The sequence below is a fragment of the Pipistrellus hanaki genome (assembly GCF_964339955.1).
Source record: "Pipistrellus hanaki genome assembly, chromosome: 3".
NCBI classification, from domain to species: domain Eukaryota; kingdom Metazoa; phylum Chordata; class Mammalia; order Chiroptera; family Vespertilionidae; genus Pipistrellus; species Pipistrellus hanaki.
This window is the reverse complement of record NC_140505.1, coordinates 129,329,232-129,383,771: the sequence shown is the minus strand read 5'-3', so window position 1 is coordinate 129,383,771 and position 54,540 is coordinate 129,329,232. Positions and strand designations below refer to the sequence as shown.

The following is a 54,540-nucleotide window of genomic DNA, read 5'->3' as shown; positions in this document are numbered from 1 at the left end:
CAAATGTTTAACAATCACTGAATCTAGGTGGTGTGAATATAGGTATTTTCTACACTGGTGTCTGTACTATTCAAAATGCTTCATAAAAAAAACCACACACACACACACCAAAACAACAACAACACCTTTCTTTGAATATGTCTGTTCGCCTTCCACTATCAGGGACCTGGAACCTGCCCATGTGTTACACACAGCTGAGCTGTTGCTGTGATGTGGCAAGCACTGTTATTTATACATCTCTGGTTTTTCAGTGGGTTTATATTTGTCTGGACCATCTCTTCTCTCTATTGGATTGAAATCCTTCAAAAGCAGGAAGCAGTACTGTTTCTGCACACAGTAGACAGTCTCCTTCAGATCAGGTTCCCCTTTTGTCCCCAGAACTAGCAGAATTCTGCTCACAGTTGGAAGTGAATGAGTGAGTTCAAGTGGACTTTCATTGAGCTCTGTTACTTCAGGACACTACTGAACTCACACACTAGAATGGAAAGAGACACAGGCACGTAACTTGACTGGATGACCTAGAACAGCAGCTGCATAACCCAGGTGATTGATTCTGACCAGGATGGGCACACTGCGATTAAATGTCCCACATATCAGTGTCCATATTTGGGTTTAAGAGATTGCTTGCCCTGGAGGGAGTAACTCATCCTCCTCCATCATCACATCGGGCAGGATGACTGTATCAGGTTGGCTCCAAGACTGAATAAGACCAAGACAAAGGAAAAGTCTGGAAGTTCAAATAGAAGCTGGAAATACTAGCTGGGGGCAGGCTTTGGGAGGTCCTGGCCACTGAAAGGCACTGTGAAGGCACCAGGTAGAAAGCTGAGGGAAGGAGGGAGAAATACGGCAGACGATAACAGGAAGTCTGGGCAAGGCCACACATTTAGGGAGCATGGTGGGAAGACAAGCACGGGCTGGTTTACCCTGACTTACGCAACCTGATCCTCTGATCTTTGTACAAAGGCCTCCGTAGTTTACCACACAGTAAACTAGTGAAGGCCCACACCCTGCCCGAAGAAGACGCTGGTGGCACTGATGACAGCGCTGCCCGAGGGAGCCTCTCAGTGCCTGCACTCCTCCCCGTGACGGAGAGGGTGTCCCTGAGGCGCCTTGGCCCTGCCTGTGCCACCCTCGGCTGCTCAGGCTCAGACTGGGTGCTCTGGTTGTGTCTCCGCATTCCCTCTCATAGCGCCCACCTTACACTGTCCTGTCCATGTGGTGGGTAAAGCAGCTCTGTTGAGGATCAGCTAGAGGGAAATATAATTCTGCTCACATAATGTCGAACACCCCAGATACACTCTTGATCCTTCCTTCCCTTCTTTTGTTTTACTCTTCAAGTCTTGGAGAGTCAGGTCGCCTTCTCCAGGAATCTTTGCTGTGCCCCTTCCTGCTTCCCGAGGCTCCCCACAAACCATCTTTGTATTGCTACCCTTCCACTTACAAAGCTGTAGAGTGTTTTCTGATTTGTGTGTCCGGCCTACTGAGAGCAGAGGGGCCCCTCCCTTACTCACCTTCATTTCCACTGCACACTATCAGCTCAATGGAATCAAGCTGATAATTTGCTGGAGACTCCTGTTCTCTGTGTGTTACACTCTGATGCACTGATTTTCTTTTTTATGTTTGTCTTTGCTATGCTGAGTAGCTAAGCAATACTTGAAAGCATTCTTCTTATCAAAATTCAAGGAAAGCCGGGACCGGTTTGGCTCAATGGATAGAGCGTCGGCTTGGGGACTGAAGGGCCCCAGGTTCGATTCCGGTCAAGGGCATGTACCTTGGTTGTGGGCATATCCCCAGTAGGGGGTGTGCAAGAGGCAGCTGATCGATGACTCTCTCTCATTGATGTTTCTAACTCTCTATCTCTCTCCCTTCCTCTCTGTACAAAAATCAATAAAATATATTTTTTTTAAAAATTCAAGGAAAAAGCATATATAGTAAAAGAGACAAGTCTACATGTATTTAACCCCACTCACTGCCCTGGTCCCTCTCCCCTCCCCAAAGGCTGCTGCTATTATCACTTGTTGTTTGTAGTCTCTCAAAAGTTACTTACGCATTTATCAATATATCCATACATGAAGAAACATGCTGTTTTGTTTGGTGATACTGCATTTTGCTATTATCACGTATCAATGTTTTGGGCATTTCATGTCAGTGTGGATTACCTATCTAATTCTTTTTAGCTGACACAGAGCAATCCACAGAAACTGAGAGACTAGTATGGGTTTAAAGATGAAAGAAGCAGCCCTACCTGGTTGGGCTCAGTGGATAGAAGGTCGGCCTGTGGATTGAAGGGTCCTGGGTTTGATTCCAGTCAAGGGCACATGCCTGGGTTGTGGGCTTGATTCCCATTAGGGGATGTGCAGAAGGCAGCCAATCCATGATTCTCTGTCATCATTGATGTTTCTATCTTTCTCTGAAGTCAATACAAATATATTTTTAAAGATGAAAGAAACATATTAGCCAGTTCACAGAATTTGTGGGAGGGCAAGAGAGCTAAAGCCTTAAGCCACACAATGAGGAATATCCAGTCACACTCTATCAGCATGGGATTGGGAAGTTCTGTAGTGAAGACCACACTGCCACCACCTCCCAGGCTCAGTGGTGCTCAGGGCTGCACTCCCAGAGGCCTCCAATGCCACGTAGGAGGACCCAGCTAGCTCTTCCCACACTTGCTAAAAAATTACCACCCCCATTCCTGCCTTCTCCTCTGTCACCATCACAGTCCCCATTCCGTAGAGCAACCTTTAAGAGAAGATTAAATTTTTGGTTGCCAAAATGAGCCAAGCAAATGTAGTGATATAGCAATAACCAGTCAACCATTAAATAGAAGAATAGATCTCATACTCAATAGCAACAAAAATTGAAATATGAGCAACGAACCACAGGATTTAATTAGAATCCTGGCTTTCGGGACCCAAGTGTCTTATGGAGGCAGAGGGTATAGTGTCTGCAGAGTCCGTCCTTTTTGTTAATACGCCAGGAAAGGTGAAATATAATTTCTCTTCAACACTTTTTATAGGCACTAAAATTTATTGACGGAATCACAATTAAAATGACAGGTATGCTCTTGAATTAATTAAGTTCCTACTTTTATGGTAAATATACTACAACATAGAACTTATTTTACTGTCTAACTGCTCATGCTGGGTATCACTCTACTGTCCTCCACTTAAACACAGAGAAATTGAGAGAGAGAGAGAGAGAGAGAGAGAGAGAGAGAGAGAGAGAGAGAGAGAGGGAAACTGGTATATGGCTCTTCCAATATGACAACATGAATAAAAATTCAGTTGTAAGAAGCATTTATGCTGACTTCTTATTATCATACTTGCATGGGGTTGGGAAGTTCTGTAGTGAAGACCACACTGTGGCCTGCTGCATGAAATTTGTGCAATTAAAAGGGAATTAATTAGAGGAAATGTTTTAATATTGCTATGTGTCCTTTCTATATAATAGAAGTGATGAAGGAAAATTAGTAAAATGTATGTGAAAATCTCTCTCCTGTCAGAGTCTGGGGCATGCTGGGGGACCTAAAGTCAAGTCCCTGCTCACTACCCGCACGCATTTCAAAAATGCAGGAGACCCAGACCCGGTTGGGCCCACCCCCATCAAGTCCCTCTGGGCAGGGGGCACAGCTTCGGGTCCCCCAGCCTGGCGCCAGATGGGGGCACAGTTTCAGATCCCCCACCAAACCCCCCTAGGTGGAGGGTACAGCCTCAGGTCCCCCGGCCCAACACTGGGGGGGGAGGGGGGCCCCCTGAGGTTCCCCATCAAGCCCCGCTGGGTGGGGGCGTGGCCTGAGGACCCCATCAAGCCCTGCCAGGCAGGGAGCACAGCCAGAGTTCCCCCAGCCAGGCGCCATGCAGCCTCAGGTCCCTGCTGTTTGGTTGTGACATTAAGGTGTCTTGGCTAATTTGCATATTTTTCTATTATATTTGCACTAATTTATTTTTCTGAAACCTAACTCAAATGTATGGTCTGAGTAAAATATTTTGACATGTTTACTCTTTATTTCATTGATCCTCCTTTTCCATAGTCCTGAGCTCAGTAGTTTGGTCAGGATTATTTGTCTTGAGTGCATTTTGCTATCATATGCATACCTTTTTCTCAGAGCTCTTTAATCCAAGTCCACAAGCAGAAGCAAGATGGAAGAGCAGGAAAGGGGTCTGAGAAGCAGGCTGTGCTGGGCAGAGGCCAGATATTGGGATGCCCTGTGGAATAGAGACAAGAAGCTGAAGGACAGAGCACACAGACTGGTGCAGTGCCAGCCAGTAAACACTCTGCATGCACAATTGCACAGCCATCTCAGAGGCTCGGGCCCAGCAGAGCAACCCATCCATCTAGAGGTCAGAGGCCTCATTCCCTCAACTCATTAGGGACCTGTTGAAAAGTATTTTTCCTCCTCCCATTCCTACTACCTTCCCATCACCTGTCACATAGCCAGCGGGAAAACAGGTTTAAGGTGGTGGGTCAGGTCCCACATAGAAGTCTTATTTGCTCCTGCATAGTCTGCCCACAGGCCACTGATCTGCCTAATGAGGGAGATCAAGTTCCCGCATGAACAACAGAGAGCAGCAGGCTCCCCTTGCTCAACACATTCCCTACCAGGCCAATTAGAGGGAAAGGGTTCCTCTCTGGCCCAAGCTTCCCAGGTAGCTTTCTTATTAAGGTTCCACATTCAATCCAAAGATCCCACTGCAGGTATAAAAGAAGGGAATGCATATCATACACTTTGGATTGAGAAGATGACATCATTGGTATAATTTTTTTTTTTAATTAAATCTATTCCTAGAAGTGGAATCACTGGGTCAAATGGCAGTTCCATTATTAATTTTTTCAGGAAAATCCATACTGTTTTCCATAGTGAATGCACCAGTCTGCATTTCCACCAGCAGTGTAGTAGGGTTCCCTTTTTCCACATCCTCACCAGCACTTGTCATTTGTTGATTTGTTTCTAACTCTCTATCCTTCTCTCTTCCTCTCAGTAAAAAATCAATAAATATATTTAAAAAAAAAACAAAAACTAGGAAAGCAAGGAGATGGTTCATTTTTCCTTCACTACTCTTAATTTTTAACATCTCTTCTATTTTCAAAGTCTATAATTATTTTATTAAATTTTTTAGTTTGGATAATTTTTTTATTTTTCAATTACAGTTAACATACAATATTAGGTTAGTTTCAGGTGTACAACCCAGTGATTAGACATTATATAATTTAGTAAGTGATCAGCTTGATTAATCTAATACCTATTGATACCATAGATAGTTATTAGAAATTATTAACTATATTCCATATGCTGTACTTTACATCCCATGACTATTCTGTAACTACCCATTTGTACTTCTTATTCCCTTCACCCTTTTTACCTATCCTTTCACTCCCCACCCCCAATATTCCAATCATCAAAATATTCTCTGTATCTGTGAGTTTGTTTCTGATCTGTTTGTTTGTTTATTTTGTGTGTGGGGGGGGGATGTTTACATTCAATTGTTGATAGATACGTGTGTGTGTGTGTGTGTGTGTGTGTGTGTGTGTGTGTGTGTTTTTACCATTTTATTACTCATATTTTTATTTATTTCTTCTTCTTCCATTCTTCTTCTTCCCTCTTCCTCCTCTTCCTCCTCCTCCTCGTCTTCTTCCTCCTCCTCTTCCTCCTCCTTCTTTTTTTCCTCCTATTCTTATCCTTATTCTTATTCTTCTAGACTTTTTAACATTTCATGTAATACTGGTTTGGCGGTGATGAACTTTTTAGATTTTTCTTATCTGAGAAGCTCTTTACCTGTCCTTCAATTCTAAATTATGGCTTTGCTGGGTAGAGCAATTGGTAGTAGGTACTTGCTTTTCATCTCTTTGAATATTTCATGCCAATTCCTTCTGGCCTGCAAAGTTTCTGTTGAGAAATCAGCTGACAGGCTTATGGGAGCTCCCTTGTAGATGACGAACTGCTTTTCTCTTGCTGCTTTTAAGATTCTCTTTGTCTTTAACCTTCGGCATTCTAATTATGATGTGTTTTAGTGTGGGCTTCTTTTGGTTGATCTTGTTTGGGACTTTCTGTGCTTCCTAGACTTGTATATCTATTGTCTTCACTAGGTTAGAGAAGTATTCTGTCATTATTTTTTTTCACATAGGTTTTTATTTCCTTTCTCTCTTCTCCAGAGCCCCTGTGATGTGAATGTTGGTACACTTGAAGTTATCCCAGAGGCTCCTTAAATTATCCTCATTTTTTTAAAATTCTTTTTTCTTTTTGCTGTTTTGACTGAGTATTTATGCTTTCTTATCCTCTAAATCTCTGATTTGATCCTCTGCTTCATCTACTCCACTGTTGATTCCCTATAATGTATTCTTCATTGCAGTTCATGTATTCTTTATTTATGACTGGTTATATTTTATGCTTTTTAGTTTCATTTTTATGTTTTCTATTTCTTTGTTGAAGTTCTCTATTTTCCCCATAAGTTGTTTGAACAATCATACAACCAGTGTTTTGAACTCTGTATCTAGTAGATTGCTTGTATCCATTTTGTTTAGTTCTTTTTCTGGCAGGTTTTTTTTCTGTTCTTTCATTTGAGACATGTTTCTTTGTTGCTTCATGTTGGCAGCCTCCCTGTGCTTGTTTCTATGTATTACATAGAGCTGCTATGTCTTCCAGGGTTGGTAGAGCGGACTAATGTAGTAGGTGTTCTGTAGGGTCCAGTGGAAGAACCTCCCCAATCATCCAAGCTGGGCTCTCCAGGTGCACTGGCCCCCATGTGAATTGTGTACACCAAGCATGTACACTCTCCTATTATAGTTGAGCCTTGATTGATGTTGGGACATCACTGAGCAGGATTTACTCCTAGGCTGATAGGCTACAAAGACTTGTTTTGATCTCCATGGAGGATCAGCAGGGGCTCACCCCAAAGGGCAGGACTAACTTAATCAGGACTCTGGTGTCCAGTGAGTCTTCCCCTAAGTGTGTCACTTATAGCAGTGGTTGGGTGTTGCTTCTACCACTTGTGCTGGCTTTGGGGCCTCCAGGAGGTGCAAGCCAAGGTTAGCCACTGCCTGTGATCTGCTTGGGGCCAGCCTGCATGAGCTACAAAGTGATCTACTCATGGCTGCTACTTATGCTGGGTTTGGAGGTTTCTAGGTGAGGCCAAGCTAGGAACCAAAGCCAGCAGCTGCTGGTGCCAGACCTGGGGCCATTTAGTGAGAGCCATAGGGCACACTGAGGCCAGATGCTGTTTGTTTGAGAGATTTTAGGAAGTCTGAAGCATGAGTCAAAACAGGCCATTTGTATGCACAAGCCACTGGAAACAGCTTGGGTGGGCTTGAAAGTTGGGTAGTGTGGGGTCTCAGGGAATCACAAGGGCAAGGCAAAAGGAGTGAGCCAGGTTGATGGATGTTCCAATATGGTGCTGACCTATAGACTCTAGGAATGGGGGTCTCAGAAAAAGAACAATGGCCTCTGCCAGCTGTCTGGAAGAAAGCTGCTCTCCCTCCCTCTCTCCCCCAGCTCTGGCCCTGATACCAGACAATTCAGTTCCTCCTTATAAGTTCCTGGTGCCTTTCAAACTGCTGTCCCCGAGTTGGAGCTTAGAGCAAGTGAGTCCAGTAAGTTGATCCCTGCAGGAAAATTGCCTGGAACTCCAGCAGCCCTCCATCTCACTGAACCACAATTCCTGCTGGTTTCTCTTCCCAGCACTGGAACCCTGGGCTTGGCGGCCTGGTGTGGGGCTGGGATCACTGGCTCCTCAGGGTGGACCTCACAGTCCAGATATCCTTCCTAATTTTTATTTGCCAAATGTAGGTATGGGACCAACCCTTGTCCCATCTCCACCCCTCCTGCCAGTCTTGATGTGGCTTCTTTATACCTTTAGTTGTAGGACTCCTATTCAGCTAGAATTCAAGTGGTTCTGAATGATAGTTCTGTAGTTTAGTTGCAATTTTGATGTGATTGCGGGAGGAGGTGAGTACTGAGTTTACCTACACCACCCTCCTTATCTCCTTATTATTTTTCTTTTCCTACCTAAAGCTATCCCAGGCCATTTTCACATCCCACCTAGTTCAGGTGTGTTCTCAGTTGTTAACCAGAATATATGTTATTCAATTAACTTTTTGATACTCCCCCAAATCTTTTTGAGGTATGGAGTTTCTCAAGGTCTTTGGGTTCTCACTCCATATACAGCCAGGAGTCCTAATTATCTCTCCCCCTCCCTCTTTTCCCACAGTCCCACTGGCCTTCCTTCTCTGGAGTCTAAAGCCTAAGTGCAGGGGAGAAAGTTATTTAACTTTGATTTTACTACTTGTTTTGCCAGTTGAATAATCCCACGATGCTCAAACGCAGCTCTGTCCAATATTTAGAAGCCATTGCATCACTCTTCTAGGAGGAGCAATCTGAGTTAATTAGCAGCAGCTGCTGCTAAACTGAGTGTTAGTACAAACATCTCTCTGGAAAGCAGTCCAGGAGCCCTCGAGGAGAAAGGTCAGTGGGGCTGTGGGGAAGGAGTGACTGGGAGAGGAAGTCAGAATCCAGCTGTCTATGGAGTAAGGGCTTAGGGTGAGACAGCCTTAAAGCTCTGCAAGATTTCATATCTCAGGAAGGTTTACTGGAGCATTAAAAATTAAATACCTACATCCTAATTAGCTTGCCCAGGACACAGCTAGAGTAGGTGGAGTAGAGAAAAGTGGCCTGGGCAGCCCTCGGTAGGAGGAGATAAATAATAAAATGCTTGCAGATCTTGAAAGAAGAAGAGTTGTTAAAAGTTAAATAAGAACAGTAAACAAATGGCAGTTTTTCCTTTCCTAATTATAAAGTGGACAGTGATGTTAGCCAAAGTGCATGTAGCTTCCCACAGAGGTTGTTTTGTTGTTGTTGTTGTATAAAAAAGTGAATTAATGCCAAAACAGAATTTCAAAAAGTATAGTGTGTTGTATTGTTTACATTTTAAAAATGCTAACCTAAACAGGATGGCTACCTGCACAAAAGAAGATTAAAGAGGAAACAGAGTCTCACAATGCAAAACCCACAATGTCTAGAATATAATTGAAATCACTCATCATTCAATGAACCAGGAAATCTCAACTTGAATTAGAAAAGACAACAAACACCAACAAGGAGATAACACAGACTTTGGAGTTATTTGACAGGACTTTAAACAGCCATCAGAAAAATACTTTAACAAGAAATTGTTAACATACCTGAAAGAAATTTTAAAAAATAGAGAATCTTAGAATGAAATAGAACATATAAGGGAAACTAAAATGGAAACTTTAGAACTAAAAGTGTGTGTGTGTGTGTGTGTGTGTGTGTGTGTGTGTGTGTGTAAATAAACCAATATAACAAGCCTATTTTCTTTCCTGAGGACATGAATTCATGAATACACAAAATACTAAGACATAATGGGGAAGTAAGATGCATCAAGGCAATTCAAAGAGTTACAAGGGGATTGTACTAGCTTTGGCTAGTATGAAACCTAAATAAAATGGATTAGTTCCTATGAAAATACAAGTTACCAACATTTTTCTATTGAAAAGAGATGGAAACTATTGAATATATGAATAACATCAGGGAAAATTGACAATTGTTTCAGATCCAAGAAAAAAATTTTCAGATATCAATGTCAGTCTTCCCTTTAATGACCTTTTTAAAAAATCTCCTAGTATCTAGCATAGTGTTTGACATCTAATACACACACAATATCTGTTCAATTAATAAATGAATTCATAAAATGGATGAATAAAAAGAATCTTTTAAATATGAGAAAAATGTGACATTGTGGTTCTTTTCCATTTTATGACCTGGTTATGTAACATATTTGCAAGGGCTGTGATTATCTATATATTTGTTATGGGGAAAGTTTGTCAAATTGAAAAGTTAATGGGATCATAAATCCTTTCAACAAACAAGATTTTAAAAGGCTGATAAATCTGAGTCCTGTTTGGATTAATAGTAGCTTCTCAGCTATTATTTCCAAATGTGTTACTGCCACACAAGTGCATTGAGGCAAACGTCTTCATTGACCTGATTCCTATGGGAATTTCTCACAGTGGGAACAGCTTCAGATGTTCCCTATGTTATTAATGAGAAAGGTTAATGTTAGTTTTGGCAGGACTCACTCAACAAGGCTATGAGAACATTTTGGCAAACGTGTGGTTCTCTATTCTCAGTTGTTGGGAACAATATATGGTAGTTTTACAAATGACATGGGTGTTGAGTTTCAGGTCAGTGAGAAAACCAACCAATATCAAAACTGTTCTTGAATCCCTTAAGTAACCCATGATTTCAGATAAATAACTCTCTCTTTCTCTCTCTCTTTTTCTCTCTCCATATTATATATTTTATGGTGTTATTTTATGGAACAATAACATTTGTTCTCCTGACTTCAGAGCCTATTGATAGGTACAAAGTCCCTTAGATGAATATCAATCATTACCTTACTATTATGTGGGGGCCTGATGTGGCAGGGGCCAGACATGGCGGGGATCTCCCTTTTCCGAGTCCCGCATGGAAAGAGAGATGAACAAACCAGTTCTAAGTGGAGATGGCCAGGGATTGAGAAATATTAGAAATAAACAGAGAAGACACAGAGATAGATTTTAAGCTGGGAGCTGAGTGGGCCGCCATCCTGTCTGCTGGAGAAGGAGGAAGAAGACGACGACCCCTCCCAGCACATTTATTTTATACCCCAATACCAGGAAGTAACACCAACTTATTTGCATTCTTAAGTAGGCTCTAGCATGCCTGATTTACATATCTAGTCCCGCCCCTGCCGACACCTGGGCTGATATGAAGGCCAAGCTGACAACTTGTCCACCATCTTGGGGAACCATGTTCCCAAGGTTTGGCTCTGCCTACACCTTGAGTTCAGCTGACAATAATTAAGGAAAATTGCCCATGTGCCTTCCCAGGGGGTACTCTACACCAGCGTTTTTCAACTGCTGTTCCGCGGCACACTAGTGTGCCGCGAGATGTTGCCTGGTGTGCCGTAGGTGCAGACAAGACAAGAATTTTATAATTTTTCACTATTTTGTTTACTTAATATTTCATAATAAAGTAATTATAAAATACTTTCTTTGTGTTTATTTGATTCCTATTCAAGAGAATTACTTTATATATAGTCAATGTAGGCACAGAGTTAAATTTTTTAACATTTTCTAATGGTGGTGTGCCTCGTGATTTTTTTCATGAAACAAGTGTGCCTTTGCCCAAAAAAGGTTGAAAAACACTGCTCTACACTATTAAATAGATATTTAAAAACAGAGTGTGATTTCAATGAGCTTCCTAGTACATTCCCCTTAATTAGACAATGTTCACACCTAGTCACAGGCAGGAAGAGCAACTGTAGGCCTCCCCACTGGGATAAGCCTCCCTAAATACAAGGTGGAGATAATTAATGAATTAATGCCTCCCTCTTGTAGTCAAGCTGGATACAAATAAAGAGAGATGCCAGAATGTACAGAGCACGCCCAGTTCCTACAAATAAAATCTCCCAATCACATAATCTTTCTTCCTCCTAAGGGAAGAATAAGTAAGCAGTGAGAAGAGAGGCCAGAAGTATTACTCTAACTGACATTCTGAAAATTAGGCCAGGAGAGAGTTGGTTAGCCTTAATGGTATAATCCTATCTAATAAAAGAGTAATATGCAAATTAACCATTACTTTGCTGCACCCATAAGCCACACCCACCAGCTACACCCACCAGTCAATCAGAGCAAGTATGCAAATTAACCCTAACCAAGATGGCTACGGCCACAGAGCAAGCAGGAGGGAGGCTTGGGTTTCCCTGGCAATGAAGGAAGCCAAGCTTTCCACACACTCTGGTGGGCTCTGGCCTCCATTTAAGGGTACAGTTTCAATTATAGAAGATAAATAAACCCCAGATACCAAGGTCTCCACTTATGTCACCAGGGGGTGTGGCCAGCCTGAAAAACACCACAGGCCCCTTGCCCAGGCCACCCCATGCCCCAAGGGAACCCCCACCATGATCCAGGACACTCTTCTGGGCAAACCAGCCAGCCCCCACCCATGTACCAAGCCTCTATCCTATCTAATAAAAAAGTAATATGCAGATTGACCATCTCTCCAACACACAAGATGACTTCCCCCATGTGGTCAAAGATCCTGCCCCCATGTGGACACAAGATGGCCACCACAAAATGGCCAGCTGGGGAGGATAGTTGAAAAAAACCAGGCCTGCAAGGGAGGGCAGTTGGGGACAAACAAGCCTGCCGGGGAGGGCAGTTAGGGGTGACCAGGCCAGCAGAAGAGAGAAGTTGGGGATGACCGGGCCTGAAGGGAAGGGCAGTTGGGTGGGACACAGGTCTGAAGGGGAGAGCAGTTGGGGGGACCTGGCCTGCAGGGAAGGGCAGTTAGGGGGTGATCAGGCCTGTAGGAGAGGGCAGTTAGGGGCAAACAGGCTGGCAAGGGAGCAGTTAGGCATCAATCTGGCTGGCAGGGAAGTGGTTAGGGTGTGATCAGGCTGGCAGGCAGAAGCGGTTAGGGGCAGGCAGGTGAGCAGTTAGGAGCCAGCAGTCCTGGATTGTGAGAGGGACCCCAGATTGGAGCGTGTGCAGGCTGGCTGAGGGACACCTTGGCGGCCCCCCCCCCCCCCCCCGCCAGTGCACAAATTTCATGCACTGGGCCTCTAGTATATAATAATTTCCCAGGTGGATTCTTAAAAAATTAGTCAAAGCATTTGATGTTTGTACCACTTCAGAAAATTGCTTAATGTTTTAATTTGCTGATTCTACCCATTTGCAGTCATTATTGTTATTATCTGTAGTCATTATTGTTATTATCTGTAGACAACTGATTAGTCCTCCAACTTGTCCTTATGTTCCTCTTTGGTATACAATTACCGTATTTTTCGGACCATAAGATGCACCAGTTTTTAGAGAAGGGAAATGAAGAAAAAAGATTCTGAAACAAATAGTGTCCTAAAATATTTTATGTGCATTAAAACCCAACATCACAGTCATAAACACATGTAATCAACCCTGTAAAGTAAACAGCAGCATTTAGAACCATTTTAGAGCCGGGCAAGCACACAAAGACCACACAGAGCCGGGCAAGTAAAAAACTTTTTTTTTAAAGTATATGTGTAGTCTATATTTGGACCATAAGACGCAGGGACTTTTTCCCCCCACTTCTAGGGGAAAAAAAGTGCGTCTTATGGTCCGAAAAATACGGTAATACTTTAAGAATATCTTACTCAAACATAAATTATAAAAAAAAAAAAAATTTCAGGACTGAAGGAGCTCGAGTTTCCTGATTAAAAGAGCCAACTGAATGTTAGTACAAAGACTGAAAAAAGACACACAGCAACATGCATACTTATGAAGAGATACAGCGAGAAGACGTTGTAACGTTTCTGATTGAAAATGATTTCTAAGCTGGAATTCTATCCTTATAATGGTATTTTCAGACAGCAAAAATTCAGTACTTATTTTCCATGCATCATTTTTCCAAAGGCTGATCAGAGCATGAGCATGTGCTCCAACAAAAAGAGGAAAATACATTAGGAAAAAAAACACACACAAAAAACATGGTCTCCAGGACATGGGAACCCCAAATGGAAGCGTATAAAGCCCATGGCATTAGCTCTGCTGCAGACCTGGAAGTCCAGATTGGAGCAGAGGAGGGAGAAGCTGGGTGTAAAGGGAATGGACAGATATTTTTCTGGCACGTACAAGCATTTGGGAAATTATATATTCAAATATGTGACAGACGTTTGAATGTGCGGAAAAAATTAAGGTCCATTAAAAGCTAAACAAATGAATTTGTAAAACATTTATTAACCATCTGAAATATTAAAAGTTGTACAAAACTGTATACTACTTGACTAAAGAGGAAGAGGAAAGAGAAGAAAGTTTAATCTTCATCTTCCATGGTAAGCAGTTAATAGATGACATCTAACTCCAGCAAATCCAAAATAGCAACCAGCACATAATATTTAGATGTATGGAGGGAAATATCAGGTTCACCAGCTGGGAGACGTCATTGTGATTATTTTGAAAATACAATGTTGGGGGGGGGGGGGGAAATACAATGAAGGGCAACACTGTCCAGGCCAAACAAAATACATGAACAGCCCGTTGAACATGTGGTCTACTGTTGTGACTCTACCTTCTAGCAACGGGCACACTAAGGCTTCCACCAAGACCTTTGGGTGCATCCTGACGAAGGGGTATGAGGTGAGGAGCACACAGCTCAGGGCTCCAGGCCCTCTCCACGCATCAACCAGAGCAACTATCCTTTTATCTAGTTCACTTTGGGGCTACCATGTGATAACATATGTGAGGAATTCTATACTACCCGCACAAATAAATGTTTGAAAAGTATTGAGCCATAAGTGTGGCCTGGAGAACACTTCCAAAGCAAGCATACAAGCTAATACAACACCCACCATGGACTGCTGCTTCTGGGGCATAGCTTTGGATTGGCTGGGAACCAGTGAGGAGAAAAGACAGTCAGCTGCAGACAACACCCCTAGCATCAGGCAGGAACAGTTGCAGGACATGGGGCTCTGGTAAAATAATATGCCAGCCTTCGATGTTATCACCTCTCAGCAGGTTTTGAACTCTGGCTTTAGAAACATAGGGGAGCAAAAGCCTCAGGCCCTGGAATGCACATTTTAAAAACAGGGACAGAATACACACCCAAACATCAAGCACCCACTGCATCCAGGTGAAAAAAACTCAAACATGAGGGAAACTCAGGGCAAGAAGAATGATCTTTGGAATCCTAACTCCAAGGACAGCAGGAAACATTTATATTCATGGTATAAGTAAAAATGTTTAATGCAGTTAAAAGTATAAAAGGCCAATGTGTATATGGAGGTTAAGTCAGAAATGAATTGAAAGCCTATTTAAAACTCAAGATAGAGGATTGGAAATTTCATGTATATAATTTACTTAAAAAAAAAAAAAGCAAAGGTGGTTTATTAAAGGTGGCATAACATTATTTAATTTTTGTGCTTTTATGGGACTTTCACATAAATAAATTCATAAATTTTAGGGGCAGTCTTTTTATCAGACCAAGGGTTGGGATTTGGAGATAATGGAACTTGAACACCTCCCATGCATACGAAGAATGAGATTGCACAAGGATGGGCCATAAAATCAGATATTGGTAGGGCTGCCAGATTTAGCAAATAAAAACATAATTAAATTAGAATTGCAGACAAACATCAATGTGTCCCAACTGTATTTTATCTGGCAACCCTAATGACTGGAGAATCTACCAGACAATTACCAGGGCTTGCATTTGGCTGGGAGACAGATGTTTCAGTTCCAATGAGTCTGAGTGGAGAGGCACAGTGGATACCCAGAGAGTCAGTCAAGACTCCAGAATATCCGCTTCCTAAAAACTGAACTGGTTGTAGACTGTAGGTCCATCCGGATCACCCTAACGAAGCTTAGAGAGACCAGATGAGACTGCGAAGGCAGTGAGCATACGTAGGAAAGTGAGGAGGTCCAAAGACTGCACCCTGGAGCCTCAATGGTAAGAAGTCTGAGAAAAAAAGATGGAACCAGTGGAGGATAATAAGAAGTGACCGGTGACATGGAAGAAAGCCAAGAATATGTGGTGTCCTGGAAGTTTAGTGAAGGAGGTACATGAGAGAGAAGCATAAGGATAACTGTCAAATGCTCCTGAGAATGAGCCACTGAATTTAACAATGTAAAAGTCTCTGATCAAGTGAAGTTGACCAGAGGAGTTCCAATGGAGTTGTGGGGCCAGGAGCTGGACTGCAGTGAAGTATCCAAGACAGCAGTGGACAAGTACAGACAACTATTTTGAGGAATTTTGCTGCTAAAAGTAACAGAAATGGGGCAATGGCTGTAGGAGGGACAGAGACCAAGAGAGAGTTTGTTTATAATGGAAGAAGAAATAATAATGTTTAGCAGTTTATGGGAATAATCCAGTGAGGAAGGAAAATATAATGTTGCAGGAAGAAGAGAAGAAATTTATTGGAAGAAATGTACTGCATTGATGTCTTTGCATATCCGTGACAGGGACTAGAGGTGGTGGCCTTAGATAGGTATGTGGATAGCTCATCTCTAGTAAGAGGCCCCAGGACAGTGTATGTGGGTGCAGATCTTCTAAAGGGTAAATGTGTAGCAGGGGTCTGAAGAAGTATTTTCTGAGTGCTTCTATTTTCTTGGGAAAGGAAGAAGAAAGGTCATTGTCTGAGGGCAAGGATGGAGGAAGGAGCAAGTATGTCAAGAATTTGAAAAGATAGGAGATGGTAGAAAATAGTGTAGGAAAGCTGATTGGTGAATAGACCAAAGAAATATAGTGAGATTGCCAGGCAGCAGCACTAGGCCCATTTGATGTTTATAATTATAAATTTTAAATGGGGCTAATCACAGGGTAGTGTGCTTTTCTTCATCCACATGCCGTGCTGACTAGGTGGAGAGCTAGAGTAATCAGGGTTGTGTTTTTCTAAATTGATACAAGAGAGAAGCAAAGGAATTGAGGGTCCATACAAAGAAATGATGATAGTGGTTGAGACCATTTTTAAGATGGCAAGCGAGAGAAGTGAAAGGGGATGGCTGACAGGGAATAGGTATCAGGAACAAAGGGTTGGAAGTCCTGATGAGGTCAAAGGATTGTTAAAGGTGAACTTTAAAAGGCCATTGGAAAAAATCACACGTGCTTATTATGGAACTACCAAGAATTAAGACGGGAGAAGTGGAAAAAATTACTCTGAGCCATGAAATGAGAGCTTTTTTAATTTGACCAATTTATTTTGATAGATAGGATGACAATACACTAGTAAGTACTAGAGGCCAAGCCACCTGATGTGTTGGCAAAGACCCAGCCCAACATATTCTGACAAGATGTTCTCAATTCTAACTGGTTCTCAGGGGCTTCAGGTTTTTTGCAGCAGTGAGCAGTAAAGGTTAATTTATCTAACACTACCCCCTGGCAGGCTTCCTAGACTGAGAATTGGCTTCCTGCAGGGCAGGACCTTTGGTAAACATCCCGAGAGAATACTCAGGTGGAGGAACAGGGCTAGCGGCCTGTTCCTGGAGGACCTGGACCTGAGCTCCTGTTCAAATCAGGAATGCTCTGGTACTGTCCCAACCATGAGTGCTGGCATGGCAGAAAAGGGCAGTCCATCAAGGTTCAGACCAAGGCCCTTGTTACACCCGAGTGGATGCTGGTGCTTCCCGAAGCCTGCAGCGTATTAGTGCTCAGCGTTTGGCCTACATCCTGCTGGGGCATAGCACACGTCCCAGAGAGCAACAGGCAAAGGAGGAAGTGCATACCTGCTTCTCTTCCTGCCGCTGTGAGGTCCCCTGAACTCATGCTGCTCCAGGTCTAGTGTGTGTGGTATCAGGTCATTCATCCTCTGTGTGCTTCATCAGCAAACATGATTACCCCTCTTCTTCTTCATAGCTGTATATTTCAAGAACAAGGAAAGAAAGAAGAAAGAGAGAGAGAGAGAGAGAGGAAGGAAGGAAGGAAGGAAGGAAGGAAGGAAGGAAGGAAGGAAGGAAGGAAGGAAGGAAGGAAGAAAGGAAGGGGAAAAAAGAAAGAAAGAGAGAGAAAGGAGTAATGCTTTTGTCCTAATCACAGCCAGGATCCTGTATTACAATAACCTGTTCTGTAAGGGTTTGAGGAACTGGCCTGGGAAGTCCAGTAGAAGAAGGAAACTCAAAGCGTTAAAGCATTTTTCAGTACCAGCAATGGGCTACTAAGGCAGGGGTGGTGAGTATAAATTTCCCTATGCATTCATCATACTTCAAAGACATAGCAGATGTCAAGGCTCTCTTTTCTGATTCACTCCCAAAAGAATTTTGCACAGTACTTCAGAGAACCACAGCAGTTAGTTGGAGTTAGCACTGAACACCCTCATATGTACCTTCTGTGATGAAGAACGAATTGATCATAATACAGGGTGGGGGGGAAAGTAAGTTTACAGTTGTGAGAATGAAACAGAATTTATTCTTGTATTATTATTTATTAATTATTGCATTATTTTCAATATAAACAACTATAAATCTACTTGGCCCCAGTCTGTACTCCAAGAGGATGGATTCTGGCATCCAACACCAGCTAGGGATTATTGCAACTCATCTGAATTTGTATTTAAAAGCAACAAATTCTTGAAATTATATTCACTTCCCCAGTAAGTGCATTAATCAATAGGATCTAATAGCCGCTTGCTTCTACCTCATTGCTGCTTGTCACATATCAGCAGTCTTGGCTCAACTACTGATTTATACTTAAAGCTCAATATTATCCAAACTATAAATTTGTAACCCACCATGAAACTGAGCTCTTATGAGATTACTGACAAAAAAAAAAGAGAGAGAGAGAGATACTATAGCATAGGACAATATTGTGAATCTTAAAGTCAAACAGATGTGAATTTGTATCAAATTACCATCTTTTTACCTTAAGTTTCATAACATTCTAAAACCTCAGTTTCTTTTCTACAGAGTGGAGGTGATAATACTAACAACCTTGAGGGAAATTTTTTTATACTTTTTATTTAATTTATTAGAATGACATTATTAATAAAATTATATAGGTTTCCAGTGTATAATGCTATAATACATTATCTGTATATTGTATTGTGCATTCACCACTCCAAGTAAAGTCTCCTTCCATCACCACTCATCCCCTCTATACCCTTTTTTACCTCTCCCCACCCCCTTTTCCCTCTGGTAATCACCACACTGTTGTCTGTGTCTATGAATTGTTTGTTTGTTTTTTTTGCTTAATCCCTTCATCTTTTTCACCCAGCCCTGCAACCTCCCTCTTCTCTGACAGCTGTCAGTCTGTTCTCTATGAGTCTGTTTCTATTCTTTTTTTTTTTCTTTTTGCAGGGGAGGGGGGTGATGGAGAGGGGCACGTACTTTGTTCATTAGATTCCACATATAACTTATCATATGTTATTTGTCTCTCTGACTGGCTTATTTCACTTAGCATAATACCCTCTAGGTCCATCCATGTTGTCACAGTGGGTAAGATCCCCTATTTTTTATGGCCAAGTAGTATTCTATAGTACCACAGCTTTTTCTCCCATTCATCTACTGATGGACACTTGGGCTGCTTCCATATCTTGACTATTATAAATAATGCTTCAATGAACATAGGGATGCATCATTCTATCTGATTGGTGTTGCAAGTTTTGCTGGGTCATAGGGCAGTTCCATTTTTAATTTTTTAAAATTTCTTTAAACTTTTTTTTGTAGTACCCAAGGATATGTTAGTTGCTGTTTTTTTTCTTTTGTTATTGTTTTTTTTATTTTTTTATTAATTTCATAGAGAGAAAGGAAAAGAGAGAGAAAATATATCCATGTGAAAGAGAAACATCAGTAGGTAGCCTCCTATACCTGCTCTGATCAGAGACTGAACCTGCAACCTAGGTATGCGCTCTGACTGGGAATCGAACCCACAGCCTTTCTGTGTATGGGGCAACGCTCCAACCAACCGAGCCACCTGGCCAGCGGTCATTTTGAATATTTGAGGAAACTTCATACCGTTTTCCACAGTGGTTGCACCAGTCTCCATTCCTACCAACAGTGCACGAGAAGATTCCCTTTTCTCCAACACTTACTATTTCTTGATTTATTGATGAATGCCATTCTATTATAACACATGTGAGGTAAATATCTCATTGTGGTTTTAATTTGCATTTCTCTGATGATTACATATCTATTGGCATTTGTATGCTCTCTTTGGAGACATGTCTATTCAGGTCCTTTGCCCATTTTTTAACTAGATTGTTTGTATTTTTTTGGTGATAATTTGTATAAGTTCTCTATAAATTTTGACATTAACCCCTTCTCAGATGTATCATTATTGAATATGTTCTCTCATTCGGTGGGTTGTCTTAATTTTGTTGATTGTTTCCTTTGCTGTCCAAAAACTTTTTAGTTTTATGTAGTCCCACATGTTTACTTTTGTTGTTGTTACCCTTGGCCAAGAAGATATATCAGAAAAAAATATTGCTACGAGAAATGTCTGAGATTTTACTGCCTATTTACTGGTAGGATTTTTATGGTTTTGAGTCTAACATTTAAATCTTTAATCAGCCTAAACCGGTTTGGCTCAGGGGATAGAGCATCAGCCTGAGGACTGAGAGGTCCCAGGTTTGATTCTGGTCAAGGTACCTTGGTTGCCAGCACATCCCCAATGGGGGGTGTACAGGAGGCGGCTGTTTGATGTCTCTCTCTCATCGATGTTTCTACCTCTCTATCTCTCTCCCTTCCTCTCTGTAAAAAATCAATAAAAAAATATTTTTAAAAATCGTTAATCAATTTTGAGTTTATTCTTGTGTGTGTAAAAAGGTGGTCTGCTTTCATTTTTTTTTTTTTTGCATGTATCTGTCCAATTTTCCCAACACCATTTATTGAATAGACTATCCCATTGTATGTTCTTGCTTCCTTTGTCAAATATTAATTGACCATATGGACATGGTTTTACTTCTGGGTTCTCTATTCTGTTCCATTGATCTATATGTCTATTTTTATGCTAGTACCATGCTGTTTTGATTACTATAGCCTTGTAGTATAGTTTGATATCAGGTAATGTGATTCCTCCAACTTTGTTCTTTTTTCTCAAGATTGCTATGGCTATTTGGAGTCTTTTGAGGCTCCATAAACATTTTTGGGAATATTTGTTCTAGTTCTGTGAAATATGCCATTGGTACCTTGATAGGAATTGTGTTGAACCTATAGGTTGATCTGGGTAGTATGGACATTTTAATTATATTAATTCTTCCCATCCATGAACACAATATATACATATACTTATTTTTATCTTCTTCAATGTCTTATAATTTTCCAAGTACAGGTCCTTTAGATCCTTAGTTAAATTTATTCCTAGATATTTTTTATGCAATTGTAAGAGGGTAATTTTGATTTATCATGAAAGTGTAATATATGTAAAGTATCTAGTACAGAGCTAGAACAGAATTAGTGCCCAATTAATAACTATAATATTACTATAAATGTATAACTTACTTGCTATAGATCTCATGCAATTTTCCTATGTTAAGGGTAGACTTTCCCACTCACTATCCTTAGAAAAAAGGGGAAAAATACAGGCAGCTGCTTCCATGTGGATTTCTGATCATGTGAATCACTGTTAAAAATCTTGGCTCCCATGACCAAAAATTTGATAGCTTTGCAAGCTGTTCCAGAAATGGGTCACAGTATTGTTTTTCTCTTTTAGTGGGAATATAGAAGGATGAAGTTTTTATGTGTGAATTTGTTAACCTTCCTCCTTCTTATCAACTTATGACCTTCTAGAAAGAAGGAACTAGGTTGATTGTAATAATGACCACATTCCTGTGTACAGGAAGGTGCCATTAAACTGTAAAGAATGCCCCCAGCCAACTATCCTAGTTCCAAAATAAAGGAGGGGGTTGTCCTCATGTTTGCCCCAAAGCCAAAAACCTAAAGCCACAGAGAAAACATCACCACTGTGGTAGAGGCTCTCCTGAGTCAGAAAAAAAGGGGGAGATATCCTAGCTTCTTCCTTTTGCTCATCTTCTAATCTCTTACCAGTCCCTCCTGTTGGTCAAACATTGAGAACTATCTGACAAGATAGCTTGACATATGCTACAGGGGTAATACTGGCATACAGGGACCAGGGGCAGGGGCAGGAAGTAATCTAAGGACCAATGGGAAAACAACTAAAATCTTCTTTCAGTTTCTTGAAAAGGCCAAACTCTTTCCAATGTCAAGATATTTACATATTCTGTGCCCTCTGCCTATAATTCTCTTCTTACCACTATTCATCTAGCTGCTTCTTTCCCATTCTTCAGGCCTAAATTTAAATATCACTTCCTCAAAGAGGTCTTCCCTGATTATCTTCCTTATTATTATTATTTTTTTTAATCTTATGTGCCTACAAACCTTATAATTGTGTAGATATCTGTGTGATTATCTGTATAATGTCTATTTATCCTGAGACAAAACCTATCTGTTTTGCTTCCTACTATATTTCCAGAATCTGGACAGTGCCTCGCATGTAGTCATCAGCACTCAGTAAAATTGGTAGCCATAATTATCAGTCAGTTATTTTTAGCAGTAATTGAATAATCAAAAGGAGATATCAGCCCTTTAGAGTATATATTAATTTCTTTCTGATGCCTCTCTCTATTTTTTTCTTCCTAATATTTAGTTAACACAAGTTGTAAGTTCCAGTTCTATAAATACTTTTTAAGCATTGTCTAGAATATCAAATTTCTACTTCTTAAGGCTTCAAAGTTCATTAGAGGAAGTTGCTACATTCTTTGAACTGTCAAAACAAAAACTATGTTGGCAAACTTGGAATATATAAATTCTTTTCATCAAATTATCTGTAACTGAAATGAAAAGAAACTGTGCAGAAGAGCCATTTATCATCTGCACAATCTGTTTATGCTTCACACATTCTGGTTGAGATCTTTTGATTTTTGTTCAGTAAAACTATTGAATGATACATTTTTTGGCACTTTCCAGAAGATCTTCATTATTTTTTTCTACAATCATTTTATTTCTCAATAAAATTCAGCTCCCTTTTTTTTCTTAGCATTTTGTTCTAGTTGCTACATGTGGAATGGAGGAATGTCCGACCCTTTGTAGATAAAATAAATCTGGAGTCTACATAAGGAGGGGCTGTTTTGTCTTTAGAGACTTTAAAAAAAAGTGTTGACAGTATTACAGATGTCTCTCATTTCCCCCACACACAGACACTCAGCCCTTACCTAGGCTGCCAGGATTTTACTACTCTACTGTCCATGTCCATGGGCTATGTATATAAGTATATAAGTTCTTTGATTTATTTTTCCTTGTGCCTCCACCTTCACATCTAGGTAGAGACTTTGTCTCTAAGATTCCCAGGCTTTCTTAACCCCGGGCTTCTCAACCACATCTGCCACTATCTTCCATGTTATTATTTGTGTGTGTGTGTGTGCATGTGTGTGTGCATGCACACACACACACACACACACACACACACACACACACACCTCTTGCAAGCTCAGGAAGAGAGGAGCTGGGAAAGTCAGCAGGCTGGTTCTTTAGCCAGCATGGGGAACTAAGGTGACCATCTTGGGCAATCAGCATGTATGGCGCTTAAAGCCCACTTTCAGGTTCATTTTTACCACCACTCTATGATCTACTCATCAAATATTTATTGAATGCCTATTATCTGTTGGAAACCATGCTAGGGCTAGAGACTCAATTAGAATAAGGTGTGGTTCTTGCTTTTAAGGAGCATACTGTTTAGTACAGTGAGTCAGGCAAGTAACAAATATGTATGTATGTATTCCAATACACATTTACCTTTATTTATCAATGTAATTTAAAGTTTGATTTTATAAAATGAAAAGGTACTAAGAGTTCTGTATTACTGGAATTTAAACAATAGAAATAGTGACAACTTTGTAAGTGTAAATTATATACATTAAAATAAAGTAGAGCGTTTTTCAATATGGGAGCTATACAAATGAAATAAATGGCAAAAGGACCTTCTAGGAATATTTTGTTAATGTAAATTATTAGAAACTTTAGGACCTAAACAAAGAATCTGAATATTCAGACTTCTTTTGCTGTTTTATAATTACCTATTTTCTGAGTCAAGCTACTTGACCAAAAGGTCTGATTTAGAAAAGCATTTAGCTTTATAGCAAAAGTTCCCCATCTACCTTCAAAGGAATTGACATTACAGTGCTGATATAATCTGCTGGTTCTCTCTGAGCAGTGTGCAAAAAATGTCAACCTTATGGAAAGTCAAACAGGTACCAAAAAATGGTATAAAAATGCACAGTACAATAAAGAATAACATTAGGTTTTCCCAATCTAAAATCAGTGAAGTAAATCATGAACTATAGTTGACTTGGTTTCAAGAAACACATTTGAGAATTCCATTATTGTTCTCTGCTCATCTTCAGCCACGGACAGGGATTTTGTCGGCCACCATGCCGTTTACCTTGTGGATGGTAGCAGTGAAGGAACTCAGGTGGACTTGCTCAGAATTGATAATGAATTGTGGTCCCAACTCTTCCCACGTTTCAGATACAACCAAAACCTTAGTCTGTACAGAGCAACAGATCAAATAAACAAGAAACTCCCAGCAGGGGCAGGAATGTCACCATAGCTGTGATCTGTCTGATCACCCAGCAGATCTCATCTTGGATAGCTTTCTGAGACTGTGCTCAGAGTGTACTGTCATCTCTGGCGGTCTTGTCACAATTAGTAGCAAACTGCCATCTTTCAAGGACCTCACCACTTTCAATATTTGAGATGACTACCACCAGTTTCCACACTGAGCAATTGTATAACCTATCTCTTAGTTGTTCCATCCACATTGCTTAGGTATTTCATGAGCTCAGGATCAATGGTTACAAGCAAGGTGAGTCCACATTTCTACACTCAAAGGTTTCAGATGGATAACTGCCACCCTGTGGATGCCAAGTGAGAAGAACTTGGGCACGATGTTGGTGCTCCAGCGTGGGATGATGCCCTGATCCCGGAGAGCTGCCCCAGGATGACCAGGCCAACAGCCACAGTGCAAGCCCACCACACAGCAGCTACCCCCCCACACACACACACCTCACTTCAAAAGTCACCAAATAACAAATAGTTAGACTCATTATGTCAAATTCTCTAAGAAAAGTAAACACAAAGCACTATGGGAGGGGGTCACTAACTCAATCTTTGGGATGGAGGAGAGGTGAGAGTAGGGATGCCACAGCAAAAGTTTCCTGGAGGAGGTGGAGCTTGAGCTGAAAGATGAGTAGGATTTTCCTGGACAAAGAGTAGAGGAATGTTCCAGATAAAAAGGAACAGTATGTGCAGAAGTTCATAGCAAGGTGTGAATTATTAGTAATTTAGGGCCAGGAATTATTAGTAATCTAGGGCCAGGGCCAGGACAGGGAAGGAAGTGTGAGATGAACTAAAGAGGTAAGCACAGAACAGGGTGTTGACGAGTTTTATATCAGGTAAGAATCCATTTTCTATGGTTAGGTTATTCTGAACTAACTCGAGTTAAAAGGAATTGATGATCTGTATGGAAAGAAGACAAACTTTTGGAGTCAGGCAACATGGGTCTGAAACTTGGTTGGGCCATTAGTTTTTGACCTTGGCAAAATTACTTAGCCTCTCTAAGCCTCAGTTGCTTCATCAATAAATGGACATCATATCTGCTCTAAAGAATTATAATTAGAATTAAATAATATAATACATATAATATCCAGTGTATATAAAGTTAAGTCTCAACTATTATAGAATAAACCTCTATAATCAAGAATACTCAGCCCCTGCCGGAATGGCTCAGTTGGTTGAGCATCACCGCATGCACCGAAAGGTTGCTGGTTCAATTCCTGGTCTCTCTCTCTCCTTCTTTCTCTCTCTCTCCCTCTCTCCCTCTCTTTCCCTCCCTCCCTTTTCCTTACGCTCTCCCTTCCTGTCTCTCTAAAAACAGATTTTAAAAATCTTAGAAAACAGCCGAAACCGGTTTGGCTCAGTGGTAGAGCATCGGTCTGCGGACTGAAAGGTCCCAGGTTGGATTCCTGTCAAGGGCATGTACCTGAGTTGCGGGCACATCCCCTGTAGGGGGTGTGCAAGAGGCAGCTGGTCGATGTTTCTCTCTCATCAACGTTTCTAGCTCTCTATATCTCTCCCTTCCTCTCTGTAAAAAATCAATAAAATATATATTTTTTAAAAATCTTAGAAAACAACAATAACACAATATTCATGGAAAGCTTTGAATCACATAGTTAAATGAACACAAACTAGTTCTGGTTTGTCTCCAGCAAGAGACATTTATCCTGCTTGGGCTATTTATATCCTTTTTTGTTTGAGCTCTTTGTTTCTGAAATATATATATATATATATATATATATATATATATATATATATATATTTCAGAAAGGAAGGGAGGAGAGATAGAAACATCACAGATGCGAATCATTGATTGGCTGCCTCCTGCATGCCCCCTATTGGGGATCGATCTCACAACCCCGGGCATATGCCCTTGATCGGAATCGAACGAGGGACCCTTCAGTTCTCAGGCCAATGCTCTGTCCACTGAACCGAACCAGCTAGGACTTCTTAAAAAGATATACTTTTAGTGATTTCAGAGATGAAAGGAGATAGAGAGAGAGAGATAGAAACATCAATGATGAGAGAGATACATCCCAAACTGGGGAACAAACCCATATCCCAGGCATGTACCCTGGCCAGGGATCAAAACGCGGCCTCCTGGTTCATAGGTCAATGCTCAACCACTGAGCCATGCCACAGGGTGTCTCTGTGCTTTTAATAGTAACATATATATTTCACAATTTGTTGCTATTTTACTACCTAATAAATGAGTTCTTTGGAAGTGAATTATTATGTCCTCAGACTCATTCTCATTCCCTTTATGTCACAGAATTTTTTGAGTTAAAAGAGGCTGTTGAACTCATCTCTGGAAGCTGGGAACAGACACCTATGTTGAAATAGAAACATGGCTTAACAACAAATAATTTGAATACCCCTCAGTCTGGAACTGGCTAAATAAACTTGTGTCTTTATGTTGTGAAATATTATGCAGCAGCTAAAAGAGTTAGCTCTCTATGCACTAACTAGGTCTCCAAGACCTATAGTTAAATGGAAAAGCAAGCTACATGAAGATGTTTGCAGAATGACACCATCATTGTTTATAGAAAAATATACACATACATAATTAACCAAAATTATATGCTAAGGTTGTGTGTGTAGTGTATAAATGCATAGGAAAAAACTCTGGAGGGATGCACACTAAAATGATGAGGGGCTATGTATGGTGACAAGAGAAGCTTTGTCGGGATGGAGAGGGGTGAGGAAGGACAGTTGTCCAAGGAGACATTAGCCTTTTCAGAAATATTGTACTTTAATTTTTTACAAGTAATACTCTCGTTGTTTGTGTCATCCAAAATTTGTTTTCAAAAAAGAAACAGAGAACAAAGACTTAGAGGTTAGATGAAACTGGCTCAACTCCTGACTCAGCAACTTGTAAACTTTTGGGAAGATCTGCTCCCTCTGTCTCAGTTTCTTTGTCAGCAAAATCAAGATACCACTGCCTGTCTTGTCTCGTTGTAAAGACTAAAAGTAAAACTCCCTGTGCGTGATCAGCACTCCCATATGTTAGTTGTTTCTTTCCCCTGTTCTGATTCCAACGGTTCTTTCTTCCCAGCTAAAACAATGTGTTGCTTTTTTAAGTTAGAAAAACCAAATGCAAAGCGGCCACCTAAAATCTGAACCCTCTTCCTGTGTTTGGGTACTTCCTCCAACCCTTGAGGCAGAGATTGCCGCCAGTTGTTGAAAAATGACAGATACTTTCCCAGTTGCCCTTGCAGCAAGGTGGCAGTCAGATGACTTAGGCTTCCTTATCAGGACCCACTTTCCTTACAAATAGAGGGATTGCTTCCAGGCCTATGTATAGGTACCCATCAAGGGCTCTCATCACTAACTTTTCACTGAATGCTCGAATTTTTAAAAAAATATATATTTTATTGATTTTTTTACAGAGAGGAAGGGAGAGAGATAGAGAGCTAGAAACGTCAATGAGAGAGAAACATCGACCAGCTGCCTCTTGCACACCCCCTGCCAGGGATGTGCCCACAACCTATGTACATGCCCTTGACTGGAATTGAACCTGGGACCTTTCAGTCCACAGACCGACACTCTACCACTGAGCCAAACCGGTTTCGGCTTGAAGTTTTATTTTAACTGAAACTAATTTTAACAGTCACAGACTCAGAGTGGGCTTGGGGCTGATGTATCTTGCTGATAGTAACCAAAACAAAGGGGACCTTGCTTTCTGAAGCCATTGCACGGGAGCAAGACATTCTATCAGACTCTAGGCAGGTCGCTGTGCAATGGCATTCTATCCAGTTCAACTATCTTAATCCAGGTGCTCCAACCGAGGTGAAACCACACCATCGTTGCACTTCCTGCTCCAGGAAAAGAGAATTCACTTCTCAGGAACCTCCAGAAGCCCCTGGTTAACATTCTTGGAGAAATTAATAACGAAGTGGCTATTTTATATTCATCCCTTGTACTTTGAGCTCTTTTCGTGCTTTATAACTGCGGCTGGCCCAAGGTGCCTGAAGACTCTGCTTTCTGGACTAGAGCATGAGAATTCACCTCAGTGTCTACAATGGAACTCCAAAGCTAGGCTTCTGCATCTTAGTCATTAATAGATCCCCCAGCCACTTGTAACTTCCAGAACTGAGTTGAAAAGGAGCACGTATATGTCCCAGGCCGCTGTGAGGCAACCCTGGATCCTCTCGGCCTCCCCCATCTCTTGTTTCCAGACCAGCAGCTCTTTATGGGCTTCTGCCAGCAGCGCTCCACCTCAAGCTGCCCCATGTGCCTCTCGCCTCCCATCCCAGGGAGGTATTCATGCCAAGATACAGAATGTCGCCAGATCCTGCCTGTGACCTACATCTGTGAGACCCAGAAGTACCAGGAGTTAATGCCACATGAGTTGACAGCAGGCAGGTAAATCCCCCCCCCCCCCCTTTCTCTGTCAGGACTATTTTGAGATGCCATTTGCGTGGCTTCCTGGGGGATGATCCTGAGGACAGGAGCACTCAGTCTCACTTTGCAGCTGCCAACTTGATAACGTAGTCTCACAGTGGCTCCCCCTTTTCTGCTATACTCGCCTTATCCCTCACGACTGGAAATGAATTCCCAGAAGAAGCACCATAAGCTCTTTGCCTCAGGCTCTGCTTATTGGGTAGCCCAAGCTAAGACAATACCACAAAATTCATAGTCAAAATTATGTCATTTTCACCATAATTGGTTACAGGGAGTGGCTCTAGGGTCAAGCCTCAGACTGACCTGTGGCAGGGCCTCCAACTAGTCCCAGCTTGGAGGGCAGAGCCCTCCTGGCACAATTAAGTCTGACCTTAGAGTCCTCCCTTGCTCCTTCCTAAGTAGCTAATGGGCTGTGGGAGGTGCAGCAAGAACATTGTAAACATGTTGACCACTTCCCTTGTTTTGCTTTGTGTGCTCTGACTATAAAATAAAGGCTCAGCTTGCAGGCCAAGGCGCTGTCTCTCCATCAGAGAAGCAGCGTCCCACTGAGTCCCCACTGTATTCTTTAGTCCTTCACTCCCCCCTCCCCCGTCACCAAACCTGCAGTGCTGGATTCGGCACAATTGGTAGCTTTTCCTCACTTGGGAATCCTTTCCGGTTTCTCACTCAGTCCTATTCTCAATGTGTGCCTTTGGGAAAACTGCTTAATCTCTGAACCTCATATTCTTCAAGGTATTATGGAGATAATAATAATGCCTAGCTCATAAGAGTTGGGGGAATTAAAAGTAAATAATGGTTTAAAATCACTTAGTATAGTTCTAGGCATGTAGTCAATGCTATGCTCAAAATGTCAGTTGTTGTTATTATTATAATAAAAAAAATCAGTCCTATTTGCAACATGATGGGGCTCTAGGGGAGATGGGAAAAGGAAAGGGGATTCACCTACAAATACACAGGGAAGTATGTCCACATGCCTATGAACACATGTGATCATGCTACACAATACATGATTATTTTCACCGGGAACACAAAACCTAACTCTAAAAGAAGAAGTACACTTGGTATGTTTAAACTGGTTAGGATCCCAGTGGTCCTAGGCTTTGTTGGACTTTTTCATCTGTGGCTTCAAGGAGCTGGCACAGCCCAGGGATGGCCAGGCTTCCCTCTTCTGAAGCTCTGTCCGTTGACTCTCAGTTGTGCCCGGGGTTCCCGACAGTAGATGGCCTGGCTCTCACATCTTGCCATCTTTTTAAAAGATATGTTTTTAAAGTATGTTTTCATTGATTTTTATTTACTATTTTTAAAATTTATCTTTATTGTTGATAGTATTGCAGGAGGCCTCTTCGTTTGTTTTTTTCTCCATTGACCGCCCTCTACCTCGCACCCACCCTTCCCAGGTCTTTACCACACTATATGCATATAACTTTCCTGGTTAATCTCCCCCTGCCCCTGCCCTTGCTTTGAAATTCCACTGACTTGTTTTCATTGACATTAGAGAGAGAAGGAGGGAGAGAGAGATAGAAACATCGATGAGAGAGAAATATCAACATTGATCTTGGCTGCCTCTTGCACACTTCCTACTGGGGATCAAGCCCAAAACCCAGGCAGGCATGTGCCCTGAACAGGAATCAAACTGGTGACCTATTGGTGCATAAGTCGAAGTTCAACCACTGAGCCACACCCACCTGGCCCACCTTTGGTCTCAGTGTCTCAATTGTGCCATTTTGGGGTTTTATTTGTTGATGTGGATTTAATTTTCTTTCATCTCTGGCTGCCAAAGGTTTTGGTGCTTTTATTATTTGTAGGGAACTAGATCAACTACAAACCATCTCTTTGCTGGGTTTAGGTTTTCACAGTAGTGGATGTGCTGCTGCTGCCTGCTGCTCCCCCAGTTGCAAGTCTCATAGGGCACTGCTGTGACAGAAGTCAAAGTGCATGTCTGAGTGCACACTGCAGTCAGTCAATTCCTGGGATTTTATGAGCTTGCAAGGATGGGTTGTTCTTGAATTTTGTGCTAGATTCTGTCTCTGCCTTCTGGTTAGGAGAGAGTCTTGATCCCCATATGTTCGTTCTGGGAGTTTCATGGTGTTTGTCCTCCTCAGGCAGGGGGAGGACAGTTCTACTTGTGGTGTCAATTTTCATTCAAATGATGGTAAAATAAACTTTAGGGTTGTTTTTCAGTCAACTTTTCTTCCATCTTGGATTGATCTGATTTTAGCTAGTTCTTGTTGTTGATTTCTGTGACAACTACAGGAATTTCCTGCCATAAACTGTTTCCCTTTGCTCATGTGTGAGAGTGGAGGCTCTAGTTCCAGGACCTAGCAGCTTATCTGCCAGTGATGTCCATTCCTACTTTCTCATTCCATTTGTCAAGAGCCTTCCCTGACTTCTTTCTATCCTGCCTCTTTGAGTTCTGCCTATCACTATATTTACTAAAAGTACCTTGGTCAAAAGTAACATGAATAAGTTTTATTTTCACCAGTACCTATATCAGCCTGGTTATGCTGTTCATATGCAGTTCAGTGGGTTCATTTGTTTTTGTTTGCATTCAATTTTAAGGCCTACCCCCTACCTTTCTTGATTTTTTTTAAAGATAGGGTGGGGCAAATTAGGTTTACAGGTGTTCACATGAAAAATAATACAATAATTAATAAATAATAATACAAGATTAAACTATGTTTCAAGTACTTATAACTGTAAACGTACTTTTGCCTCAACCCTGTATGTATAACATTAGCATGTTTCCAAAAAGTCAAAACTATACAAAGCTGTGTACTCATAGAAATATTATTCACTCTTCTATCCCACCCCATTTTCCCCACCCTTAATTGGCAACCAATTTTACTTAGTGACTGGCTTATCCTTCCTGTTATTTTTGCAAAATAATTTTAAAAACTATAAATGCAGATGTTTTCTTATTTCCTCATTTCTTTTGTTTGTTTGTTTGTTTTGTTAATCCTCGCCTGAGGATATTTCTCCATTGATTTTTAGAGAGAGTGGAAGGAAGAGATACAGACAAAGAGAGAAACATTGATGTGAGAGAGAAACATGGATTGGTTGCCTCCTGCAAGGACCCTAACAAGGGCCACGAATCAAGCCTGCAACTGGGGTACATGCCCTTGACTGGAATCAAACCCAGGAACCTTCAGTCCATAGGTTGATGCTCTATCACTGAGCCAAACCAACTAGGGCTCCTCATTTTATATAGTAAAGGTAGTTTACTGTAGATATTCTCTTGTACTAAACATATCCTAGAAATCATATCAGTTCATAGAGATACGTACATCTCTTTTTAAAAACACATAGCTGTATAATACTACATTGTATATTTTTTATCATAGTTTATTCAACCAATTTCCTATGTTTTAGCATTAAAGTGGTTTGCAATATTTTGCAACTACAAATAATGTTGCCAAGAATAACTTTTTGCTTACGTATTTTCATATTCTTAGAGGTGCACCTTTAGGGAGAATTCCTAGAAATGAGGTTACTGAGTAAAAGGATAAAGGCATATGTAGTATTGTTAGATATTGTCATATCCTCCTTGAGGTGTTTCTGGCCCCATCAACCAATTTTCTGATTCTCTAGACACCAACTGAGTGTCCAACAATTTATTTCAGTTCTGACAATAACTACGATCAGCGTAGACCCCACAGGTTAAGGACTATAATATTGCTCTCATTTCAGAAGCTTGTAGAAAGTCGTGGACCACCTTTTGACCTAGTGGCTATTGGGGGTGTCCCACAACACCCCCCCCTCAGGTTTGATAATTTACTAGAATGTCTCCCAAATTTAGGGAAGCACTTTAGTTACATTTACCCGTTTATCATAAAAGATACAACTCAGGACCAACTAAAAAGAGGTCATGTATAGGGAAAGGTGTAGGAAGAGGGGCATGGAGTTTCCATGCCCTTCCAGCACCTCAATGTGTTTACCAACCCAGAAGCTCATGAAATCTCCTTATTCAAGAGTTTTAATAACCCTCAATCTCCAGCCCCACTTTCTTCCCCTCCTCAGAAGTCAGGAGTGGGGCTGAACATTCCAACCTTCTAATCACTTGGTGACCAGCCCCATCTGAAACTATTTAGGGGTTCTACCCTAAATCACTCAGTAGCATAAACTCAGTTGTGATGTAAAGGGGCTTGTTATAAATAACTAAGCACACTACAGGCACTGGGAAATTTCATGGATTTTAGGAGTATTGTGCCCGGAAACCTCACACCAAAACCAAATATATTTCTTATTATACCTCACCTTCCCATAAGGATTGTACTGTTTTGCATTCCCACCAACACTATGAGAGTACCCAGTTTCTTCTCAGCCTTGTTAAGCTCTTACATTTTTGCTAATCTGATGATTGGATATAGTAACTGTTTCCTTTCAGTTTGCATTTCTGTTATTATAAATAAAAGGTACATCTCTTTATATATTTAAGAGCTAACATAAATATATAAAGAGATGTACCTGTCCACTTTTTTTCTGTAGGATTTTGGGTCTCGTTTTCCTTCAATCTTTATAAGTTTTTTTTTATATTAGGGATATTAGTACTTTATCTGAGATATATATTGCAAATATTTATTCTGAATTTGTTGTCTTTTGACTTTGACTTTGCTTAAAGTGTTGTTGAGGTGTTGTTGTTTGTTTTTGTTTTGTTGTGTGTTTCTTTACCATGAAAAAGTTTTTAATTTCTGTATAGTCAAATTTATCAACAAATTTTAATTGCAAAACAACTTTAAAAAATTTTATTTGCATTTGAATTCTAAGTCGTATTTAGATAGCTCTCCCCTGCCTCCCCACTTAGGCTATAGAGACAATCATATTTTCTCCTGATATTCTGTAGATCACTTTTTAAACATTTAGCTATCTGATTTATTTAGAGTTTACTCTTGTGTGTGGCATGATGAATTGGTAATAATAATGGTAATGACAACCCAAAAGAACAATACAAAAAATGTATGTTTAACATGACCCCTACAAATATACAGAGAAGACACATTAGAAGAAAATGCACCAAACTGTTACACATTTACATCTGGCTTATAACATTATGTGGAATTTAAAAAATATTTTCCATACGCTTTTCATGTTTTTATAATAAATATGCATTACTTTATAACTGAGATATATATTGCAAATATTTATTCTGAATTTGTTGTCTTTTAAATAGTAAAAAACTAGCCCTGCTATATTTTCATTTTTATATATTTTTTGTAGCCTGAAAAAATAAGATTTAAAATAACACATAGTGGTTGAAGTAAAGAAGAAAGAATAGAATCAACGAATACTTCTCTCTCTTCGTATCTCTGCCTCTCCACATGTTTTTCTCTCTCTACCCTTTTCTCACTCCCCATGACTTAGAGAAGTAAAATACATGCAGAAAATGAGCAAGCCTTCCCCAGCATGTTATTTTATTGCTGCAAAAGCTAGTTGGGGTTAATTCTTTCATAAAACACCAGTGCAGGTTACGACAAGAACTGAGAGAGCACGGTGCTAATGGATCATGTAGAGCTTCTAGCATAGAGGCTACCGCTTCCCCCTTAGCTAACGGTTTGCAAGCCAGCAACAGGGTGACCTATTACAAGGCTTTCTCTGTGTTATCCTGGAGGCTGTAAAATTCTAGGTCCTGCATTTTAGCAGTTGAGTGGTCAGAGGGGAATTATTGCTTCCTTTATTTTATGGCCTTACTGATATGCAGCTTGTCCCAAGAATGTGCAGCTGAAAAATCAATGCCAGATGACTCAGTAGGAGACGGTCTAATGGTTCTGTGTTGGTCTCCATCTCCCCGAGAGGAAAGCTGGGCAGTGGAGGTCCTGGGGATTGTCAGTTCCAGAGGTTAATAAGAACGTGTTGAATGCTCAGAGTGTGCTGAGGTCTGCTTTGCATGCATTATCTCATGAAATCATCACAGCAACCTACAAGGGAGGCACTATTATTACATCATATATATTACACAGATGGCAGGTGTTGATATATAACTTCCCCGAAATCAGACAACCTGGAGGCAGCAGAATGAGAACCCAAATCCATGACTGTGTGGCTTCAAAGTCAGTAATTTAGAAGCTATTCTGATGCCACTGGATGAAGTGCCAGTATCAAGAAATAGCTTAACACATCTCAGTCTATCATCCATACCTACTCATCCAGATAGGACAAGGCCTGCTTTGAAAAATTTTTCTAGCAGCCCTTCTCAATACAGGGTCCATAAACAAATTAAACTTTACCCAAAAATTACTTGAATATTATAGTCTCACTTCTTTAATGAAGGCTCCTGCAGTGGCTTGTTTCACTGGTGCATATTCTTTAAATGCCAAATAACCAGAATTTCCTTTCTCTCTCTCTCTCTCTCTCTCTCTCTCTCTCTCTCTCTCTCTCTCTCTCTCTCTCTCTCTCTCTCTTTCTCACTGTCCCTCAAATTTGCCTTTTTTTCCTTCTCAAAAGAGACTAATGTTTAGGTTAAGTATTGGCAGAATAAGTATTTCTGTTTGATACCGATGTCCCCATAACTTACTGAGTCTCATGGTTCTTGGCTAGATATCATGCTGGCGGTCATTTAAGCAAAACCAACGTCATTAGCTATCAATGTCTGTTTGATGTTCCAGAAAAATATCCTCATGCTATGTAGTTCAATGCCAAAGAACAACTTTTTTTCAAAAAAAAAAAAAAAAAAAAAAGAGAGAGAGAGAGAAAGGTTTCAGTAATGTTTGTCTTTTTGTGGGAAAGAAAAAAAAAAACATTACATTATTTTTTGAATCAGATTTATAAGTGTGTCTTTTTACATTCAATATTATTCTACATTAGTTTCAGGTGTACATCACAGCAGTTAGACAATCATGTACTTTACAGAGTCATGCCCCCAACCACCATGTTTCAAGTATCCACCTGGCCCCATTCATGGTTAAGATATTATTTACTATTTCCCCTATGGAGTATATTTCCATCTCTGTTACTATTCTGTAACCACCAACTTGTACTTCTTCAAAGAATAACTTTTTAAAATATATATATATTTGTATTGATTTCAGAGAGGAAGGGAGAAGAAACGAGAGATAGAAATATAAATGATAAGAGAGAATCATTGATCGGCTGCCTTCTGCACACCCCCAAATGGGGGATTGAGCCCACAACCCGGGCATGAGCCCTTGACTGGAATCGAACCCGGATCCTTCAGGCCACAGGCTGACACTCTATCCACTGAGCCAAACCAGCCAATGCAAAAGAATAACATTCTTGAAGTGTTTTCAAGGAAGTTTACTTGTAGACTACAACTTGGAATGAGTGGTCCAAACCCCAGTAACACCGGTAACAACATCAGAAAATTCTCGTACTTCACTCTTGGATGCCTGATGTAGTAGAATGATGCCAGAATTCCTGAACTGTTTCTTTGACTCATCCTTGTTTAACCCTCCAGTCACAGTAGGATGGTGATTTAGTCAGTATGGGATTTAGTCAGAAAGACACAAGCACAGCTCCATCATTCCCCAGTCAGAATACTACTATCACAGAGTGCTGGGCAGGTAGAGGAAACAGGGATGACTTAGCTCAGTACCTGCACAATGACATGCTGATAATCATTCTAATTATAATCCTAATTGACTTTAACTGAGCACTCAGTAAGTGCCAGATATTACGGTAATAACTTCTGTGGCGTGGCTCATTTACTATCATTGACAGCAATGGCAAAAGGAGGGCAGCTTGTGCCCTTGCAGAACTGCTGAGGAGGCAAGCTGGCAGAATGCCTTCATGCCGACAGCACACAGTTACAGTAGAGTCGAACGGCAATGTGGTGTGCTCAGCCAAGGAAAAGGCCTGGGCTAGCGATCCCAAATTCTCATCTGCTCCTGTTTTAACATGCAAGAGATCCAGCAGTTACTAGCTCCTGATGAGGATAAGAGGAAGGATGCCACCTGGGGTAAAGAAATATAATGTGACTTTTTTTTTTTTTTTGGCACATTTGAGATGTAGTGTATACATTGTCAGCTCCAATGTGCAGAGAATATTTGGTAATAATAATATTGAGTACAATAACAAAATAGACAAACTTCTAGGTAGACTGATCAAAATAAGAAGTGACAAGAAAGCAATACCAGAGATTACACATGCAATCCTTTTAAAAATAATTATTATAAGTAATTTTATGCCAATAAATTTGAAAATTTTCAAGGAAAAAAATACCAAATTATTCTTCAAACGTATCAGAAATGTTCTTGTGTTCGGATTGTTCAACTTCTGCCTCCTCTGCTCGGAACAGTCTTCACGCAGTTAGCTGCACAGCCGGGTCCTCTCACTTTCTACAGGCCTTTTCTCGTGTGCACTTTTGTGAAAACTTCCCTGGACACTTATTCTAAGTCCAACTCTTCTCACAGATTTCACATCCCTTTTCTCTCTTTGCTCTTTAATAGTAATCGCTACCTAACATACTATATATATTTTACTTTTTAATCCTGCCTGTTGACAGCTTTCTTAACTATAATCTGAGGGCAATTTTTTATTTATTTATTTTGCTCACAGTTATACTTCTCTTGCCTAAATGTCTGGCACACAGGAAATACTCAGTGAATATTTTTAAATGAGTGATAATAATTAATTTAAAATTCCCCAAATTGCCCTAATCGGTTTGGCTCAGTGGATAGAGCCTGTGGACTGAAGGGTCCCAGGTTGGATTCTGGCCAAAGGCATATAACTTGTAAAATTAAAGAATTTTTGGTGTGGGCACATCCCCAGTAGGGGATGTGCAGGAGGCAGCTGATTGATGTTTCTCTCTCATCAGTGTTTCTAACTCTCTCTCCTTCTCCCTTCCTCTCTGTAAAAAATCAATAAAAAATACATTTTAAAAAAGTAAAATAAAATAAAACTCCCAAAATTGATATATTTGTGTGTGTGTGTGTGTGTGTGTGTGTGTGTGAATAATTAGTACTAGAAAGGCAATAATGATTTTACACGAGAAAAACCTATCAATATGGAACAACCTGAATGTCCATTGATGGGCGAATGGATAAATAAAATGTGGTTTATACATATAATATAATGAAATGTTACTCGGCCTTTTCAAAAGAAGGAAATCCTGTAATTTGCAAAAAACATGGATGGCCCTGACAGACACTATGCTAAATGAAATAAACCATTCACAGAAAGACCCTCCCCCCCCCCCAAAAAAAAAACCCACCACCACCAAACCTATAAAATTAAATCACTACATTTGCTGCATTAAGAGATTGTCAGAGAATGCCATATGTACTTCTCAATAAAGTAGGGGGAAAAAATACTCAAAACATCTGCATAGAAGGCAACTTCTCCTGCTAGACTAAAGGAAAAACTAACAATAAACATTAATCTAAATGGTGAAACTTTAGAAGCATTTTCAGTAAAATAAGAAATATGACAAGAATGTCTGCAACAATTCTATTTAACTTTAAACTGAACCTCTTACCCAAAGGAATAACATAAGAAGGAGGGGAAAAAAAGTACAAGGATTGAAAAGAAAGAGGCAAAATTTTTTATTTATAGACTACATAATTACCTTCCTAGAAAACTCAAAAGAACCTTCATATAACTTGTAAAATTAAAGAATCCAGAATATTATCCAATCTAAGATTGACAGGCAAGAAAACAATACCATACTTAAACACTAGCAACACAGAAATGTAGTAACAAAATGTTTAATTGGCCAACGCATTTATGGAGAATATTACAAAACCTAGTTAAAGGATATCAAATAAATATACTACAAGAACAAAAACATAATTGGGATTCATACACCAGGTGCTGCTGACCTTTGGAAAGAGAAGAAATGGGTCTGGTGGGGGTGGGGGGGGGATGTAGATTTTAATGTTTTTCTTAAAAACAAAAACTGAAGGGAATAAGAGTTACAATTTGTTCATTTTGGTGGTGGTACATATTTATCATAGATGTTTATTACATTTTCTATATTCTGGACTCCCTCTGCCCAATATAAATAAATATAGAGGATCTCATTAATTTGTAAAAGGATCTTAGGAAAAAAATATTAAGAAAGATTCTTCATTGATTACTGAGTCAATTACATTCTAGTTTTCATGGTCATTTATAAATATTTTTAGAAATAAAACAATATCCTTAAATACTCTTATCCTGGACCTTCTAGCAAGGCTCAGTGGTTGAGCATCCACATATGAACCAGGAGGTCACGGTTTGTTTCCCAGTCAAGGGCACATGCCCAGGTTTTGGGCTCAATCCCCAACAGCATGTGTGCAGGAGGCAGCCAATCAATGATTCTCATCATTGATGTTTCTCTCTCTCAATTTCTGAAATCAATAAAAATACACATTTTTAAAAAAGCATTAGAGATAAGATGACATAAACTGCTGCAATTGTTCCTGGCCTTTGTCCTAGTGTATCTGAAAAGTATATTATCAAGTGGGCTTTCTGCAGAATTTACACCCTGGCCTTTGAAGCTACACGTGGATTATGAGTATTAAATAGCCTAGCAGGACTTGGCACACCTGAATATAGAGGAAGAACTTCCAAAGCTTGCAGTTTTTGTCTTTTGTCGTGCTGTCTGGCAAGCAATCTATGCCCAAATATTAAAGAGAGCCTTCTGTTGGAAATGATTCAAAATTCTATGGCACAGTGAGGCAATCTTATATGCTTTCAGAATCTTGAGTTCTTTCTTTGTTTTAAATTATGGAAAATTTTAGTATATAGAGAGAGGTTTTTTTAAACCTAGTTTTATTTTATCTGATTGTTCCAGGGTTCATGCACTGTTTAAAATATGCTTCATACATTAATTTATATGTTAATAACAACCACCCAAAGGGAAAGATTGATATATAAATTACCAATTCAGTCTGTCTGCATATTCTGGGGTGCTTTTGTTTTGTTTTGTTTTGACAATTACTTTTTCCAAATAATACCAGCCAATCAGCCAACCATAATTACTTTGTGCTCTCTAATAGAAGTCTCATAGAGAGCTAGCAGTCACAGGAATCCTTATCTGTGGCTTCAAGGAAGACTGTCCTTTGGAATGCCTTTAGAAAATTACAGGGTTTCTTCACCAGAGATTATAAATGCCTTGACATAAAATGCAAACAATTTGGTTTATTTCTTATGCACTGATCTGCTTTCAAAACAGGCACCAACGTGGGGAGACACTCAGAGTGTCTTTCCCTAACTCTTTACTAACGGGGTTAGCCCTGAAACAGAGCAAAACTATGAGAGAGACAAGGGGATCTGAATTCAGTGCCCTTCTCCCTCTTTTCTGGGCCCCTCTCCCTTTCCCTCTCACTATGTAATCCCGATTCCCATGGCAGGCAGCACTGCCCTTCATAGTGTCCCACAGAGAGCTGGGCACTGCCCAGGATTTCAAAATGATACTTCCTACCTCGCCCCACGTCAAAACCTTATTTCTTTTCTTTTCTTTTTTTTTTTTTTTAATGACTAGCAGACTTTTTTTTTTTTAATTTTATAGTCATTTATTTTTTTTGTTTTTTTCCCATTTTTTTATTCATTTATTATTTGTGTACATAATTTAACATTGCTCCCCCGCTCCCATACATACCCCCACTCCCCAGAGTTTTGTGTCCATTGGTTGTACTTATATGCATGTATACAAGTCCTTCAGTTGATCTATTATCTCCCCCAGATCTCCCTACCCTCCCTGCTGTAATTTGACAGTCTACTTGTTGCTTCTGTAGGGCTGAGCCCCGAGATGTTAGCTCTGGAATAAAGCAGTTCCTCATTAAATTGCAAAGGATTGGGGATGGCTGCATGGGTCTGCCTGCGGAGGGCAGCTCCATACGGGCTCTGCAGAGCTGCTCCTGCTCCATGGGCTCAGCTGTAACAGCACCCCTTTCCTGTCATCGGTTTGTTCCAGGGACTGAGGGTCGGCAGAGTTACAAAGCAAATTCAAGACCAAACTCAGCCAAGAGCCAATTCTACCAAACCTAGTGTGCTGACTTCCCTGAGTAGGTGTGGGAGCCCCAAGAATTGGGAACTGGGTACATGTTTCTGTGAGAGTGCCAAAGAAACATAACCAGCTAGGTTATGTATGTTTAATTTCATTAAACTCCTAGGTATCTCTCAAACTGAAAAGTGTGAGTGTAGCATTATCCAGCTTTCAGATCCACGAACAAAGCAAAAATCACCCAAGAACAAGCCATGTTGCATTTTTCTTTCTGATGAACTGAGAGGACACAGCGGTAAAAGCATTGCAGATAACTCACAATATTGGAAAAATACTTTCTGTGTCTCAGGGCCCTGAGAACACTCTGACTGTCATAACAATTCAGACCTTTTTAGGAGATAATCCTGCAATTTGGGCGGGAGACGCAGTATAGTTACTGACAACCTCAAGAAGTCATTCCTTTGCAAATAACATTAGACAAACCTTTCCAATATATTTTTTTTTCCTATTCAGAATTTTTATTTTATTGCTAAAAAAGGTAGGTTTCAGGGAAACTTAATATTCAGTGTCTGTGCAGTCTCCACTGTCGGTCCTCAGTTATCAGGGTTCTCTCCAGCTGGTCTCCAATGGACAATTTAGGATAATTTTCCTGTAATTTAGTTGGAATTCCAGTTTTGTCCCGGGAGCATGGTAGGGCGGCATCCACTCACTCTACAGCCATTTTAGAAAAACCTCTAATATTTTTTAAACAGTTAATCATCAGGAAGAATATGGAAAATATTTTTAAAGTAGATATTGGAGTTGAGATGAGATAGCTCCTATTAAAATTTAAAGCATGGAGTCTGGCTAGTGTGGCTCAGTGGTTGAGCATTGAACTATGAACCAGGAGGTCATGGTTCAATTCCCTGTCAGGGCACATGCCTGAGTTTCAGACTAGGTCCCCAGTAGGGGGCATGTGGAAGGCAGCTGGTCGATGATTATCGCTCATCATTGATGTTTCTATGTCTCTCTCCCTCTCCCTTTCTGTCTGAAATCAATAAAAATATATTTTTAAAAATTAAAAATAAAAATAATATATTTAAAAGAATTTAAAGCACATGGAGGAGGCATCTCCCTAGAATTCAGAATAAAGCTTGGATGTCTAAAATCTATTCATTGTTGTTGTTGTTGTTGTTGTTTTAAGCTTTAAAGACTTTAGAGTCTATCTTTGAGAAGTAAATCTAGCAGAAGGATTATATAGTAAATACACAAATGTTGGAAAGGCTTTGTGTGTGTGTGTGTGTGTGTGTGTGTGTGTGTGTCCTTAGAAGTAATTATGTGCGTAAAGAGGGTTGACCACTAAAAAATAATGGGTTCGATCTTACTACTATTAAAACTATCTGTGGAATATTTTAGCTTCCTTCTTGTGTGTGTGTGTGTGTGTGTGTGTGTGTGTGTGTGTGTGTGTTAAACTAATGTACTGTGAAGCGAGTGGGAATTTTAAAATGTTTATGTGTCTTTATTGTCCTCCATTAAAAAGTCATAGTCACTCAGTTCCCACTGCAAACTTTCATTCTGAGACATGCATAAATAAACATATAACCAATTACCATTAGGAAGCAATTAGAGAGCTCCAGGTTATCTTGGGGAAATTTTTTAAATGAATAAACTATGGATCCATATTTTTGTCCCCACAAATTTCTTCCTTTAATAGTTATATTTTGCTGGTGAAGAAAATTAATATGAACTAGCAAAAAGGTCTCACACAGTTTTTAGCCATTACAAGATCAAGGAGCTTAACTACTGTCATTGGGGCTCAATTTGTCTGTCTTTCCCACTGATGGGTCTGCTTTTCCTCTTGGCCGGTTTTGTCCGTAGGCAGACTTTCCCTTTATGATGCCCAGGTGGCCACCAGCAGCTCCAAACTGACATCTCTGCCAGCACAACGACCCTAAAGGAAAAAGCAATTCTATTTTTCAACTGTCCCTATAAAACTCCAGGATTGAGTTTCATTAAACCATCATGGAACCATTAAATGCATCACTATATTCATTGGGGAATTACTGCAATGACCAAAGTATGATACATACTGAATGGCTTTTTCATGAAACTAGAAAGTTAAATGCTAGTCCTTGTTATGTGGCAGCACACAGCTAGTTAATTGTTGACTCTTGGAATTCAGATAGTACACTTAATAAGACTACACATTCAGACACTTAGAAGGACAAATCTGGATGTCAGAATGTGTTGACTCGACTTTGAGCCTCAAGGAGATTCTTGAAGGAAGGCGAAATTTCTAACTGAACTAGAAATTGAGAGAAACACATACACTTTTGCTCAAAAGGCTTTTTCTTCCTAATACCCAATATGAATAACAGTCTAGTAATCTGGAGATGTACAGGATTGGAAAATATAAATTCTCTCTTCTATCCTAGGGCGAGTGCCAGGAAAAGCATGGAGGAAAAAACAACTTGGACACAATTTGGGAGAAAATCTGATTTACCAGGACCTTCCCAAATATCTTTTTTTTTTTTTTTTGATGGAGTAAATATATGAATGAGAAGTTGGAAAATATTGTGTAGATGACTATGGCTCCCCAAAGATGTCCCCATCTTAGACCCCAGAACAACCTGTGAATAAGTTACCTTCAATGGTGATGGGGACTTTGCAAGTGTGAGGGTCTTAAGTAAGGGTCTTCACATGAGATTATCTTGGATTATCCAGGGGCCTTAGAAGAAGAAGACAGGAGGGTCAAAGTGAGAGAAGATGTGACAACAGAGACAGAGGTGGGAGTAATGTGTTTGTAAGACAAAAGTGCAAAATTCAACATCTTTGCGAAAATTTAAAGTTTAGTTGACAAGAGAGAGGAATATGGAAACAGGATGAAAAGTGAAAAAAAATCACTGCATTCATACCATCATCTTAAAAAGGAGGGAGAGTCACAAGATATTATTGAGAATTAATGGAACAAAAAATAGCGGGTTGTATATATGCATGAGAGTTATAAAAATGTACAGTAGAATAGCTAAAAAATAATGTAAATATCACACATGGAGGACAGAACAATAGGAATAATTTAAATGAGCTAAATTCTCATTTTTCTCCTCAAGTTATAACTCATTTTAAACTTATCTATTTATCAGCAAACACTGTTTGGTTAAACAGCTACTATGCAAAAGAACTCCAGTCAGAGCTGGTGAAAACTGTTGAATTGTGATACAGGACAGAAGGTGAGCTCAGAAGGGGAGACTCTTTGCGGTAGATCCTACCTGCCTTTCCGGGAGAAAAAGTGGAAATCCCACAGAACACAGAAAAGTAAACACAACTCCTCTAATGAGGCCACATTCCCCTGATGCCAAAATCACATAGGCATCACAATAAGAAAGGAGTACACGTTTGAAACGACATCTTATGATATTTCACCTAGTAGTGTATAAACACCTCAGTACATCCCAGGGTTTGCTCTAGGAGTGAAAGGTTAATTTAATATTCAAAAGTCAATGACTGTAATATCACCAAATTAAAGTAGAAAAGGTGTATGATCATCACACTAGATGCTGAATAAGCCTTTGACAAAATTCCAGCTCTGTCATGATAATCTACAGAAAACCTAAAGCTAACATCATACTTCCTAGCGAAAGACTACCCACTTTCCCCTGGTATTTGAGAAAAAGCAAAGATGCTTATTCTCACCACCTGTATTCTGTATAGCAAGGCAAAATAGAGCAAGAAAAAAAATAACACCATTCAAGTTGGAAATGAAAACCTTTTCCCCTGACATACGTGATTATTTATATAGAAAATCCAGAATAATTTACAAAAAGAAAAAAAACAACTATCAGATATCCTCAGGTGAGGATTAACAAAAAAATTAATCTTTGTAGTTTTTGGTAGAAAACAAGGCAGTAATTCTAGAACTCAGGTAAACTTTGCTTGACACTAAGTTTCATGACAGAGCGAACTAATTCGGTCTTGTTCACCAAGTGTTTGGTACAGAACTATTTGGAGTCTATATTTTCTGATGAGATGAACTAAGCAGAAACGTGAATACAAAAGAAGGGGAGAAGCCTCGTTTTGAAAATAAAGGCCTAACACAGTAAATTTTCTCTATCTGCCAGCATCTCCTTATAAGAGAATCTACCCATGCCACCAAACCTCTTCCCACATAAAAACTCAGCAACAGAATTGGACGCATAATTTCAGGACCCTCATTTGAAAATTAAGAATTTTATGACAGTGACAACAAAACATTAAAGCAAGTATGCAAAGCTCTTCTGAGCCAGGACCCTGTGCAATCACACAGCTCAAACATATTTTACAGTCCTAAAGTATTTCTCTGAGTTTTTTACTTCTTGCTTTTATTAGGCCTTTATAACAGACAAAGAAAGTTGACAGGTAAGCGAGTACACGGTGGCACATTATGTGATATCTTAAGGAGGTTCTGATTTACTTTAGTTTTTTAAAGCCGATTCATCAATTGGCTCACCAGGTTGATTAGTAATTATGTCTCACGGGAGATCACTTTCTCTAGTTTTTTGGAAGACAGTTTACCAGCTTTACTAGTTCTAATGTCAGGATGTAATGCACCTGTTTAGTTCTCCTAAGCAAATTTCTCTGTAAAAATGAGCTCAGAATATTGCTTTAATTGACTTCAAAATATTTTTAAGCTGAGTGATGATGTGCTATTGAAGAAAAATCTTCTTGTTTGGTCTGATTTAATTAAGTCAGAAGTCCCATTTTATTATTTAGATATGTAATCTAAGAATGCAACCATTTTGGTTTATTATCAATTTGAACTGTCTTTAACATTTTTACTGTTAAAGAACCTGCCTGCCCTGGCTGGTATAGCTCAGTTGATTAGAGCATCATCCCAAACACCAAAGGGTATGGATTTGATTCCGGGTCAGGTTGTGTGCTCAATCCCCAGTTGGGGGCGTACAGGAGACAGCCAATCAGTGATTCTCTCTCATCATTAATGTTTCTATCTTTCCCTCTCCCTTCCTCTCTGAAATCAATAAAAATATATTTAAAATTTTTTGAGGATTTGTCTGCAAAAGCACTATTTAAAAGAATAAAACCTGCTATGTGAAGGCTTGACTAACAGGCATAAAAATATATCAAGTAATAAGAATAAATATTCACAGCAAATTACAAATAACAATCCAACTTTACTGGGTATCAATAAAACTGAATAACAAGGATAGATTCTTTATCCTCCATGGTAAAGTACAATTTTCAAAAAAATAAAAATATAACTCTCAAGAAAATATAAATTTAACACATGTAAAAGATTTTTATTTAACTCATTAACTAATGAGAGAACCAGTAAGATGTTATGGCAAGGTCAAAAAGCATTTGGGGCCGAAACCGGTTTGGCTCAGTGGTAGAGCGTTGGTCTGAGGACTGAAAAGTCCCAGGTTCGATTCTGGTCAAGGGCGTGTACATTGGTTGAGGGCACATCCCAGGTAGGGGGTGTGCAAGAGGCAGCTGGTCAATGTTTCTCTCTCATTGACATTTCTAGCTCTCTATCCCTCTCCCTTCCTCTCTGTAAAAAAAATCAATTTAAAAAAAAAAAAAAAATATATATATATATATATATATATATATATATATATATATATATATATATAAAGAATTTAGGAAGCTGGGGTATTTATAGGAAATTTAACAGAGAGATGTTAAGATAAGATGAATGAATTAGATCTAAACTGGTAATGACTTATAAGCCTTAAATCTGGAATTACCACGCTCCAGCACCATTTCAACCTGACAAAGTCTTTGAATTACCTAAGTTTGGGCCTTTAATCAATAGTATTACTAGGAACTAAGTACATTCCCTACACAATTTTGTTGTTGTTGTTGTTGTTGTCGTTGACAGTATTGCAGATGTAATTTTCTCCAGTTTCACCCCTCTCCACCCAACCCTGCCCCACCTAAGGCCTTCCCCATATGATTGAATGGCCTTTACCCCTGTTTTATATTGGAAGATATATGCGTGTGTGTGTGTGTGCGCGCGCACGTGCATGCACCTTATTTCAAAGTTTTGGGTAATTTTTCTGACATGTTTTTTCATTACTTAGCCACCCCAAGATCATTTCTAGGTGGCTCCCGAGGAAAGAGTGAAGATAGGCAATATATAAATTATTTTTTAATCTTCATTGTTGAGAGTATTATAGATGTCTCCCTTTATCTTCCCCATTGCCTCCCTCCACCCAGTTCCCAACCTATCCCAGGCCTTCACTACCCTATTATCTGTGTCAATAGGTAATACATATATGCATATAAGATCTTTGGTTAATCTGTCCCTGAACCATATTCACCTCTTCCCTCTGAGATTCCTCAGTCTGTTACATGTTTCCATGCCTGTGGTTCTATTTTATTCATCAGTTTATTTTGTTCATTAGCTTCCTTGTTCATTTGTTTTGAATTTTAGATTCAATTATTGATAGATATGTATTTACTGCCATTTTATTGTTCATACTTTTTTCTCCTTCATCATTGTCTTCTCCTCCTCCTCCTCCTCCTCCTCCTCCTCCTCCTCCTCCTCCTCTTCATCCTCCTTCCTCTTCAATAAAGAATGCCCTTCAACATTTCATGTAATACTGGTTTGGTGGTGATGAACTCCTTTAGTTTTTTCTTATCTGTGAAGCTCTTTATCGGACCTTTAATTCTAAATGATAGCTTTGCTGGGTAGAATAATCCTGGTTGTAGGTCCTTGCTATTCATTACTTTGAATATTTCTTGCCACTCCATTCTGGCCTGAAAAGTTTCTGTTGAGAAATCAGCTGACAGTTATATGGGTGCTCCCATGTAGATAACTAATTGCTTTTCTCTTGCTGCTTTTAAGATTTCCTCTTTGTCTTTAACCCTTGGCATTTTAATTATGATGTGTCTTGGTGTGAGCCTCTTTGGGTTCCTCTTATTCGGGACTCTGTGCTTCCTGGATTTATAAGACTATTTCTTCCACCAGGTAGGGGAAGTTTTTCGTCATTATTTCTTCAAGTAGATTTTCAATATCTTGCTCTTTCTCTTCTCCTTCTGGCACCCCCATAATATGAACTTGGTATGCTTGAAGTTGCTCCTTATAGTATGTTCATCTTTTCTCTCTCTTCTGATTGGGTGTTTTTCACTTCCTCACATTCCAAATCATTAATTTGATTCTCAGAAGCCTCTACTCTACTATTGAATCCCAGAAAATTATTCCTTATTTCAGTTAGTGTTTGCTTAATTTCTAAAGTTACCTTGTGTAATGGTCAGCCCCCCCAATCACTTACCCAGATACTCTATGTGCACCCCTGTGTGGGCTGTGTGCATTGTCTAGTTGTAGTTGATCCTTGATTGCTTTTGGCATCACTGGGAGTAGTTGATCTTAAGCCAATTGTCTGTGAGGACAAGCTGCAACTATAGTGGAGAGCTGCTGTGCAGAAGATACCCCAATGGAGCAGGACTTGCTTCAGTGGGGCTTTGGTGCTTACTGAGTTTGCCCCCTTGAGTGTGTACTTTGTGGGTGTGTAGAGTTGTAATCTGGTATGGTCTAAAGCTGTCCTCTGGGTGCACTGGCTCTGGGGACTCCCAGGAAGTGCAAAGTCAGCAATGCCTGGGGCCACCCGGCAGGAGCTACTGAGCCATCTTCAGATGGCTGCTTTTTATATCGGGCTTATAAGTGTCCAGGTGAGGCCAAGCTGTAAAGCAAGACAGGCTGGTGCGAGTTCTGGATCTTGGGTCCCATATTGATAGGTATGGGCCATGCTGCTTGTTTAAGAGATTTTAGGAATGTCTGAAGCCTGAGCCAGAACAGTCCTTCATATGGAAAAACCACTGCAAATTTCTTGGGTGGGGCTGCAATTTGGATGGGATAGGGTCAAAGGCAATTACCAGGGTGGAGTGAATAGTGTGAGCCCTGCTGATGAAAACTCGATATGGCTGCCAGTCAGCCCCGGGAAGAGAGAGGCCTCATCAGCACAGAAACAATGACCCCTGTGAGCACCTCCATCTGGGAGTATGCCACACCCGAGTTCCTGACCTGATGCCAAACAATCCAGTTTCTCTCTGTATGTTCCTGGTTCCCCCAAGGCCACCACCCAGCACTGGAGTTCAGAGGGAGCGGGACTGTGTAAGTTTGTGCACAGGCCCTTTAAGAGGGACTGCCTGAGTCTCCAGCAGCCTCCAGATCATTCAGTCACAATCCCGCTAGTTTTTACAGCCTGAAGTTATGGGGACTTCTCTTCTAGCTCTGGAACCCTGAGATGGGGGTTTGGTGAAGGGGCTGTGACCTCTTGCTCCTCATAGGAGGCCTGTGCCCCAGAGATATCCCTCCTGCCACACAACGTGTCTAGCCAATCTGTTCCGCACCTCTGCCCCCGCTACTATAATAGTTTCGATATACTTTCTTCTTTACTCCTCTAGTTGTAGAATGGGAATGTATAAACATTTAACCAGGCTGCTAAGATTATTCACATGATGAAGGGTGAGGCATGAGGAAAGACTCCATTCTTGTTCTAACTAGCTTGGGAACTTAAACTGTATTTTGAACTTTCCAGTCCTGTGTGAATGCCTGAATATACATCTAACCCTCCAGATAACCCTCTAATTGCCTCCTGAAGGGCTTCCATATACAAACCACAAAACATCACCTCCAGATGTGACCAGACTCCTGGCACCCATCTTCTGGATCCCCCGACATCCATCATCCAAGCTGGCTGGCATTAGACTGCTAACCATCCTGGACCAATCCTAGGCCTAAGAATGCAGGACTAATCATTCTCAAAAAGGTATTCCTTATTATAGGAACTTTTAACTTTTTTTCTTCTTCAGGACACTTATAAGTATTTGCCTAGTTGTGTTTCCTATTTACAAAGACTAAAACCCTTGAGTAAATCTTTATCAGTGTTAGTCAAAGTCTCCCAATTCTTTCTGAATTTGTTTGATGGTCCTAACCAGTCCATAGGTCAGGATGAATATTCTAATTGTTCAAATGTTTTTATTCTCTCTGACGGCTTTATTTAATAGTCATTGAAAATACAATACTTTTAAACCCAGATACATACATAGGTTTTTGTCAAATATATTTTCTAATGCTCTAGGTTTTCTGCTATTTCATTTTACACAAATCCACAGAATTAAGGAAATGTTGGGAATGTGCCCATTACTTGTGGACACTTTTTCTGGAAAATATCTGAGTTTCTTCCGCAATTGTATTTGAGGTAACTCTAAACCTCTCACTAGCTGGAGGAACCAAGGAGAAAATATCTTTTTTTAAAAATATATATTTTATTGATTTTACACAGAGAGGAATTGAGAGGGACAGTGTGAGCCCTGCTGATGGAAATTCCAATGAGAGAGGAACATCGACCAGCTGCCTCCTGCACCCCCCAACTGGGGATGTGCCTGCAACCAAGGTACATGTTCTTGACCGGAATCAAGCCCGGGACCTTTCAGTCCTCAGGCTGACGCTCTATCCACTGAGCCAAACCGGTTTCGTTGAGAAAATATCTTTCACACTAACCTCTAACTGAAAGACTTTCTCACATTACTCAAAAATCCATCTCCTCTGAGGTTACTTCTTGTCTTTCACTTTATATGTTCCCTTCCTACTTTATTTATTTGCTTTTTTTCCAAGTACAACCCAAGAAGATCTGGCCAGTTTTCTAGAATTTTGATGGTCACCTATTTTATAGACTCTTACAGATAACTCATTTTAAAAAGGAAGATGAAGAGTGCTATTAAATAAAACTATAACTCCATCTGGAATCCCTCTCAGCCCCAAATAAAAAACTATTAGAAATTTGAAAAGCAGTGAAAGAATAATTCTCAGCTTGGCTCTTGTGAATAATGCTGCAATAAACATGAGCATGCATATATCTTGTTTTTCTTTTTCAATCACAGTTAGCATCAATATTTTATATTAGTTTCAGGTGTAAAGCATAGTGGTTTGGTTGGACATTTATATAAATTATGTAGTGATCCCTCTGATAAATGTTGCACCCAACTGACCATCTGTAGTTATTACAATATTATTGGCTATATTCCCTAAGCTGTACTTTATATCCCTGTTACTATTTTGTAACTATCAATTTGTACTTCTTAACTTCTTTATCTTTTTTGTCCATCCCCAAACCTCCCCATATTTGGGTGCTAATTATTGCTACAATGTATAACATATTACAATATATTAATATATCAAATTAACAAGTTGAAGGCCTTAAATGTATATGTTACATGTCAAATATATTTCAATTTTTTTAAATGTACAAATATCCACTTTGTATTACATACCTAAATGTAAATGAAGTAGTTTAGCTTATGAACATTCTTTAATGCAAGAGATCTATAAAAATAGGCATTGCTTAATCATATAGTATGCTTTTCTTCCCAAAGTAATGACAGATTAGATTCCTAGATATATAAATTATAGGAGTACATCTCCCTCTTTGTCACTCAGCTTTTAGATATTCTTCTCTGCATTTCTTTTAACATGGCCCAAACCTTTAGCAACCTCTAAGAAAACACATCAATGTAAAAAATCCATATGTACCTGTTTGAAACGCATGGTATAGTAAATGTGTTGGGTGTGGTGCTGGCAGAGCTTAGTTTTGCAAAACATATACTTAGTCCAATGACATACACAGTATTACTTCATAAGTCTATAAATCTGATAACATCTGCTCTCACTATCTATTCTTAGTCTTCTGGGAATTACAGCTCACTTTATCAGAATAAAACTAAATAGGCATTCTGTTCTCATCCCTTCTATCCTAATGAGAAATGTTCTTGTTATTTCTGCAGCCTAATTATTTTAAGTAATCAAACTCTGAGGCTCAGGTCAATCTTAATGTCAAAACCAATGGGAAAGACAGTACCTTCAAAAGTAAGGCAAAATGGCCTCAATAATGGCCTTGAGTTCTAGATTGAATAGCAGCACTCAATTCATGATGGAAAAAGTCAGATGAACCCTTCTACGGTAGCTAGCATATTTGAGAGCAGGTCAAAGGAATTCAAACTGATATAAATCTATATGCATGAATTTACCCTTTTATTTTCTACACTTGTTCCATTAAAACATGAAAGGACTGTGTTTTATACTGTTGTTTATTTGGTTGTTCTTTGTACTTGCAAGATGGAGCTATTTCCAGCATAACATCTGCCTTAAGTGGTTTCATATAAATGAAAACAACACACAGGACACATGGCACAGAAAAGTTTCACATGTGGATTTTCAAACTTAGGAATATGAAATAGTTGACCCTCATGTAATCCTGTTAATAAAATGCCAGAAAGATACAAAGCCCTGAGAATAAACATTCGTCACCATGGGGCCTTGGCCTAATAAAACTGAGCCTAGTGAAAAGTGACCTCGCAGGTGGAAAAGCAATACCTTCCAAGTCCATTCAAAATTATTTTGTTTCACCGGATTGATATATATCATGAAACAAAGAGGCCTCAGTGTGATTAGAAAGCTCTAGACTGAGAGAATCAAGAGATTCAGATTCTAAGCCACACTGTATTACTGCCAAGAAATTAAACCTTCACTTCTCCAGGCCTCAGTTTTTTTTGTGTGTGTGTTTTTTTTCCCATCTGTAAATTGAAGGACTTAACTTGGATCATACTTTACTTAGTATAGCTGTAGAGGCCAGCTCTAATGTTCCAGAGGTCAACGTTCCCTCAGAATGCCATAATGTTAAAACTATGCCAAAACCAGTTTGGCTCAGTGGATAGAGCATTGGCCTGTGAACTGAAAGGTCCCAGGTTCGATTCTGGTCAAGGGCATGTACCTTAATTGAGGGCACATCCAAGTAGGGGTGTGCAAGAGGCAGCTGATCGATGATTCTCTCTCATCGATGTTTCTAACTCTCTATCCGTCTCTCTTCCTCTTTGTAAAAAATCAATAAAATATATATTTGTAAAAAATAATAATAAAAAAATAAAACTATGTCACCCATCTTAACACAGAAAGCTCTTAATCAGGGGTGAGGAATGTCTGGCCCACAGGCCATATAAGGTCCTCAAAAATCATTTGATCTGGACCTTACATTGCATTAGAGGTGTGTTTACTAAATGTTTGACCAAATATAGCAGGCTAATTACTAAAATAAATAAGTGTATGTGGTCCATGAATGATGTTACAAAAATCCAAAAGGCCCTTGGTAGAAAAAAATCTTCCCCATCTCTGCTCTTAATGGATACCCTTCTTCTCATCAAAAACTCCTCTTGCACTGAAACCAGTTTGGCACAGCGGTAGAGCGTCCGTCTGTGGACCAAAAGGTCCTGGGTTCGATTCCAGTCAAGGACATGTATGTTGGTTGCGGGCACATCCCCAGGAGGGGGCGTGCAAGAGGCAGCTGGTCGATGTTTCTCTCTCATCGACGTTTCTAGCTCTCTATCTCTCTCCCTTCCTCTCTGTAAAGAATCAATAATATATATATATATATATATATATATATATATATATATATATATATATATATATATATAAAACAAAACAAAAAACACAAAAAACTCCTCTTGCAAAGGGCTCCTACTTTGTCTGGGAATTGAGAGCATTAAACACCGGCTTTTGTCATTACAATTTTGTCTAGGTGTGCATTTTCTCTGCCCTTATGTTGTTCAGTAGCATAGTGGCTTTGGGATCAGGTGGACCTGAACTGAAATGTCAGCTTTGCCAGTAACTACTTTATGGCCATCTTAAACAAGTCACTTAATTTCTCTAAGATTTTGTTTCCTCATCAGTAAAACCAGCATATTAATAGTATCTTTATTATAAGGTTTTGTGAGGAGTAAATGAGATGGCACATAAAAAGCCTTTGGTGTGGTACTTGCCACATGTGTTCAATTATTAGCTCCTATTTTGACATGTGCTATGAATTTGTGTGGACATGGGGCTTTTGGCATACACTTCAAGATGAGCAGAGATTGGTACAGTGAAGTAAGTTAAAGCGAGGATGTCAAACTCGCGACCCATGGGCCTCCTTTATTTGGCCCATGTTAGTCTTTGAGTTTGACATGCTTGAGTTAAAGGGAGTGAGGTTAGGAGGAGGGTGGCAAATATAAAGCAACATATTTTAGCTTCTAAAAGAAAACCTGCAGACAGAATATTATTGTAAAGGTCTATTTGTAAAGCTAAATTAACAGCTGCTAAGGGAACTCTTGTCTTGTTTTTATTTAGGAAACTGGTGACCAAATGCTTGTTTAGAATGAGTATTCTCAGACTAGGCTCAGTAAACCCCAAATCTGGATTATTCCATTAAAAACATGTTCTGCAAATGAAAGGAAATACACCAAAATAGTTATAGTGGCTATCTCTGGGTGGTAAGATTATAGGTACTATTTAATTGCTACTTTATATATACTTCATTTATTTCCCAAGTTATTGTTTTCTAAAATAAAGGTATTTATTTTCTATTCAGAAAATTAATCGTTATAAAATATGTAACCGCTGTAGAAAAAGGATCTGGATCTTTCATGGATTTGTATTTCTAAAGTTTTTAGGTTCTCCAGCAGCTGTTTAGTATTTGCACTTCTCCTCCCCTCCTCCCTTCCTCCCCCACCCCTCCCCCCTTAATAATGTAATTATCTACCCCTCTTCTGAGTCTATAGCATCAAAGTTGCTTCCTCCAAGACTGAAATTCTAAGATGATTTTAACACATCAAACACTCCCATTGGAACACAGTAGAAAGATTTAAGTTAGGTGTGAGTTGGGGGAAGGGGTGGGGGGGTGGGGGGAGGAGGGTGCGGAGGGGAGAAGAGCGAGGGAAGCAGGCAGAGGAAACAAGATTTCGTTTTAAATGTTTACACATTTACTTTCTGACATAGACACAGAAATATATACACAGAAATGCATACATATACAGGCATGCACATAGATACACATACTCTCCCCCGCCCCCATCTCACTTCCTGTTGCTTTTTATACTGGAAAAGATTTGATCATTGCTAATGACACCCAGCTGTGCCAATTCCTTGGGTTCTTTACCCATGTTTTCCTTTCTTTCAGACATAATTTCTCTTGTCATCTAAATCGTCTTTCAAAATGAGGCCATCCTGACAGGGCCTGATCCAGCATATGGTTGGCAACTATCCAATGAGTTCAGGATGCTTAGCCAGACAACTCAGATATCACAGATGTGGCCTCTGCTTAAAGAACCCTAAATGGACTCCAGGGCCTAAAAGCTGAAGGCACCCTAAGAGACCAAATTAG

At 39.8% G+C, this 54,540-nt stretch overlaps 1 pseudogene across 1 annotated transcript; it reads right to left on the bottom strand.

Moving 5' to 3' along the window:
* Positions 1-23,869: 23,869 nt before the first annotated feature.
* Positions 23,870-34,266, bottom strand: LOC311619711 (mitotic spindle assembly checkpoint protein MAD2A-like; annotated as a pseudogene). The gene is made up of 2 exons: positions 34,174-34,266; positions 23,870-24,383 (listed from the first exon to the last, which is right to left on the bottom strand). The product of its transcript is annotated as a mitotic spindle assembly checkpoint protein MAD2A-like (transcript).
* Positions 34,267-54,540: the final 20,274 nt, after the last annotated feature.